This window comes from Gossypium raimondii, chromosome 11 (assembly GCF_025698545.1).
Source record: "Gossypium raimondii isolate GPD5lz chromosome 11, ASM2569854v1, whole genome shotgun sequence".
Lineage (NCBI taxonomy): Eukaryota > Viridiplantae > Streptophyta > Magnoliopsida > Malvales > Malvaceae > Gossypium > Gossypium raimondii.
The window spans coordinates 3,749,674-3,821,762 of NC_068575.1; the positions used below are offsets into that span (position 1 = coordinate 3,749,674).

At 31.9% G+C, this 72,089-nt stretch overlaps 3 protein-coding genes across 3 annotated transcripts; 1 reads left to right on the forward strand and 2 right to left on the reverse strand.

The window, feature by feature from the left end:
- The first annotated feature begins 11,019 nt into the window (after positions 1–11,019).
- On the forward strand, positions 11,020–13,278 carry LOC105761286 (indole-3-acetic acid-amido synthetase GH3.17). Its single transcript, XM_012579061.2, has 4 exons — positions 11,020–11,366; positions 11,456–11,557; positions 11,694–12,544; positions 12,646–13,278. Exons 1-4 carry the CDS (start codon positions 11,071–11,073, stop codon positions 13,200–13,202), a joined length of 1,806 nt encoding a protein of 601 aa, XP_012434515.1. The 5' UTR covers positions 11,020–11,070; the 3' UTR covers positions 13,203–13,278.
- A 29,838-nt stretch (positions 13,279–43,116) lies between these two features.
- Positions 43,117–45,401, reverse strand: LOC105761287 (indole-3-acetic acid-amido synthetase GH3.17). Its single transcript, XM_012579062.2, has 3 exons — positions 44,869–45,401; positions 43,921–44,720; positions 43,117–43,848 (listed from the first exon to the last, which is right to left on the reverse strand). The coding sequence occupies exons 1-3, from the start codon at positions 45,264–45,266 to the stop codon at positions 43,292–43,294; spliced, it is 1,755 nt and encodes a 584-aa protein (XP_012434516.1). The 5' UTR covers positions 45,267–45,401; the 3' UTR covers positions 43,117–43,291.
- A 22,744-nt stretch (positions 45,402–68,145) lies between these two features.
- Positions 68,146–70,416, reverse strand: LOC105761288 (protein CUP-SHAPED COTYLEDON 2). The gene is made up of 3 exons (XM_012579064.2): positions 69,938–70,416; positions 69,568–69,851; positions 68,146–68,988 (listed from the first exon to the last, which is right to left on the reverse strand). Exons 1-3 carry the CDS (start codon positions 70,116–70,118, stop codon positions 68,380–68,382), a joined length of 1,074 nt encoding a protein of 357 aa, XP_012434518.1. The 5' UTR covers positions 70,119–70,416; the 3' UTR covers positions 68,146–68,379.
- Positions 70,417–72,089: the final 1,673 nt, after the last annotated feature.

Genomic DNA, 72,089 nt, shown 5'->3' on the forward strand with positions numbered 1-72,089 from the left:
AGAGGGTGTTACATGTTTAATTTGTCTCATCACTCTTCTAGTGGAAATGTTATATTATTGTTTTTGAGGTTTCATGCCTTCATGAAAATCTAACACCTCATCATGATTCATCTTGGGTTGACATACCTTCCATAAAAATAGGAGTGTCCACCCAACACTCCACCGATTTCTTAACACTGTGATCTCCCATTTTATCTGACTCTTTTTATTGAGAATTTGTGATAGATCAAAGCATGAATGACTCATCAAATGTCACATCTCTACTGATTATAAATTCTGGCTACTCTAGATTAGGACACCACAACTTATATCCCTTCACCTTTTGGCCATATTGTTGAAAATGACCAACCATACTGTTGTTCAGCTTGTATGCATACTACAACAATTGTGCATGTTGCAGCAACATATTTTCTGTTTTAGTTTCAATTTTATTTAGTTTGGTTGAAAATGAACTTAGTTGTTGATGTTTTGATGGGTTTAGGTGATGATTGAGCTGATAAGTCAGCTTATTCATGTGTACAAGCAATGTTTTACTATTCCCAATGCTGATTAGTGGGATTACTTAAATATTTGGTGATGTATTTTGATTATAAATGTATTGTTTTCATACTGAATGAGAAAGCATATCAGTTGTGTAAAGTAGATTGCTTCCTTAATGCACGTTTGTGAGCAAGTAAATTATGTCAAGCTTCTTGCTCCTTTGTTCTCTGTCTTGTGCTCTTCTTTTGCTGTTGTCAAAACCCAACAAATTGTATCATGAGCCCAAGTCTTTAAAGGTTTGTTTTTTGCTTATGTTGCTTGTTAAGAAAGACAAGAAGCTGTTAAAGCTTGTCATCTTTAAGGGTTGTTTGTAAAAGATAGAGCAACAACTCACCCTTGTGAGACTCCTAAACAAGCTTGGGATAAGCTAAAGGAGGAGTTGATGGGGTATGTGTATGAAGACACTCCACAGCAGGAGGGAGTATGTGCAAGAAGAAACAGGACTATAATGAACAAAGAAAAAAGGTAAGATGTGTTTGAAGGCAAGTTGCCAACCAAGGCTGTGAAGAAGGAGAAGACTCCATTTGATGAACAACTCTTTGGCACAAAAAAATGGGATAATCAAGTGTGTAAGTCATATTTTTTTGAGAATGAAGATAAGGTTGAAAATGAATTGCTTGAGTAGAGTCAGCTTGAAATAAAGCATCTAAGGACTGCCAAGCTAAAAAATACTTGATGAATGATTGGTATTTTCAACATGGAGGCCAAGAAGGAGTGTTGAAAATGGCCAACCATGCTGCTATTATGTTTTGTTAAAGTGCATGTTGTTATGATGATTTTGTTGAGTGCAACAACTTGTATGCATGCTACAACAATTGTGCATGTTGCAACAACATATGTTTTGTTTTAGTTGTAATGTAATTTAGTTTGGTTGAAAATGAACTTAGTTGTTGATGTTTTGATGGGTTTAGGTGATGATTGAACTGATAAGTCAGCTTATTCTTGTGTACAAGCAATGTTTTAATAGTCCCAATGCTGACTAGTGGGATTAGTTGAATATTTGGTGATGTATTTTGATTATAAATGTGTTATTTTCATATTGAATGAGAAAGCATATCAGTTGTGTAAAGCAGATTACTTCATTGATAGACATTTGTGAGCAAGTACATTATGTCAAGCTTCTTGCTCCTTTGTTCTCTGTCTTGTTCTATTCTTTTGCTGTTGTCAAAACCCAACAAATTGTATCATGAGCCCAAGTCTTTTCTTTTGCTTGTTAAGAAAGACAAAAAGCTGTTAAAGCTTGTCATCTTTGAGGGTTGTTTGTAAAAGATAGAGCAACAGCTCACCCATGTGAGACTCCTAAACAAGCTTGAGATAAGCTGAAGGAGGAGTTGATGGGGTATGTGCATGAAGACATTCCACAGCGGGAGGGAGTATGTGCAAGAAGAAACATGACTGTAATGAACAAGGAAACAAGGCAAGATGTGTTTGAAGGTAAGTTGCCAACCAAGGCTATGAAGGAGGAGAAGACTCTATTTGATGAACAACTTTTTGGCATAAAAGAATGGGATAATCAAGTGTGTAATTCATATTTTGTTGAGAATGAAGACAAGGTTGAAAATGAATTGCTTGAGCAGAGTCAGCTTGAAATAAAGCATCTAAGGACTGCCAAGCTAAAAAAAACTTGATGAATGATTGGTATTTTCAACATGGAGGCCAAGGAGGACTGTTGAAAATGACCAACCATGTTACTGTTATGTTTTGTTAAAGTGCATACTGTTATGATGATTTTGTTGAGTGCATATAGCTTGTATGCATGCTACAAAAATTGTGCATGTTGCAGCAACATATGTTCTCTTTTAGTTGCAATGTAATTTAGTTTGGTTGAAAATGAACTTAGTTGTTGATGTTTTGATGGGTTTAAGTGATGATTGAACTGATAAGTCAGCTTATTCTTGTGTACAAGCAATATTTTAATAGTCTCAATGCTGATTAGTGGGATTAGTTGAATATTTGGTGATGTAGTTTGATTATAAATGTATTGTTTTAATATTGAATGAGAAAGCATATCAGTTGTGTAAAGTAGATTGCTTCCTTAATGCATATTTGTGAGCAAGTAAATTATGTCAAGCTTCTTGCTCCTTTGTTCTCTGTCTTGTTCTCTTCTTTTGTTGTTGTCAAAACCCCAACATGTATCCAAGAAATATATGTTTTTGTTCACTGGGTTTAGGTTGTCCCTCATTCATATGAATATAAGCATGGTAGCCAAACACTCCTAAACTAGAGTAATCGGCAAGAGAATTAGAGCATACTTCTTTAGGTGTCTTTAGCTCAATAGATGTAGATGAAGATATATTTATCAGATAGTATGTAGTATTTACAACTTCAGCCCAAAAGTCTTTGCCAAGCTTAGCATTTGATCGCATAGAATAAGCTCCTTCCAAGAGAGTCATGTTCATGTGTTCTGTAACTCCATTTTGCTATGGTGTATGACGAGCAACCCGATGTCTCACCTCTCCTTCATTTTGTAGAACTCATTAAGTTCACCTAAGCAATACTCTAAGCCATTATTCATTCGAAGTCACTTGATTTTCTTCCTTGTTTTGTTTTCGATCAAAGCCTTAAATTGCTTGAAATTGACAAACACTTGGTCCTTGTGCATCAGGAAATACACCCAAACCTTTCTTGAGTAGCTACCAATAATAGGTTAGTAGATATTTGTAACCATCCTTTGAAATTATTGTAGAAGGGCCCTAAAGATCGGAAAGGATATAATCCACCGTACCTTTGATTTTGTGAATCCTAGAGCTAAACATGTCTTGGGTTTGTTTTCCAAAGACATAGTGCTAATAGAAATCAAGCTTCCTCGTATACTGGCCAGACAACAAACCTCGTTTGCTTAGCACGGTTAAGCCTCTCTTTGCATATTCCATAACTTAGTGGAATCAAAATCTGGATCAGTTGATGGTGACACTACAGTAGCACTCGTAACCGTGGAACCATCCAAGAAGTAAAGGTCTCACTCTAAATGTTCACGCATCACAACCAATGCACCATAGAATTCTTCCAACACTCCTTTCATTAGTGTACTGAAAGCCTACCTCAATGGGCAAAGATAATAAAAAGTTTCACTATAACAAGGTGATGATTAGACGTACTTTAAAACTCAAAATACAATCCCAAAAACTTACAACTCGCACCCAAAAAGATTCGCAAGAGCTATTACACAATTGCTCTCAAATTAGCCACTCACGAACTCGCACCCAAATTGGTGCATGCAATTGTTGACGTTGCATTAATTGGTTTGGGAATTCGAGGCCAATTTCTAACGAGCATAGATGAAGTAAGGAATTTTGAGTTAAGGGTCGAGATACAATTAGAAGGTTTTAAGGTAAAAAATAATAATTTTACGCAAAGTGAATTTAACCTCCATATTATTACTGATCTTGTACTAATCGTATTGAGGATTATCCTTTGGACATTTGTAGGTTAGTAATTGCTGATGCAGCAAACTCTTTCATTAATTAATAAAATGCTATAATAGTTACTCTCAGAAAAAAAATAAGTTTAAGATATAGATTGATTCTACTTAGTCCCAACACGATCCACCCCCATTAAAATCAAATTAAATGAATAGAAAGACCTTATAATTGTGTTTACGTATATTTGGTGATGGATTAAATTTGGAAGTAGCTCGATTGTTCTCAGGTTCTTGCAAGACGATCATAAGTTAGGAGACATTAGAGTTTATATTTCTAGATGCTATTCGGTATTTAAGTCTATGAAAAAGCTTTATAACAAAATAAGTAAACAAGGTTGTAAAGAATATGAAATGAGATAAGGAGATGATCCTCATGAGGGAATTAGTTATTTATCCTTTATGCTTAGTCCCCCAAGGTTTGCTTCGAGGGCTGAAGTAAGAAATTTTGTAATGGGAAGTCGAAATATAATTAAATTTTTTTAGGGGACAAACTAAAAAAAGTTGGTGTTAAAATGGTTTAAGTTAAATTATTAATTTTTAAAAGGGATCAAAAATAAAAGTTTTCATTTAAATAAGTAGTTAAAATAGACTAAATTAAAGTATTATATTTTAAGAGAGGTTAAAAGGCTATATCTATCTTTGATTAAGCCGTTGATTCTCCATTATTAATTGGTTTGCAAAGTGATCTCATATTATATCAAATTGGACTTGTAACATCGTTAGTGACAAATTTGTAAGTATTAAAAGTACAATACCTGAAACTTAAATTTAAACAAAATTAAATAACTATTTGTATAGTTTATACATATTAATCATGATAGCTATCAAGCAAAGAATACAAAATCAATTAGAATATTTAGAAACAAGAATAAATAAAGAGGGGCGGGGCACATGCATTATCTCTTCAACAGGCCTGTCTCCTTCCCTCTCATTTTCTTTCTTTACCACCTTACTTTCATTGTGTTTTTTTTTTTCATTACAAAGCCATCGACACCCTCTAGCTTATTTTTGTTTCACAAGACTCTAAAAGCATCTGACTTTCCTACGAGGTCCATTCTTAAGCCTGATCTATCATTGAATATACATTAACAAAAGTGAAAAGCCTTTTAATTTAATTTTTTATACAAATTAAAAATATGGGGATGAGTGGGTTCACTTGGCCATTTTTTAATATTTTTGAATAACCTAATTTGGTTGCCATTAGTCAAGGGGAGAGAGGGAAGGTCCCATACGTTACCTTTAGGATCAGGAAGCAATTATTAATACAATATAAGTATATATTTGTTTTGAAGAACACGTAGAAAATAAGAGGATTTTCAACATAGTTTGTTTCAACTTGGAATGAGATTGAGAGATAATAAGTTAATAACCCACAAATTCTTCCGATGTTTCTCCAATGGCCAATGGGACATATATTACTTATTACTGATCAGAAAAGTTTACATTTAATAACACTCTAGAATAACATATATTTATGCATTAATTATATAATTATTTTGAGTTATTTATGGTTTTTTATTTGGTAGGGATTAAATTGAAGGAAAAAGGAAATTTGGGGCAAAAATCGTGAATTTGAAGCCAAAATGGACTAGCATGCGAAATAGGAAAGAATTGGTGCCGAAAATACAAAGTGTGGAAGATTTGGGGGCAAAAGTTCAAAGAAGAAATTTTATAAACACATGACTTTATTTAAATTTGAATTTTATTAGGATTATTGTTAATATTATTATTTAGATTTAATTCCAGCTTTTATCTTTATTTATCTTTTAGAATTTAAATAGGAACAAACTAGGTTTTCTAAGTACTATAAATAGGGGATGGAGTGACACAAATTGTAGTCATTTTTTTTGTAAAAGCTCCTCTCCCAAAAATCTCTAAACTCATCCAGCCAAAAGTTGTCGAAATTCCTCAAAAAGGGTTCATGAAGCTTAGAATCCGCACTTAGCTTTCTCAATGAGTATTCATCGTTTCTCCGCACTACGGGACTGACAAAGGCGACCGCTTTATATGTTTTGGGAAGGTTGCACAGTCGGTTCGTTAGCTTACTGCGTCAGTGGTTGTCAAGCCCAAGAGACAAAATGGCGTGACACTCGCCATTGAGAAGTGATGATCTAGTGTAAGACGGTCTCACAAAAGTGACGGTTGACTAGAGATAGGTTCCTCTATATCGTAAGTCTAAAATCTAAGTGGAGTTGGTGGTCATAGGCGTCCTCTTCCACTATAACTGGCTTATTCTGTCATAAGAAGGATCATCTAAAAGCCTAGGATTGAACCCAAGGAGTATCGAGATAACTAGAGGTTGGAATCTCTCAATCCAAGAATCTCTTTTCTCGACTCTGTTTATTTTTACAATTTCAATTTACAAAATCGCAATTCGTCCATATTTTTAATTCTGTCTTTTTTATTTTTTTTCAGGTACGCCATTTTTCTTGGGCATGACTGTGCCCGGAATCTCGAGGAACAAGAAGTTGTGCAAATTCAGTCCCTGAGTATTTGATCCCATACTTCCCTTATACTATAGTTTTCGTTATTCTATAGGAATAAGTTATTTTTTGTGCTTTCAACGACACACCAACATTTTTTTCACCTTTATTATGATTTTGTAAAGTAAAAATGAAATAATATTATAATGGTCCTTGAAATTTATTAAATTTATGAATATGATCTTTGCACTTTAACATTATGTTTAAAATAGTATATATATTTATTTAAATGAATTAAAAATAGATTATTGAAAATATTAAATTTCATTATTTTAATTTTCCTCGCTTTTTTGATAAATCTAAATTTACAAGCTTCATTGTGTTACTGTCGTAGGTTTTGGAACTCGAGGAATGATGTTGTACTCAATAATAATGATCCGAAATTTTGAGTTAGGGTAGAGATAAAATTAGAAATATTTGGAAATCAAAGATAATAATTTTGAGATATAATGAATTTTTTGGTCCTCCAACTTTACAAAAAAATTATTTTAGCCATTCATTTAAAATTTCACATTTTTAACCTTTGAATTTACAATATTTTGTCAAATCACCCCAAAATGGACGGAAAAGTTGACTTTTTTAACTTTGCTAACGTGGCATACATGTGGATTGCCACGTTATGCCACATCAGAATTTAATTACTTTTTTTTTAATTTTTAAAATATTTAAAAATGTATTTATAATATTTATAATTTTTTAAAAAACTTTAATGATTTTCATTTTAATTTTATTTTAGATTTTTTGAATTTTTAGTTTAAAAATGGTTGTCCAGATTCCATCTAGATTTAACTTTTAAATGGTGTTTTTTATTAATTTTTATATTTAATATTTTAGAGATTTTAATAATGTTTTACAAATTTATAAAAAATTAACTTTTTATTTTTTAATATATAAAAATAAGCTTTGAAACGAATGAACTTGGAAAATCATATGTCCAAGTTCATTCCAGCAAAAAACTTAAATATTCCTTTTAAATTTTTTTTTATTTTTTTGCTAACATGGCAACTAACGTAACACTACCACGTCAACAACTGTCGCTGACATAGAGCGCCACGCTAGTGCTATTAACAACCATGTCAGTGTTGTAATGTCAAATTAGTCAAAAGTCTCTTTGTCCAATTTTATTAATTTAAAGGTTCAATTGGATGTAAAAAGATCACAGAAACTTAATTGATTTATTTGAAAAAGCTCCAACACCTTTTAAACTATTAACCTAAATTAAAATATAAATTTTTAAGAAGAGTAAAATACAGTTTTATCATATGGATGAAGATCATAAGTGACAGTTCACAACAGACCTTGATTCGGGCACAAGGTACTGAAACTGAATTTAGCCTGCATATAATATTACTGATCTAGTCGTATTGATTTTTGCTTGGATTATCCTTTGAGAATTCATGGGTTAGTAATGGTTGATGCAGCAAACTCTTTTCATAAATTAATAAGAATTCTCATGGGTTAGTAATGGTTGATGCAACAAACTCTTTTCATAAATTAATAGAAATTCTCATGGGTTAGTAATGGTTGATGCAACCAACTCTTTTCATAAATTAAAGATTGAATTACACCGAAAGTTATTAAATTATTAATAAGTTTATGTTTTGGTTATTCATTTTAAAAAGTTACAAAATGGTCATCAAACCATTCAAAAGTTTTTTAATTAAGTTACTAGACTGTTAAGTTTTTTTTTAAGTCCGGTTAGTGAGCTCCAAGCGATAATTTGATGACTAGTACAGTGGATCAGTATCCATCTAGGAGTAGAAGAACATATTTTTGGTCCAAGTCAATCTGGAGGTTAGGTCGGAGATCGGAGAAGAAAGCTGTTTGGATTTTGGTTCATAGATTTGTGCTGTTCAAAGAGAAGGAAAATAAAATTTTTTTATTGGTGCAGGCGAAGTGAACAGAGAAGGCCATACAATAACGATTTTAATAATCTAGTGACTTCAATGAAAATTTTTAAATAGTCAGTAACCATTTTGTAACTTTTTTAAGTCGAGTGACCATAACGTAAACTTACTAGTAGTTTTGTAACCTTGTATGTAGTTTACCCTAATTAAAATGCCATCATAGTTACTCTCAAAAAAATGTTTAAGATATAGATCAAGTTTGGAAGAACGTAAGTCATGAGACGTTGGAATGAGAAAATTTTGTAATAAAGAAAGTAAGCAAGCAAGGTTGTAGAGAATATGAGATAAGGAGATGACCCTTGTGATGGAATTAGTATTTGTCCTTTATGCTGAGTCCCCAAGATTGCTCCCAAAGGCGAAACAAGAAATCTTGTATTGGGAGGAAGGGATATAATTAATTTTTTATTTTATTTTGGAGAGGTGCAAAATAAAAAATTTGACGCTGAAATAAGTTAAATTGAATTGCTAATTTTTAAGGACCAAAAATAGAATTTTTCATTTCAATAAGTGGTTAAAATGAATAAAATCAAAGTATTATATAATTTTTGGTACGATTTGAGCTCAAGCTATCTTTGAGGAAAATGAACACTCGATCAATAAATCACAATAATTAAATTAAAGTATTATATTTTAAGAGAGGTTAAAAAGCTCTATCTACCTTTGACTACGTCCCTATTGTTGATTATTGATTAATCTGTACAGTGGTCCCATATTATTGTAAGATGGACAGCTAACCCTGATAAAACCTTGGTATAACAGAATGGATGGAATTTTATATACGGGTAGTAGTTTTGATTTGGATTTTGAACAATAGAAAATTACCTGCGCACATGAAGCTATTTGGTATATGCAATGGCCAAGCATGCCTTTAGTCTATTTGTTTAATAAATCCAAGAAATTTATCGCCTTGATAATTGGATCTGCTATTGCATCAGCCAGCTTAAAGCATTATTTTGGTCCGGACTTGACTCGGGGCATGTTTCGAACTAATTTATGTTACTATAATAATAAGCACTGTATTAATTAAAAATAATCCTTCCAAAGTTGAGGTGATAAACTGATAATAGACTAAGTTCCAGTAGTGTAATGTTAGGCTACCTCATCTCCTTTGTTTATTCCTTGGAAGTGTATAATTTTTATACACATTAATAATTTGGGAATGGCCAGAATCATTGAAATCATAAAATTATATATATTTGTTTTGAAGGTGTCCACATGGTACTATATTTTAATTTTAACCTAAGCTTTTCTTCATACTTAATTATTTTAAATAAGAGTGGTTCTAAATGGTATAATTGTTTTAAACGTTGCTTGAATAATACTTATTTTGAACAATAATTATTGTTCAAGAAGAGATATTAAAATAACAAAATAATATTAAAAATAGTTTGTTGCTAAAACTAAAATATATAAAAATATTATGTTTACTTTTTTTATAAGTAAATCTTGTTTATCCCCAACAAAAACAAAACCATTGCTTTGCTACAAAAGTATACAAGATTATGTTTAAATTTTGCTTCAATACAACATTATTTTTTCACTTATGGGTAAACTACACAGTTGGTCACCCAACTTTTATAAGTTTTCATTTTGGGTATCGAAAAAAAAAGTTTATAATATGGGCACGGCCGTTACATACTTTTATTATTTTAGTCACCCATTGTTAATTTTCCATTGCATATACTCATTTTAGTTACCCAACTTTACATTTTATCTTTTAATTTTCTTTTTTTTTCACTTATTTTAAGAATTAAGTTTAGATTTTTTAGTAAAGGAAAAGCCTGGGTTTTTTAGAGAAAATTTGGGTTAGAAAAATCATTTTATCTTTTAATTTTATTTATTTTATCTTTATTTAGAATTGATTTCAGTTTTTCTTAGTAAAAGAGAAAGAAAAACTTGGGATTTTATAGGAATTACTTGGGTTTTATAGGAAAACTTGAGTTTTACAAGAAAATTCAATTTATTTATTTCATTTCATTTCATTTCCTTCTTATTTTTATTTTTAGAATTAATTTTAGTTTCTTAGTAAGAGGGAAAAGCTTAAGATTTTACAGGAAATTACCTTAAGTTTCTATAGCAAAAACTTGAGTTTTACAAGGAAAAATTATTTTATCTTTTTAATTTTAAATTTTTTAGAATTAATTTTAGTATTTTAGTAAAAGGTAGCTGAATATTTAAATTCCCATAAAACCTAAGTTTTTTTAATATAAATAGAGTTAATTCAAAGAAAATAAATGACCGAAATGAAAACTTACTAAAGTTGGATGACTATGTATTGGCAAATTAACGACATTTAATTTGTAAAGTGACTAAAATGATCAAAGTATGTAACAATAATGCCCATATTGCAAACTTTATTATTTTTGGTGTCGAAAATAAAAAAATATATAAAAGTTGAGCCCTTCACTTGTAAAAAGACATTTTAATGAATTAACCATTAATTTACTTGTTTTATAGGATTAATTTGTAGCTTTCTTGTGGAAGTTTGACAAAATATTTTAATATGATTGGTCATTGACTTTGCAAAATATTTTAGTCAAATTTGTGAATTTGGAAAAAGCAATATTTTATTCGGTAGGTGAAAATGATAGGAACCACTTGTATTAATATATGTGAAATAATTTGGTTAATATAATCAAAATAAATTTCAAGTAAGAAATAAGTTAAAACTTTTTTCTCGAGTTTCTTCTTCATTCTTCTCACTCTGCCAATATTTCTCATGGCTGGTGAGAAAGAAATAAAGGAAATATATGATAATGGAATGAAAATTTTGGAAGAATTAACCAGCAATGCTTATGAAATACAAGAACAAATGTTGGAGGAGATACTAATAAGAAATGCAGGAACAGAATATCTAAGCAGATTCTTCGTCCATGGCCAAAATCACAAGCAAAACTTCAAAGCAAATGTACCCATTGTTACTTACGAAGATATCAAGCCTTACATAGATCGGATTGCCAATGGAGAGACCTCGTCTATCCTTTTTGCTGATCCCATCACCCAGTTCATTCAAAGGTATGTATGTACATATAATTCTTCATCAATTTCTTTCCTTGGAAAGAATTCCATAATATTTCAAAGTAAACCATTAACTTTGGATACAGCACTGGTACTTCTGAGGGGAAGCCGAAGTTGATACCCATGACAGCTGAAAGTTTTGAGAAAAGGATGGTAAAACCACTGCTGGTTGACCTTGTCATGAAAAAGTAAGCACTATTAATTTGCTATCATTACTTCATGATCTTGGGTCCCTTTTGTCTCTCCAATAATCACTGCAATTAAAATCTCAGATCAAACAAATAAGTAACTTAAACTTATGTGTTTTTACTTTTGCCTTGTTAGGTGTATCAGTGGGTTAGACCAAGGCAAATCGTTCTACTTATTTTTTGTCAAACCAGAGATGGAAACTCCGTCTGGTTTAATGGCATCACTCTACACAACATCCTATTTCAAGACCCAAATCTTCAAAAATGGTCTGGCTAAGTTTTGCACAAGTCCTATTGACACCATCTTATGTTTGGACAACAAACAAAGTATGTACTGCCAATTGCTTACCGGTTTACTATTGCGAGATGAGGTTGTACGGATTGGTTCAAGCTTTGCATCGGTTTTGGCAAGGAGCATCAAGTTCTTAGAAGATTATTGGAAAGAATTATGTTCTAACATTAGAACAGGTTTTCTCAGTGATTGGATTGCTGACCCTGCTTGCAGAAATGCTATGTCATCCATCCTTACCAGGCCAGAACCTGAATTGGCTGATTTGATTCAACAAATATGTGAAGATAAATCATGGGAAGGAATAATTAAGGAGGTTTGGCCTGAAGTTAAGTGTATTAGTTCCATCGTCACAGGCAGCATGAGCCAATATATTCCACTACTTGAATTTTATGGTGGAGGGATCCCTTTAGTTTCGCCAAATTGTGGTTCTTCGGAAGCTTGTTTCGGGATCAATTTAGAACCTCTAAGCAAACCCTTTGATGTCTCTTACACCATTCTCCCAAATATGGCTTACTTCGAATTTCTCCCTGTGAATAACGATGGTGGAGGGAAGTCTCGAGAATTCAAACTTCGTGGTGCATCAGCTACTGAGTCCTCTGAAAGCACAAATGAGACTACCACCGTCAACAAACCGGTCGATCTTGCAAATGTGAAGATTGGTCGATATTACGAAGTTGTTGTCACAACATTGGCAGGTAAGGTTTCTTTAACATGGCATCAAAGCTATAGGCTGGTTTCGTTAAGAGCCATTGTTCTCACATTGACTACCTCTTGTATGAACCTAAATTGTTTCCAGGTCTATATCGATACAGAGTCGGAGATGTTCTCAAGGTGACAGGATTCTATAATAAATCTCCGCAGTTCCAATTTGTGGAACGACAAAATGTGGTTTTGAGTATTGATTTGGACAAAACAACTGAAGTAGACCTTTCGAAAGCAATCACGAAAGCAAAACTTGTCCTTGAACCACTCGGCATCATGTTAACCACATACAGTAGCTACGCTGACACTTCATTGACCCCAGGTCGATATGTATTGTTTTGGGAGCTCAAGATGAAAGGCAGCAATGATTTACCAAAACTTGATGCCAAGATAATGGAAGAATGCTGCGGTATAGTGGAAGAGTCATTTGATTTTACATATAAATCACTTAGGAAAGGTGGTGTAATTTCAGCTTTAGAGCTAAGGGTGGTTAAACATGGAACCTTTGATGAACTCATGGATTTCTATGTATCAAAGGGAGCTTCCATTTCCCAATACAAGCCACCTAGTTGCCTTAAATCTGAGGAAGCTGTAAAGATATTGAATTTAGGGATGGTGGGGACGTTTTTTAGCCCCAAAACCATGTTTTAAGCCGCATTGTTTGACAATTAATCAAGCATTGTCGAGATAATCCTGCAAGGTGAAAATATTGCGGGTATGAACTTCACCTTTGTTTTAAAGGTTGTTATTGTTTAACTGAAAACACCTTCCAAAAACCATTTCTGAAAAATAAATTTTTTTTAAAAAATCTATATTTTTCGGAGATGATTTTGAGTAATTTGAAAAAAAATTTAAAAATCATTTTTTAAAGTTATTTTTATTGCAGCAAACACATAAACTTTAATTACATATTGTTTATATTTAAATTAAATATTTTTGTCACTAAATTAAAAGATTATTCGCGGAATGCATAATAATTACATGTATTTTACTAACTACATATACCTCAAATGCGTCAATTGAGCAAATATTAAACTCAATTATATGTTGGAAACATACCACAACAATATAACCATACAATAACTTTCATACCAATTGGGCATATATTTTTTTTCTCGAAAGATAAAAAATTGGCATATCTTTCTTCTTCTACGAAGCATAAGCTAGCTGCTCTCAACTTTAAAAAGGAAGTTGATGAGATCACCATGTAATAGTGGAACACTTGAAGTTGAATACAACAGACAAAGAAATTGGTTGCCAGGCTTTTGGCTTCTTTCTCAAGTTTTCTTTTCATGAATAGAATGTTTGGCCTAACTCCAAAAATTTCTTTTGAAATGGGATTTAGAAACATAACAGTAAAGGTGACAGCAAAATCTCATGATAAATTAGACAAACATCTAAAGTGCAAATTGTTAAAAAGATGAAAATCAAAATCAACACTTTTAAGTGAGAAAACAGAACATCATCGATTCAATTTAAGTAAGAATCTGTATCATCAAGAGGAAAGAAAATAATGCCATTACCTGAAAAACTTGCAATTTGTTCATACAACTAAGGGTGAACACGATCCATCGAATAAGAGTTACCCAGGAATAAGGAAGCATTTATTTGCACAATACCTGGACCTATTAAATTGTAACAAACCTTTTTATTATTATTATTTGAGCCTTAATTTACGACATATTTTCATTAGATTAAGGGTATAGTTTGATCTAGTAATCACAAAATAATTAAAATTATGGTGACCAACAAAGTTTTCTCTCAAGACTAAGTCTGTCTTAGTTTAGTTGGTTATTGCTTTTATTTTGTTATCCCTTAGTTTCTCTTCTTCTTTTTAGCTATATAGTTTTTTTTTTTGAATAGTTTGTACATTTTATCTTATTTGTAAGTGCGTTATATATGAGTGTTTTCATCAATAATGATGTAGAACAGTTTTCTATCTTCTTCGAAAAATCTTTTAAGTTGGCATACCTACTAACATAATATCTTGAAATAAAAATTGGAGCAAGTTTAATTGCATAATATCTTCTATTTAAAAGTTGACCAATAGGCAGTAAATCAAGCATAATCGTCAACATATAAATTTGGATGCACCTTTGATGATGATGCAACAGGTTATAATCGGTTAAGGAAGACTTTTTATCAAGGAAACTTGAAAGTGCTAGAAGGGTCATTATCTTACCTTATTTATGAGATATATAATCAAGTGAGTTTATGGATAAAAATTATCTACTTATTATTGTTATACTCCTACCTCAGCAATGACATGTGGTGAGATATGGAACAACCTACACAGGATCTTCCACTTGGAACAGTCCGTATACAACTTCTCGCTGAGAACTGTCCATGGTGACCCCTAGCTTAGGACAGTCCACAGAGGAACTCCTGTATATCCTATTTGAACCAGCTTGGAGACGACCCGCTACACACCTTCTGTAGTGTTGGAACATTTTCAAATATTTATAGTGTTCCAATAACTATAAATGAATGGGTCTAATTAATCAAAAGATGAATTTTTTGGACATTGGTCAAAAGTTATATCATTTAATTTTTGAAAAAGAATTATATAACTATTCAAACAATATTACTTGAATAGTTATAAAATTAGATGAATAATATTATTTTTATTTATTCAAAAGACACCTATTGAAATATGTCTCTATGAAGAGACATGAAAATTCCTATAAATAGGAATGAGATTTCATTTGGAAATCACACCAACAAATTTTAAAATTCTTTCTTTCATTCCTCCATTTTCTAATATTATTAGATTATTCTATAAAGTATTACGACGAAATCCTTTGTAGAAATTGAGTTTCTTGGTATACATTGCTAAGTACTTAGTGGACTATTCTCAAATCGGCAAAACGCAAATAGTTATTGGCTTCATTCTATTCTCGAGGTTAATTTGCTTGAAACTATTTTGCTGTGAAGGTAGGTGGGGCGAATATAACCTTAAAGATATTGGCTTGATACACGACTTAGAGCCTTGTCCTATTTCTTTTTTTCTGTTCGAGTTTTGTTCATGTGTTCGAGATTTTCCTTGCCGGAGATTTGTACTAACAATTTTAAGGTTATATTTCATAATAACTACCACAACATATGAAAGTGGAACATTAAAGGAGTTGGCTGCTATTTTCGACGATGGCAGAAAAAGATGCACTTCTTATTAACAACTTTGAAGATTGCCTATGTTTTTTATAATCCAAAACCAGAAGAGAATGAAAACAAATTTATTGCTACAACCTGAGAAAGGCAAAAATGGGACAATGTTGATTACATGTGCATAGGCCACATATTGAATGATTTATCCGATAGTTTGTTTGACACCTACCAAAACGAGGTCACCACTAAGGATTTATGGGACAAATTAAAGACAAGATACATGATCGAAGATGCTACAAGTAAGAAATTCCTTGTTAGTCATTTCAATAATTATCATATGCTTTATGGTCGTTCAATTATGGAACAATTTCGTGATATTGAAAAAATGATGAATCAATTTAAGCAATATGATAATGAAAATGAATGAAATGATTATTGTATCTTCCATAATAGACAAACTTCCTCTCTCTTGGAAAGACTTTAAAAGAAGTTTAAAACATAAGAAAGAGGAAATATCTCTTGAGGCTTTGGCAAACCATCTTCATATTGAAAAAAAATATCGACAGCAAGATCAGAACCTAGATTTTGAAAATGCCAAAGTGCATGTTACGGAGGAAGTACAGACTACAAAATCATCCAAGAGAAAGTTCAAACAGACTAATAGAGCACCTAAGTTCAAAAAGAAACAAAAGGGCTCATGCTATCATTGTGGTACGCAGGGAGATTTCAAGAATGAATGTTGATTTTTAAAGAAGAAATCATCTTCTAAGATTGATAATAACGAAAAGTTTGTTGCAATGATATCTGAAATTAATATGGCACAAGATGATAATGCATGATGGATTGATACTGGAGCAACTAAACATCTGTGCAAAGACAAGCATGTTCACAAAGTTCACACAATGTGAAAATGACAATGTTTTGTACATGAGAAATTCTTCCACCACAACAATTAAAGACAAAGGGTCTGTTGAACTACAATTCACTTTTGAAAAGGTTTTAACCTTAAATGATGTATATTATGTACCATAAGTTGGGAAGAATTTAATGTTTAAAAGTTTGTTGAATAAATTTTGTTTCAAACTTGTTTTCCAGGCAAATAAATTTATCCTGTCTATGTAACACCCCAAAATTCGGCCTAAAAGTTTAGGTCGAATTCCGAAAGTCACATTGATCATCGAAGTGATCGTGGGAAATTTTAGGTTAACAAACCAAAAACATTACAATATTTAAGTTCCGTAAAAACTCTCAGATATAAAGTCCCGTTATTATAAAAATTTCAGTCCAAAGAAACCATTTTCGAAAACCCAAATTAAAATTGTACCACAGTTTAGACTCTTAAACATATTTCCTTATCGTGATTGTCCAAGACATCCAGCATGTCAAGTCTAAGCTACAGAAAACGAAAGTGTACCTGAAAGGGGAAACACTAAGGGGTGAGCAACACGTGCTCAGAGTGAGTTCGACACGCGACTAAAAAGAGAATTAAAAATATCAATTTGATAGCGAAATATACTTGCAGATATACACAGAATCAGAAAGTAAACTTGGAACCAACGTCCCAACAGAGCGTAACAATTCCAGCACACCATGTCATACACAGGTGCTCAGTCACAAGTGTTATTCAATCAAACAGAATACAGTCAAATACTCTTACATCCAGTCACTCAGACAGATGCGTATAAATGTAGTCAAGTAATAAAAAACCCACCTATCTAGCCAACACACCTTTCCGTCCCCTAATTACACCTCAAAAGAGCTGTATAAGCTCATCCAACCAAACACATCACATAGGACCTCAAAAAACCCATCCAACTCTACACACCATGTATGTTGTCTAAGCCACTCAGATAATAATATGCAACAAAGCTGGCGTATCTGCAGTACACTGCATTGCGGTAAATCGCTATACAAATATGTTGCAGTTCAAACTGCCAAATCAGATAATAGTATAAGCCAAGCTGGCTTACAAGTAGTACAGTGTGATAAATCGTTGTACGGATAAGTTGCAATTAAACTGCCAGGTCAGATCAAAATCAATCTTTCTTCTCTTCACGACCAACCCAAAATTACTTTATGCAAGTACATGTATGCTTACAACCTCACAGAAACAATAAACACATCGACAAAGCAATCAAACGAAACAAGCATACACACACCCAGATAATCGAGTTCGAATCGATATTTCGCATGAACATTCACAAGTAACACATAAGCCGAAACCCAAATCAGAGTCTTAACTACCCTCACTAAATCATGGTCAAGAGTCGGATATACAGACAACTAAAATTGGTGGCTTAAGACCACACAGCTGTGTGCTCTGGCCGTGTGGAAAAGCCTAGGCCGTGTGGAAGGGCATACATCCGTGTGGAAGGAGGCACATTCTGTATGACCAGGGATATGGCTGTGATCTGGCGTGTAACTCTCTTTGTTTGTACTAAAATAGGGTACAAGACAAACATGATCATGTAAGGGTTTCACACGCCTGTGCCCACCAGACACAATCATCATCCAAAATATACGATGGTGTGGCACCAAAATAGCCAAACTCTAATTCCCAAATGCATACACCGTGTACCCAAAAGACACGGCTATGTAAAATTTAACTAATTTCCCAAATCACCACACAATGTGTGACACTTGGTCTGCTGAAACCCTAATTCCTAATTCCACACAAGTGTGAACAGGCATCCGGTCATGTGGTCACCCATATGGTCACGAAATCACATCGAAATAGGACAAAATCACAATTTTAGCCATCAAATCAGTCCTCAACCTTTGCTATAACAAAAATATATCGAAATACGTAGTATTCCTCTTACTTCCACAATAACTAAATACCCAAAATCAACGGTTTAGAGCACATACAAGAATCGTCGAAACATGAACTCGTACATAAATTAGATAAGGTTCAAAGCCCACACCTGATTTGCAATCAATGACATTTAGATACTGACTCGACGACAAAGGAGTGAAACTCTCCAAAATCCACAAGCAAAATCGTTTTTCAAAAAGAAAAAAAAGAACAAAATGAAAACAAAGAGAGGAGAGGAGAGAAGAACATGAAAAGAAAGTAATAACCAAAATAAAAATAAAACTAATAATTATTTGTAAATTTAAAACATGTTTACTATTTAACAAAATAAAAATATTTCTCCAAAATGCACAGACAAAGGTTTGAACATGTGACCTAGAGATATGCTAACACACAACTAACCACCAGACTAGCAAGTCTATTCTGTCACTTAAACGTGCAATTAAACACAATAGCATAACCTACTCGCTAACCCTAACCACAAAGCTCAAACTTCTAACCCCAAAAGTCGGGGTGTTACAACTCACCCCTCAAAGAAATTTCATCCCTGAAATTTCCAACAAATATAACAGTGGTATAACACAAGCTACACCACTATGCTCCCGCTACGCACTCTAATCCCGGAGCGTTACTACGCTAAACATGATCTCAAGACCTCACACACAACCAGAACACTTAACACTGAAGCAGATACATATTTATCCTATCACACACAATTACTGTGCTGTAATCAAAACTTCGAAACATTCACAACCATACCTGTCTCAAAGTCAACGAGGACACTTCTAGATCTGATGTTTGGCAGACCCACATCGAAAACATACTTCTGCCTTTTTCCAATAATTACTTGGATAGCGCTTCTTACAATGCTCACAAAACGGAGCACTCGCACCACTACTAGCACCCTCCGTAAAACCTTTATTACCACTCAAATGCGTCCTAACACACTTTTCAAACCGAGGCTCTAACCACAGAGAACTACAATATCTTTTCTTCCCACAATCTATGCACCTAGCTTGAAGCATTTCTCTAATCCTCTCTAACCTAGCCTCAAACATTTTCTCTAGCACTTCCATCATTACCCGAGTATCTGCCTCAGTACAAAGCTTCGAGTTATCACTACTCAAAGTTGGTAAAATTGCATTTATCTCTAAATCTTAAATAGAAACACGTATTGGAGAAGCAGATGACTCCTTGTGATCTCGCTTACCTTCAGAATCCATTTCGATCTTGTACCTAATCTTAAAGAATATACAATTTCCAAAATAAACATAACCATAAATGTTTAACTAATCTTACAATTTCCTAAGTTTCGCACGGACTAGCATCAGAGTCTCGAACATCCCATTTTTGTAAAAAGTTTTATTTTCCAGACACAAGTCATTTCAAAACACTATGGTATAGTTTCCCAAAAAATTTCTTTAAAACGAACATACGCGTATACGATTACATAAAAACACAGGCTGAATTTTTGTAAACCTGGCTCTAATATCACTAAATGTAACACATCAAAACCCGGCCTAGAAGTTTAGGCTAAATTTTGAAAGTCACATTGATCATCGAAGTGATTATGGAAAATTTTAGTTTAACAAACTAAAAACATTACATTATTTAAGTTCTGCAAAAACTCTTAGATATAAAGTCTAATTATTACAAAAATTTCAGTCCAAAGAAACCATTTTCGAAAACCCAAATTAAAACTATACCACTGTTCAGACGCTTAAACATATTTTCTTATCGTGATTGTCCAAGACCTTCGGCATGCCGAGTCTAAGCTACAGAAAATGAAAGTATACTTGAAAGGAAAACACTAAGGGGTGAGCTACGTGAGCTCAGAATGAGTTTGACACGAGACAAAAATAGAATTACAAATATCAATTCAATAGCGAAGCATACTCACAGATATACCCAGAATTAGAACGTAAACTTGGAACCAATGTCCCAGAGAACGTAACAATTCAAGCACACAATGTCATACAGACACTCACCACAAGTGTTATTCAATCGATGAACACAATCGAATACTCTTACACCCAATACTCGCATGTATGCGTATTTAATGCGTCAAGTAATAAAAACTCACCATCGAGGCAACACACCTCTTTGTCCCTCAATCACACCTCAAAAGAGTTGTATAAGCTTATCCAACCAAACACACCACATAGGACCTTGAAAGGCCCATCCAACCCTACACACCATGTATGTGAACTAAGCCACTCAAATAATAATACGCAGCAAAGCTGGCGTATCTGCAGTACAGTACATTGCGGTAAGCCACTGTAAAGACATGTAGCAGTTTAAACTACCAAATCAGATAATAGTACTTAACCAAGCTGACATACAAGTGGTATAGTGCGGTAAACTGTTGTATCGATAAGTTGTAGTTAAACTACTAGATCAGATCAAAATCAATCTTCTTTCTCTTCACAACCAACCTAAAAATTACTTTATGCAAGTGCATGTCTACTTACAACCTCACAGAAATAATAAACACACCGACAGATAGTCAGACAGAAACAAGTATGCACATACCCAGCTAACTGAGTTTAGAATCAGATATCTGGCACAACAGTCACAAATAACACATAAACCAAAGCCAATATCAAAGTCTTAACTACCCTCACTAAAGCCTAGTCAAGGGTCGAAACACAGACACATTTTTAGATGAAAAGCTTACACATAACTAAAATTGGTGGCTTAGGGTCATATGGCCTTGTGCTCTGGTCGTGTAGAAAAGCCTAGTCCGTATGAGGGTCAACGTGACCATGTGGAGGGGCACACGCCTGTATGGAAGGAGGCACATGCCCGTGTAGAAGGAAACACATACCTATGTAACATAGGGACAAAGCCATGTGATCTAGTTGTGTAATTCTCTGTCCGTTTGTGCTAAAATAGGTTATAGAATAGACATGGTTGTGTGAAAGTTTCACACGCCCGTGTGCTCACCAGACACGGTCGCCTGTCCAAAACACACACCCATGTAAAATCCTTAAATTACCAAATAGGCCACACAACCGTGTGGCCAGGCCCTGTGGTACCAAAGCAACCAAAACCTAATTTCCAAATGCACACGCCCATGTACCCAAGGGACATGGCTGTGTGAAAATCGACTACTTTCTCCAAATTAGCCACACGGCTGTGTGGCCAAGTCGTGTGGCACCTAATCCTACTTGAAAACCCTAATTTCTAATTCCACACGACCGTGTGAATAGGCACACGCCCGTGTGGCCACCAATGTGGTCACAAAATAACATTGGAACAACCCAAAATTGTTGTTTTAGCCATCAAATCAGTCCCCAACCTTTTCTATAGTAAAAATTTATAAGAATATGTTGTATTCCCCATACATCCTCAACAACTAAATACCTAAAATCAACGATTTAGAGCACACACAAGAATTGCTGAAACAATAACTTGCACATAAATTAGATAAGGTTCAAATTCCATACCTGATTTACGATCAATTATGTCTAGATACTGACTCGACGATAAAGGAGCGAAGCTCTCTGAAATCCACAAGCAAAACTGTTTTTCAAAAAGAAAAATGAACAAAAAAACAAAGAGAGAGAGGAGGAGAGCGAGAGGAGAACGTAAAAAGAAAGTAGTAACCAACATAAAAATAATAAAAATAAAACTTATAATTATTTTTAAACTTAAAACAAGTTTACTATTTAACAAAATAAAACTATTTCTCCAAAACACACACACAAAGGTTCGAACACGTGACCTAAAGATACACTAACACACAACTAGCCACAAGACCAACAGGCCTATTCTATCATTTAAATGTGCAACTAAACACAATAACATAACCTACTCACTAACCCTAACCATAAAGTTCAAAATTCTAACCCCAAAATTTTGGGTGTTACAGTCTAATGGAGTAATTTTTGTAGGGAAAAGGTATATGTATGAGAGAATGTTCAAACTCAATATTATTAATAAGAATAAAAATACTATTTTTGCTTATATGGTTGAATCTTCTTGTTTGTGGCATTATAGATTAGGTCATTTGAATTATAGAAAATTGAATAACATGCATAAATTATATTTAATTCCTATTTTTAATAATAATATATTGAAAAATGCAATACATGTATGTTGACTAAAATTACAAGAAACCCTTTCTTTAAAGTTAAAAGGAAAACAAAGTTGTTTGATTTGATATATAGTGATTTATGTGACATACATAATACTCCTAAATTAGGTGGAAAGAAATATTTTGTTACTTTTATTGATGATTGTTCTAGATATTGTTATGTTTATTTATTGCATTCAAAAGGTGAAACACTTGATAAATTTAAAGTTTATAAATCAAGTTGAACTTTAGTGTGAATCATTTATCAAGTGCTTAAGATTGGATAGAAGTGGAGAATACTATAATCCAAGTTATTTTGAATCCACTAGGATTATCCATCAAGTTTCAACCCCTTACACACCACAACAAAATGGTATAGCTGAAAGGAAAAATATAGTCTTGACTGAAATGGTAAATTCAATATTATCATAATCAGATATTGGACAAGGGTTTTGGGGAGAAGCTATTCTAATAGCTTGTCATATATTGAATAAGTTCCTAATAAGGAAACTCAAATAACCTCTATGAACAATGGAAGAAAATGAAACCAAACCTTAATTATTTAAAGGTTTGAGGTTGTAGAGCTATTGTCAAAGTTCCAACACCTAAACGTAAAAAGTTAGGTGAAAGAGGAATTGAATACATTTTTATAGGATATGCAAATAATATCAAGGCATATAGGTTCATGGTAATTGAACTAAATGATTCAAATTCAATTAATATTGTTATTTAATCAATAAATGCTATTTTGATGAAAATAGATTTTATTCTATTTCAAGACAATTACAGCCACAACATTTGTTTCATTCCTCAAATGAGAATGAGATTTCATTGGAACAAATTGATAATAATGATAAATCTTGTCAACAATTAAAAGGATTAAAAGGTTAAAGATCTTGGACCAGATTTCATTATGTTTCTTATAGAATGAAAAGATAAAATATATGCAATAAGATATCTTATTGTTATAATACGGAATTTGATCCTATTACATTTGTAGAGGCAATGAAATCTCATGACTCTACTTTTTGTAAAGAAGCAATAAATGATGAGATGAATTCAATAATAGGAAATCAAACTTGGATCTTAATTGATCTTCCACTGGGTTCCAAACTAATGGGTTGTAAATGGATCTTCAAAAAAAATTGAAGGTCGATGGAACCATTGATAAATTTAAAGCAAGGTACATAAATCTTTAAAATATTTGTATATTTACTTTTTTATTTTAAAATTTTTAAGATATTTTATAATCGGGACAAATGATAAATCTTATAAACATTGAAGGATAAATTTGTTGAAACCTTTAGATTTAAGATCAAATTGATAGAAAATATAAACATTGGAGAGTTGAATTTTTATTAGATCAATGAAATAAGGCCTGTATTAGACTTCTATTAAGCAACTAATAAAAGAGTAACAAAAATATTTAATTTTGAAAATTTGAGAAATTAAAATGAAAAAATATTAGTTGTGTAACCAAGATAAAACAAAATAAATAATTGGGTGAATAATCTTTTACTTTACTCTTATTTTTAAAACGTTATTTTATTCTCTCAATTATTTTTTTCAAAATTAATTGATTTTTAGTATAAATTAAACTAATCCTCATTTAATTAGCATAAATATATATATTTGAAATTATAAAAATATATTATATAGCGAATTTAAAATTATATAAAAATCATGTGCATATGGGAGATTAGAAGCTAGTACATTTCAATTCATAGACATCTTCTTCATTCAATTAATTAGATTGACTTGAATTTTTAATAATAATATTGATTTTGTTTAATAATATTTTGTAAAAGTTATAAGGAATTATGAGACTTTTATATTATAATTAAATCTCTATTTTTTTAACTTAAAAGTTGTATCATGTTAGAAGACCTATAAATAGAGGCATACAGAAAGCTTATAGAGATATACACAAGGAATTATAGAGATATACTGAAGGAATGAAATAAAAAATTATCTCATTTATCTTTCTTTTCATTAGATTTAATTATTTATTATTAAATAATGAGAATCAGTACATAAACTACTTAAATTATTAAATAGGCACTAAAAGACCTTTTTATTTGTTTACGTTTTGATCCAGCTCAGTGTCGAAATCGTTTGACTCTAAGGTAGCCATAGAGGTGCTCATGTGCCGGGCTGGGCCTATAAAAAAATTTTGGCCTGCATACTAGGCTCGGGCCCGGCTTGGCTTGGCCCGGCCCATTTTTAAAATAAACACCAAACTTTTTTTAAAAATAAAAAAATATTTTAAAAATATTTTAAAATAAAATAACAATATATTTATTATATATTCGGGCCGGGCCCGGGCAAAAAAAGTGGTGCCCGAGGCCCAGCACATTTTCTAAACGGGTCTCGTTTTTTTGCCCAAGCCCAAATTTCGGGCCTATATTTTTACCCGAACCCTCCCATATTTTAGGCGGGCCATTGGCATGGCCGGGCCGCCCTGCCCATGAGCACCTCTACGTATCCATCGGATGGATAAAAAGACAAACTCAAAAGTACTAATATTAAGAGAGAGTAAATAATATATAATTGCATAAATTTAGGTAGGTTTGGTGAAATATCTTTTCATGAAAAGATCCTTTGTCAAGTCCATGCCTGCTATTTCAGCTTGTAGGATTACCTCCACAATGCTTGATTAATCCTCAAATAATGCGGCTTAAGACATGGTTTTGGGGCAGAAAAACTTCCCCACCATCCCTGAATTCAATATCTTTATGGCTTCCTCAGATTTAAGGCAACAAGGTGGCTGTATTGGGAAATGGAAGCTCCCTTTGATATATAGAAATCCACGAGTTCATCAAAGCTTCCATGTTTAACCACCCTTAGCTCTAAAGCTGAAATTGCACCACCTTTCCTAAGTGATTTATACGTAAAATCAAAGGATTCTTCCACTATACAGCAGCATTAATCCATTACCCTGGCATCAAGTTTTGGTAAATCATTGCTGCCTTTCATCTTCAGCTCCCAAAATAATACATATCGACCCGGTGTCGACGAGGAGTCGGAATAGCTACTGTGTGCAGTCAACATAATGCCAAATAGTTCGAGGATGAGTTTTGTATACGTGATTGCTTTCGAAAGGTCTTCTTCAGTTGTTTTGTCTGCATCTATACTCAAAACCTACCTATAGTGAATGTGAGACTTTTACCCGTGTCTCTTGGCGTAACCGACGTATAGCTTTGATGCCGAATTAAAGAAACCTACCTGCCAAAGTTGTGACAACAATTTCGTAGTATTGACCAAGCATCACATTCTCAAGATCGACCGGTTTGTCTATGGTCCTAGTTTCTTGAGCCTTTCCTCCTCCATCTTTGTTTACTGGGAGAAATTCGAAGTAGGCCGTATTTGGGAGAAAGGTGTAAGAGACGTCAAAGAAATTGCTTAGGGGTTTCAAATTGACCTCAAAACTAGCTTCCGGAGAAAAATAATTTGGTGAAATTAAAGGATCCCTCCATAAAGTTCAACTTCAGATTTATAAGCTTTAAATTTATCAAGCGTTTCACCTTTTGAATGCAATAAATAAACATAACAATTTATAGAACAATCATCAATAAAAGTAACAAAATATTTCTTTTCATCTAATGTAGGAGTATTATTTATGTCACATAAATCACTATGTATTAAATCAAGCAACTTTGTTTTCCTTTTAACCTAAGGAAAGGGTTCCTTATAATTTTAGTCAACATACAACTATTGCATTTTTCAATATTATTATTAAAATAGAATTAAATCTAACTTATACATGTTCAATTTTCTATAATTCAAATGACCTAATCTATAAAATCATAAACAAGAAGATTCAACCATATAAGCGAAATATTATTTTATTCTTATTAATAATATTGAGTTTGAACATGCTCTCATACATATAAACTTTCCCTACAAAAATTCCTCCCTTAGACAAAACAAAATTATCTGCCTCAAAAATAAGTTTGAAACAAAAGTTATTCAACAGACTTCCAAACACTAAATTCTTCCTACTTCTAGTACATAAAGTACATCATTCAAGGTTTAAACCTTTCAAGATGTGAATTATAGTTCAATAGACCCTTTGCCTTTGATTGTTGTGGTGGAAGAATTTCTCATGTACAAGACATTGTCATTTTCACATTGTGTAAACTTTGTGAACATGCTTTTGCCTTTGGACACATGTTTGGTTGCTCCAGTATCAATCCACCATGCATTATCATCTTGTGTCATATTAATTTCAGATATCATTGCAACAAACTTTTCGTTATTATCAGCCTTAGAAGATGATTTCTTATTTAAAAATCGACCTTCATTCTTGAAATGTCCCAACTTACCACAATGATAGCATAAGCCCTTTTGTTTCTTTTTGAACTTTAGGTACTCTATCAGTCTATTTTAATATTCTCTTGACGGGTTTAGTAGTCTGTACTTCCTCTGTAACATGCACTTTGACATTTTCAGAATTTAGGTTCTGATCTTGCTTTCGATATTCTACTTCAATACAAAGATGATTTGCCAAAGCCTCAAAAGATATTTCCTCTTTCTTATGTTTTAGACTTCTTTTAAAGTCTTTCCAAGATGGAGGAAGTTTGTCTATTATGAAGGATACAACAATCATTTCATCCATTTTCATATCATATTGCTTAAATTGATTCAATATTTTTTTTTAATATCACGAAATTGTTCCATAACAAAATGACCATCAACCATTTGATATCTATTGAAACGACTAAAGAGAAATTTATTACTTGTAGCATCTTCGGTCATGTATCTTGTCTCCAATTTGTTCTATAATTCCTTAGCGGTGACCTCGTTTTGGTAGGTGTCACACAAACCATCGGATAAACAATTCAATATGTGGCTTCTGAACATGTAATCAACGTTTTCTTATTTTTTCTTTCTCGGGTTGCAACAACAAATTTTTTTTTCATTCTCTTTTGGTCTTGGTGTATCCAAAACATAGGTCATCTTCAAAGTTGTTAATAAAAAGTGCATCTTTTTCTACCATCGTCAGAAATTGCCACTATAAAAACAATCAAGTTTGACAAAGTTGGAAGCCAACTGCCTTAGTGTTCCACTTTCATGTTTTGTGGTAGTCACCATGAATTATATACCCTTAAAATTGTTATTACAAATCCCCGTTGAGGAAAATCTTGAACACACAAATGAAACTCGAATAGAAAATGAAGAAATAGGACAAGGCTCCAAGGTGTTTATCAAACCACTATCTTTAAGGTTATATTCGCCCCCACCTATATTGGCGTGCAAAAGAGTTTCAAGAAAATTAACATTAAGGATAGAATGAAGCCAATGACTATTTGCGTTTTGCACTAACAAGAATAGTCCACTAAGCACTAAGTAATGAATAACAAGAAACTCAATTTCTACAAAGAATTTCTACAGTTACTCTTTATAAAACAATCTAATAATATTATAAAATGAGGAATGATAGAAAGAAATTTTAGAACTTGTTGGTGTTATTTCAAATGAATTCTCATTCCTACTTATAGGATTTTCATATCTCTTCATAGAGGCATCTTTCAATAGTTGTCTTTCTGAATTATAATGTCTTTAAAAACATATAATTATTCATTTAATATTATAACTATTCAAATAATATTATTTGAACAGTTATAATTCTTTTAAAATCAAATAATATTTAATTATTTATTTATAAAATAATTATTTAACATAAATAAAATTGAATACATATTAATTATTTAATATGAAATATATTTTTAAGTATTTATGTAGCATATATAATTTAATGTCTTTAATGATCCTTGTTTATTCTCACATTATCGTTAAAGTTGCATTTAATTTTAAACACATATTTAAACATTGATTTTAATCTCACCTTTATAGCATTCAACCTCACCGTCACAATAACTAATCTTACCTCCATTATTGTTTTAACCCCCAAGAGACAATTTCAGTAGTGTCCATCCAAAAGAACCTGGGACTGTAATGCTACTATAGAACAAAAGGATTTCAGCTGAACTACTATCAAAGCAATGTTTTTGTTTTGTAGGATTATCTTATTGTGGTATGTCTTCACTATATAATTGTGTTTAATAATTGCTCAAGTGATGCATTTGAAGTGGATGTTGTAACTGAAATATATGCATCTATTAATTTATGTAATTTAAATTGCATTCCATTAATTAATTCAAATAAGAATAATATTTAATCCACAAGTTGCTGTCAATGAAACAAAACAACCAATTCAGTAGCAAAGTCAATATCTGCAATATTTTCACCTTGTAGGATTACCTCCACAATGCTTGATTAATCCTAAAACAGTGCAGCTTAAAACATAGTTTTGGAGCTGAAAAACTTCCCCACCATCCCTGAATTTAAAATTTTTACAGCTTCCTTAGATTTAAGGCAACTAGGTGGCTTGTATTGGGTAATGGAAGCTCCTTTGATAAGTTTTCTATCTTCTTCGAAAAATCTTTTAAGTTGGCATACCTACTAACATAATATCTTGGAAATAAAAAATTGGAGCAAGTTTAATTGCATAATATCTTCTATTTAAAAGTTGACCAATAGGCAGTAAATCAAGCATAATCGTCAACATATAAATTTGGATGCACCTTTGATGATGATGCAACAGGTTATAATCGGTTAAGGAAGACTTTTTATCAAGGAAACTTGAAAGTGCTAGAAGGGTCATTATCTTACCTTATTTATGAGATATATAATCAAGTGAGTTTATGGATAAAAATTATCTACTTATTATTGTTATACTCCTACCTCAGCAATGACATGTGGTGAGATATGGAACAACCTACACAGGATCTTCCACTTGGAACAGTCCGTATACAACTTCTCGCTGAGAACTGTCCATGGTGACCCCTAGCTTAGGACAGTCCACAGAGGAACTCCTGTATATCCTATTTGAACCAGCTTGAGACGACCCGCTACACACCTTCTGTAGTGTTGGAACATTTTCAAATATTTATAGTGTTCCAATAACTATAAATGAATGGGTCTAATTAATCAAAAGATGAATTTTTGGACATTGGTCAAAAGTTATATCATTTAATTTTTGAAAAGAATTATATAACTATTCAAACAATATTACTTGAATAGTTATAAAATTAGATGAATAATATTATTTTTATTTATTCAAAAGACACCTATTGAAATATGTCTCTATGAAGAGACATGAAAATTCCTATAAATAGGAATGAGATTTCATTTGGAAATCACACCAACAAATTTTAAAATTCTTTCTTTCATTCCTCCATTTTCTAATATTATTAGATTATTCTATAAAGTATTACGACAGAAATCCTTTGTAGAAATTGAGTTTCTTGGTATACATTGCTAAGTACTTAGTGGACTATTCTCGTCAGTGCAAAACGCAAATAGTTATTGGCTTCATTCTATTCTCGAGGTTAATTTGCTTGAAACTATTTTGCGCGCTGAAGGTAGGTGGGGGCGAATATAACCTTAAAGATATTGGCTTGATACACAGCTTAGAGCCTTGTCCTATTTCTTTTTTTTCTGTTCGAGTTTTGTTCATGTGTTCGAGATTTTCCTTGCCGGAGATTTGTACTAACAATTTTAAGGTTATATTTCATAATAACTACCACAACATATGAAAGTGGAACATTAAAGGAGTTGGCTGCTATTTTCGACGATGGCAGAAAAAGATGCACTTCTTATTAACAACTTTGAAGATTGCCTATGTTTTTTATAATCCAAAACCGTAAGAGAATGAAAACAAATTTATTGCTACAACCCGAGAAAGGCAAAATGGGACAATGTTGATTACATGTGCATAGGCCACATATTGAATGATTTATCCGATAGTTTGTTTGACACCTACCAAAACGAGGTCACCACTAAGGATTTATGGGACAAATTAAAGACAAGATACATGATCGAAGATGCTACAAGTAAGAAATTCCTTGTTAGTCATTTCAATAATTATCATATGCTTTATGGTCGCTCAATTATGGAACAATTTCGTGATATTGAAAAATGATGAATCAATTTAAGCAATATGATAATGAAAATGAATGAAATGATTATTGTATCTTCCATAATAGACAAACTTCCTCTCTCTGGAAAGACTTTAAAAGAAGTTTAAAACATAAGAAAGAGGAAATATCTCTTGAGGCTTTGGCAAACCATCTTCATATTGAAAAAAAATATCGACAGCAAGATCAGAACCTAGATTTTGAAAATGCCAAAGTGCATGTTACGGAGGAAGTATAGACTACAAAATCATCCAAGAGAAAGTTCAAAGACTAATAGAGCACCTAAGTTCAAAAAGAAACAAAAGGGCTCATGCTATCATTGTGGTACGCAGGGAGATTTCAAGAATGAATGTTGATTTTTAAAGAAGAAATCATCTTCTAAGATTGATAATAACGAAAAGTTTGTTGCAATGATATCTGAAATTAATATGGCACAAGATGATAATGCATGATGGATTGATACTGGAGCAACTAAACATCTGTGCAAAGACAAGCATGTTCACAAAGTTCACACAATGTGAAAATGACAATGTTTTGTACATGAGAAATTCTTCCACCACAACAATTAAAGACAAAGGGTCTGTTGAACTACAATTCACTTTTGAAAAGGTTTTAACCTTAAATGATGTATATTATGTACCATAAGTTGGGAAGAATTTAATGTTTAAAAGTTTGTTGAATAAATTTTGTTTCAAACTTGTTTTCCAGGCAAATAAATTTATCCTGTCTATGTAACACCCCAAAATTCGGCCTAAAAGTTTAGGTCGAATTCCGAAAGTCACATTGATCATCGAAGTGATCGTGGGAAATTTTAGGTTAACAAACCAAAAACATTACAATATTTAAGTTCCGTAAAAACTCTCAGATATAAAGTCCCGTTATTATAAAAATTTCAGTCCAAAGAAACCATTTTCGAAAACCCAAATTAAAATTGTACCACAGTTTAGACTCTTAAACATATTTCCTTATCGTGATTGTCCAAGACATCCAGCATGTCAAGTCTAAGCTACAGAAAACGAAAGTGTACCTGAAAGGGGAAACACTAAGGGGTGAGCAACACGTGCTCAGAGTGAGTTCGACACGCGACTAAAAAGAGAATTAAAAATATCAATTTGATAGCGAAATATACTTGCAGATATACACAGAATCAGAAAGTAAACTTGGAACCAACGTCCCAACAGAGCGTAACAATTCCAGCACACCATGTCATACACAGGTGCTCGATCACAAGTGTTATTCAATCAAATGAATACAATCAAATACTCTTACATCCAGTCACTCAGACAGATGCGTATAAATGTAGTCAAGTAATAAAAAACCCACCTATCTAGCCAACACACCTTTCCGTCCCCTAATTACACCTCAAAAGAGCTGTATAAGCTCATCCAACCAAACACATCACATAGGACCTCAAAAAACCCATCCAACTCTACACACCATGTATGTTGTCTAAGCCACTCAGATAATAATATGCAACAAAGTCATGATTCTGCGATTACGATTGCATTGCGGTAAATCGCTATACAAATATGTTGCAGTTCAAACTGCCAAATCAGATAATAGTATAAGCCAAGCTGGCTTACAAGTAGTACAGTGTGATAAATCGTTGTACGGATAAGTTGCAATTAAACTGCCAGGTCAGATCAAAATCAATCTTTCTTCTCTTCACGACCAACCCAAAATTACTTTATGCAAGTACATGTATGCTTACAACCTCACAGAAACAATAAACACATCGACAGGCAGTCAAACAGAAACAAGCATACACACACCCAGATAACTGAGTTCAGAATCAGATATTTCGCGCAACATTCACAAGTAACACATAAGCCGAAACCCAAATCAGAGTCTTAACTACCCTCACTAAATCATGGTCAAGAGTCGGATATACAGACAACTAAAATTGGTGGCTTAAGACCACACAGCTGTGTGCTCTGGCCGTGTGGAAAAGCCTAGGCCGTGTGGAAGGGCATACATCCGTGTGGAAGGAGGCACATTCCTGTATGACCTGGGGATATGGCTGTGTGATCTGGCCGTGTAACTCTCTGTTTGTTTGTACTAAAATAGGGTACAAGACAAACATGATCATGTAAGGGTTTCACACGCCCGTGTGCCCACCAGACACAATCATCTGTCCAAAATATACGATGGTGTGGCACCAAAATAGCCAAACTCTAATTCCCAAATGCATACACCCGTGTACCCAAAAGACACGGCTATGTAAAATTTAACTAATTTCCCCAAATCAGCCACACAGTCGTGTGACACTTGGTCCTGCCTGAAAACCCTAATTCCTAATTCCACACAGCCGTGTGAACAGGCATCCGGTCATGTGGTCACCCATATGGTCACGAAATCACATCGAAATAGGACAAAATCACAATTTTAGCCATCAAATCAGTCCTCAACCTTTGCTATAACAAAAATATATCGAAATACGTAGTATTCCTCTTACTTCCACAATAACTAAATACCCAAAATCAACGGTTTAGAGCACATACAAGAATCGTCGAAACATGAACTCGTACATAAATTAGATAAGGTTCAAAGCCCACACCTGATTTGCAATCAATGACATTTAGATACTGACTCGACGACAAAGGAGTGAAACTCTCCAAAATCCACAAGCAAAATCGTTTTTCAAAAAGAAAAAAAAGAACAAAATGAAAACAAAGAGAGGGAGAGGGAGAGAAGAACATGAAAAGAAAGTAATAACCAAAATAAAAATAAAACTAATAATTATTTGTAAATTTAAAACATGTTTACTATTTAACAAAATAAAAATATTTCTCCAAAATGCACAGACAAAGGTTTGAACATGTGACCTAGAGATATGCTAACACACAACTAACCACCAGACTAGCAAGTCTATTCTGTCACTTAAACGTGCAATTAAACACAATAGCATAACCTACTCGCTAACCCTAACCACAAAGCTCAAACTTAACCCCAAAAGTCGGGTGTTACAACTCACCCTCAAAGAAATTTCATCCCGAAATTTCCAACAAATATAACATGGTATAACACAAGCTACACCACTATGCTCCGCCACGCACTCTAATCCCGAGCGTTACTACGCTAAACATGATCTCAAGACCTCACACACAACCGTAACACTTAACACTCAAGCAGATACATATTTATCCTATCACACACAATTCTTGTCTTGTAATCAAAACTTCAAACATTCACAACCATACACTCTCAAAGTCAACGAGGACACTTCTAGATCGATGTTTGGCGCACCCACATCGAAAACATATTACGCTTTTTCCAATAATTACTTGGATAGCGCTTCTTACAATGCTCACAAACGGAGCACTCGCACCACTACTAGCACCCTCCGTAAAACCTTTATTACCACTCAAATGCGCCCTAACACACTTTTCAAACCGAGGCTCTAACCACGAGAACTACAATATCTTTTCTTCCCACAATCTATGCACCTAGCTTGAAGCATTTCTCTAATCCTCTCTAACCTAGCCTCAAACATTTTCTCTAGCACTTCCATCATTACCCGAGTATCCGCCTCAAGACAAAGCTTGAGTTATCACTACTCAAAGTTGGTAAAATTGCATTTATCTCTAAATCTTAAATAGAAACACGTATTGGAGAAGCAGATGACTCCTTGTGATCTCGCTTACCTTCGTAATCCATTTCGATCTTGTACCTAATCTTAAAGAATATACAATTTCCAAAATAAACATAACCATAAATGTTTAACTAATCTTACAATTTCCTAAGTTTCGCACGGACTAGCATCGAGTCTCGAACATCCCATTTTGTAAAAAGTTTTATTTTCCGACACAAGTCATTTCAAAACACTATGGTATAGTTTCCCAAAAATTTCTTTAAAACGAACATACGCGTATCGATTACATAAAAACACAGGCTGAATTTTTGTAAACCTGGCTCTAATATCACTAAATGTAACACATCAAAACCCGGCCTAGAAGTTTAGGCTAAATTTTGAAAGTCACATTGATCATCGAAGTGATTATGGAAAATTTTAGTTTAACAAACTAAAACATTACATTATTTAAGTTCGCAAAAACTCTTAGATATAAAGTCTAATTATTACAAAATTTCATCCAAAGAAACCATTTTCAAAACCCAAATTAAAACTATACCATCGTTTTGACGCTTAAACATATTTTCTTATCGTGATTGTCCAAGACCTTCGGCATGCCGAGTCTAAGCTACAGAAAATGAAAGTATACTTGAAAGGAAAACACTAAGGGGTGAGCTACGTGAGCTCAGAATGAGTTTGACACGAGACAAAAATAGAATTACAAATATCAATTCAATAGCGAAGCATACTCACAGATATACCCAGAATTAGAACGTAAACTTGGAACCAATGTCCCAGCAGAACGTAACAATTCAAGCACACAATGTCATACACAGACACTCAGTCACAAGTGTTATTCAATCAGACAGAACACAATCGAATACTCTTACACCCAGTCACTCAGACAGATGCGTACGAATGCAGTCAAGTAATAAAAACTCACCATCGAGGCAACACACCTCTTTGTCCCTCAATCACACCTCAAAAGAGTTGTATAAGCTTATCCAACCAAACACACCACATAGGACCTTGAAAGGCCCATCCAACCCTACACACCATGTATGTGAACTAAGCCACTCAAATAATAATACGCAACAAAAGTCATGATTGCGCATCTGATAAGATATCATGGTAAGCCACTGAAAGACATGTAGCGCTTTAAACTACCAAATCGATAATAGTACTTAACCAAGTCGACATACAAGTGGTATAGTGCGGTAAACTGTTGTATCGATAAGTTGTAGTTAAACTACTAGATCAGATCAAAATCAATCTTCTTTCTCTTCACAACCAACCTAAAAATTACTTTATGCAAGTGCATGTCTACTTACAACCTCACAGAAATAATAAACACACCGACAGATAGTCAGACAGAAACAAGTATGCACATACCCAGCTAACTGAGTTTAGAATCAGATATCTGGCACAACAGTCACAAATAACACATAAACCAAAGCCAATATCAAAGTCTTAACTACCCTCACTAAAGCCTAGTCAAGGGTCAAACACGTACACATTTTTAGATGAAAAGCTTACACATAACTAAAATTGGTGGCTTAGGGTCATATGGCCTTGTGCTCGTCGTAGAAAAGCCTAGTCCGTATGAGGTCAACGTGACCATGTGGAGGGCACACGCAGTATGGAAGGAGGCACATGCCCGTGTAGAAGGAAACACATACCTATGTAACATAGGGACAAAGCCATGTGATCTAGTTGTGTAATTCTCATCTGCTTGTGCTAAAATAGGTTATAGAATAGACATGGTTGTGTGAAAGTTTCACACGCCTGTGCTCACTGCACACTGATGCTTTGTCCAAAACACACACCCATGTAAAATCCTTAAATTACAAATAGGCCACACAACCGTGTGGCTGTGCCTGTGGTACCAAAGCAACCAAAACCTAATTTCAAATGCACACGCCCATGTACCCAAGGGACATGGTCGTGTGAAAATCGACTACTTTCTCCAAATTAGCCACACTACCGTGTGGCCAAGTCGTGGCACCTAATCCTACTTGAAAACCCTAATTTCTAATTCCACACGACCAGTGTGAATAGGCACACTTGTGTGGCCACCAATGTGGTCACAAAATAACATTGAACAACCCAAAATTGTTGTTTTAGCCATCAAATCAGTCCCCAACCTTTTCTATAGTAAAATTTATAAGAATATGTTGTATTCCCCATACATCCTCAACAACTAAATACCTAAAATCAACGATTTAGAGCACACACAAGAATTGTGAAACAATAACTTGCACATAAATTAGATAAGGTTCAAATTCCATACCGATTTACGATCAATTATGTCTGAATCTTGACTCGACGATAAAGGAGCGAAGCTCTCTGAAATCCACAAGCAAAACTGTTTTCAAAAGAAAATGAACAAAAAACAAAGAGAGAGAGGAGAGCGAGAGGAGAACGTAAAAAGAAAGTAGTAACCAACATAAAAATAATAAAATAAAACTTATAATTATTTTTAAACTTAAAACAAGTTTACTATTTAACAAAATAAAACTATTTCTCCAAAACACACACACAAAGGTTCGAACACGTGACCTAAAGATACACTAACACACAACTAGCCACAAGACCAACAGGCCTATTCTATCATTTAAATGTGCAACTAAACACAATAACATAACCTACTCACTAACCCTAACCATAAAGTTCAAAATTCTAACCCCAAAATTTTGGGTGTTACAGTCTAATGGAGTAATTTTGTAGGAAAAGGTATATGTATGAGAGAATGTTCAAACTCAATATTATTAATAAGAATAAAAATACTATTTTTGCTTATATGGTTGAATCTTCTTGTTTGTGGCATTATAGATTAGGTCATTTGAATTATAGAAAATTGAATAACATGCATAAATTATATTTAATTCCTATTTTTAATAATAATATATTGAAAAATGCAATACATGTATGTTGACTAAAATTACAAGAAACCCTTTCTTTAAAGTTAAAAGGAAAACAAAGTTGTTTGATTTGATATATAGTGATTTATGTGACATACATAATACTCCTAAATTAGGTGGAAAGAAATATTTTGTTACTTTTATTGATGATTGTTCTAGATATTGTTATGTTTATTTATTGCATTCAAAAGGTGAAACACTTGATAAATTTAAAGTTTATAAATCTGAAGTTGAACTTTAGTGTGAATCATTTATCAAGTGCTTAAGATTGGATAGAAGTGGAGAATACTATAATCCAAGTTATTTTGAATCCACTAGGATTATCCATCAAGTTTCAACCCTTACACACCACAACAAAATGGTATAGCTGAAAGGAAAAATATAGTCTTGATCGAAATGGTAAATTCAATATTATCATAATCGATATTGGACAAGGGTTTTGGGAGAAGCTATTCTAATAGCTTGTCATATATTGAATAAGTTCCTAATAAGGAAACTCAAATAACCTCTATGAACAATGGAAGAAAATGAAACCAAACCTTAATTATTTAAAGGTTTGAGGTTGTAGAGCTATTGTCAAAGTTCCAACACCTAAACGTAAAAAGTTAGGTGAAAGAGGAATTGAATACATTTTTATAGGATATGCAAATAATATCAAGGCATATAGGTTCATGGTAATTGAACTAAATGATTCAAATTCAATTAATATTGTTATTTAATCAATAAATGCTATTTTTGATGAAAATAGATTTTATTCTATTTCAAGACAATTACAGCCACAACATTTGTTTCATTCCTCAAATGAGAATGAGATTTCATTGGAACAAATTGATAATAATGATAAATCTTGTCAACAATTAAAAGGATTAAAAGGTTAAAGATCTTGGACCGATTTCATTATGTTTCTTATAGAATGAAAAGATAAAATATATGCAATAAGATATCTTATTGTTATAATACGAATTTGATCCTATTACATTTGTAGAGGCAATGAAATCTCATGACTCTACTTTTGTAAAGAAGCAATAAATGATGAGATGAATTCAATAATAGGAAATCAAACTTGGATCTTAATTGATCTTCCACTGGGTTCCAAACTAATGGGTTGTAAATGGATCTTCAAAAAAATTGAAGGTCGATGGAACCATTGATAAATTTAAAGCAAGGTACATAAATCTTTAAAATATTTGTATATTTACTTTTTTATTTTAAAATTTTTAAGATATTTTTATAATCGGGACAAATGATAAATCTTATAAACATTGAAGGATAAATTTGTTGAAACCTTTAGATTTAAGATCAAATTGATAGAAAATATAAACATTGGAGAGTTGAATTTTTATTAGATCAATGAAATAAGGCCTGTATTAGACTTCTATTAAGCAACTAATAAAAGAGTAACAAAAATATTTAATTTTGAAAATTTGAGAAATTAAAATGAAAAAATATTAGTTGTGTAACCAAGATAAAACAAAATAAATAATTGGGTGAATAATCTTTTACTTTACTCTTATTTTTAAAACGTTATTTTATTCTCTCAATTATTTTTTCAAAATTAATTGATTTTTAGTATAAATTAAACTAATCCTCATTTAATTAGCATAAATATATATATTTGAAATTATAAAAATATATTATATAGCGAATTTAAAATTATATAAAATCATGTGCATATGGGAGATTAGAAGCTAGTACATTTCAATTCATAGACATCTTCTTCATTCAATTAATTAGATTGACTTGAATTTTTAATAATAATATTGATTTTGTTTAATAATATTTTGTAAAAGTTATAAGGAATTATGAGACTTTTATATTATAATTAAATCTCTATTTTTTTAACTTAAAAGTTGTATCATGTTAGAAGACCTATAAATAGAGGCATACAGAAAGCTTATAGAGATATACACAAGGAATTATAGAGATATACTGAAGGAATGAAATAAAAATTATCTCATTTATCTTTCTTTTCATTAGATTTAATTATTTATTATTAAATAATGAGAATCAGTACATAAACTACTTAAATTATTAAATAGGCACTAAAAGACCTTTTTATTTGTTTACGTTTTGATCCAGCTCAGTGTCGAAATCGTTTGACTCTAAGGTAGCCATAGAGGTGCTCATGTGCGGGTGGGCCTATAAAAAATTTTGGCTCAGATACTAGGCTCGGGCCCGGCTTGGCTTGGCCCGCCCATTTTAAAATAAACACCAAACTTTTTTAAAAATAAAAAATATTTTAAAAATATTTTAAAATAAAATAACAATATATTTATTATATATTCGGGCCGGGCCCGGGCAAAAAAGTGGTGCCCGAGGCCCAGCACATTTTCTAAACGGGTCTCGTTTTTTTGCCCAAGCCCAAATTTCGGGCCTATATTTTTACCCGAACCCTCCCATATTTTAGGCGGGCCATTGGCATGGCCGGGCATACCCATGAGCACCTCTACGTATCCATCGGATGGATAAAAAGACAAACTCAAAAGTACTAATATTAAGAGAGAGTAAATAATATATAATTGCATAAATTTAGGTAGGTTTGGTGAAATATCTTTTCATGAAAAGATCCTTTGTCAAGTCCATGCCTGCTATTTCAGCTTGTAGGATTACCTCCACAATGCTTGATTAATCCTCAAATAATGCGGCTTAAGACATGGTTTTGGGGCAGAAAAACTTCCCCACCATCCCTGAATTCAATATCTTTATGGCTTCCTCAGATTTAAGGCAACAAGGTGGCTGTATTGGGAAATGGAAGCTCCCTTTGATATATAGAAATCCACGAGTTCATCAAAGCTTCCATGTTTAACCACCCTTAGCTCTAAAGCTGAAATTGCACCACCTTTCCTAAGTGATTTATACGTAAAATCAAAGGATTCTTCCACTATACAGCAGCATTAATCCATTACCCTGGCATCAAGTTTTGGTAAATCATTGCTGCCTTTCATCTTCAGCTCCCAAAATAATACATATCGACCCGGTGTCGACGAGGAGTCGGAATAGCTACTGTGTGCAGTCAACATAATGCCAAATAGTTCGAGGATGAGTTTTGTATACGTGATTGCTTTCGAAAGGTCTTCTTCAGTTGTTTTGTCTGCATCTATACTCAAAACCTACCTATAGTGAATGTGAGACTTTTACCCGTGTCTCTTGGCGTAACCGACGTATAGCTTTGATGCCGAATTAAAGAAACCTACCTGCCAAAGTTGTGACAACAATTTCGTAGTATTGACCAAGCATCACATTCTCAAGATCGACCGGTTTGTCTATGGTCCTAGTTTCTTGAGCCTTTCCTCCTCCATCTTTGTTTACTGGGAGAAATTCAAGTAGGCCGTATTTGGGAGAAAGGTGTAAGAGACGTCAAAGAAATTGCTTAGGGGTTTCAAATTGACCTCAAAACTAGCTTCCGGAGAAAAATAATTTGGTGAAATTAAAGGATCCTCCATAAAGTTCAACTTCAGATTTATAAGCTTTAAATTTATCAAGCGTTTCACCTTTTGAATGCAATAAATAAACATAACAATTTATAGAACAATCATCAATAAAAGTAACAAAATATTTCTTTTCATCTAATGTAGGAGTATTATTTATGTCACATAAATCACTATGTATTAAATCAAGCAACTTTGTTTTCCTTTTAACCTAAGGAAAGGGTTCCTTATAATTTTAGTCAACATACAACTATTGCATTTTTCAATATTATTATTAAAATAGAATTAAATCTAACTTATACATGTTCAATTTTCTATAATTCAAATGACCTAATCTATAAAATCATAAACAAGAAGATTCAACCATATAAGCGAAATATTATTTTTATTCTTATTAATAATATTGAGTTTGAACATGCTCTCATACATATAAACTTTCCTACAAAATTCCTCCCTTAGACAAAACAAAATTATCGCCTCAAAAATAAGTTTGAAACAAAAGTTATTCAACAGACTTCCAAACACTAAATTCTTCCTACTTCTAGTACATAAAGTACATCATTCAAGGTTTAAACCTTTCAAGATGTGAATTATAGTTCAATAGACCCTTTGCCTTTGATTGTTGTGGTGGAAGAATTTCTCATGTACAAGACATTGTCATTTTCACATTGTGTAAACTTTGTGAACATGCTTTTGCCTTTGGACACATGTTTGGTTGCTCCAGTATCAATCCACCATGCATTATCATCTTGTGTCATATTAATTTCAGATATCATTGCAACAAACTTTTCGTTATTATCAGCCTTAGAAGATGATTTCTTATTTAAAATCGACCTTCATTCTTGAAATGTCCCAACTTACCACAATGATAGCATAAGCCCTTTTGTTTCTTTTTGAACTTTAGGTACTCTATCACTATTTTAATATTCTCTTGACGGGTTTAGTAGTCTGTACTTCCTCTGTAACATGCACTTTGACATTTTCAGAATTTAGGTTCTGATCTTGCTTTCGATATTCTACTTCAATACAAAGATGATTTGCCAAAGCCTCAAAAGATATTTCCTCTTTCTTATGTTTTAGACTTCTTTTAAAGTCTTTCCAAGATGGAGGAAGTTTGTCTATTATGAAGGATACAACAATCATTTCATCCATTTTCATATCATATTGCTTAAATTGATTCAATATTTTTTTTTAATATCACGAAATTGTTCCATAACAAAATGACCATCAACCATTTGATATCTATTGAAACGACTAAAGAGAAATTTATTACTTGTAGCATCTTCGGTCATGTATCTTGTCTCCAATTTGTTCTATAATTCCTTAGCGGTGACCTCGTTTTGGTAGGTGTCACACAAACCATCGGATAAACAATTCAATATGTGGCTTCTGAACATGTAATCAACGTTTTCTTATTTTTTCTTTCTCGGGTTGCAACAACAAATTTTTTTTTCATTCTCTTTTGGTCTTGGTGTATCCAAAACATAGGTCATCTTCAAAGTTGTTAATAAAAAGTGCATCTTTTTCTACCATCGTCAGAAATTGCCACTATAAAAACAATCAAGTTTGACAAAGTTGGAAGCCAACTGCCTTAGTGTTCCACTTTCATGTTTTGTGGTAGTCACCATGAATTATATACCCTTAAAATTGTTATTACAAATCCCCGTTGAGGAAAATCTTGAACACACAAATGAAACTCGAATAGAAAATGAAGAAATAGGACAAGGCTCCAAGGTGTTTATCAAACCACTATCTTTAAGGTTATATTCGCCCCACCTATATTGGCGTGCAAAAGAGTTTCAAGAAAATTAACATTAAGGATAGAATGAAGCCAATGACTATTTGCGTTTTGCACTAACAAGAATAGTCCACTAAGCACTAAGTAATGAATAACAAGAAACTCAATTTCTACAAAGAATTTCTACAGATTACTCTTTATAAAACAATCTAATAATATTATAAAATGAGGAATGATAGAAAGAAATTTTAGAACTTGTTGGTGTTATTTCCAAATGAATTCTCATTCCTACTTATAGGGATTTTCATATCTCTTCATAGAGGCATCTTTCAATAGTTGTCTTTCCGAATTATAATGTCTTTAAAAACATATAATTATTCATTTAATATTATAACTATTCAAATAATATTATTTGAACAGTTATAATTCTTTTTAAAATCAAATAATATTTAATTATTTATTTATAAAATAATTATTTAACATAAATAAAATTGAATACATATTAATTATTTAATATGAAATATATTTTAAGTATTTATGTAGCATATATAATTTAATGTCTTTAATGATCCTTGTTTATTCTCACATTATCGTTAAAGTTGCATTTAATTTTAAACACATATTTAAACATTGATTTTAATCTCACCTTTATAGCATTCAACCTCACCGTCACAATAACTAATCTTACCTCCATTATTGTTTTTAACCCCCCAAGAGACAATTTCAGTAGTGTCCATCCAAAAGAACCTGGGACTGTAATGCTACTATAGAACAAAAGGATTTCAGCTGAACTACTATCAAAGCAATGTTTTTGTTTTTGTAGGATTATCTTATTGTGGTATGTCTTCACTATATAATTGTGTTTAATAATTGCTCAAGTGATGCATTTGAAGTGGATGTTGTAACTGAAATATATGCATCTATTAATTTATGTAATTTAAATTGCATTCCATTAATTAATTCAAATAAGAATAATATTTAATCCACAAGTTGCTGTCAATGAAACAAAAACAACCAATTCAGTAGCAAAGTCAATATCTGCAATATTTTCACCTTGTAGGATTACCTCCACAATGCTTGATTAATCCTAAAACAGTGCAGCTTAAAACATAGTTTTGGAGCTGAAAAACTTCCCCACCATCCCTGAATTTAAAATTTTTACAGCTTCCTTAGATTTAAGGCAACTAGGTGGCTTGTATTGGGTAATGGAAGCTCCCTTTGATACATAGTAATCCATGAGTTGATCAAAGGTTCCATGTTTAACCACCCTTAGCTCTAAACCTGAAATTATACCACCTTTCCTAAGTGATTTATATGTAAAATCAAAGGATTCTTCCACTATACAGCAGCATTGTTCCATTATCTCGGCATCAAGTTTTGGTAAATCATTCCTGCCTTTCATCTTCAGCTCCCAAAATAATACATATCGACCTGGCATCAACGAAGTGTCAGCATAGCTACTATATGTGGTTAACATGATGCCGAGTGGTTCAAGGACAATTTTTGCTTTCATGATTGCTTTCGAAAGGTCTTCTTCAGTTGTTTTGTCCAAATCAATACTCAAAACCACATTTTGTCGTTCAACAAATTGAAACTGTGGAGATTTATTATAGAATCCGGTCACCTTGAGAACATCTCCGATTCTGTACCGATATAGACCTGAAAAAGAGGATACAACACATTTAGGTGCATACAACTTGTAGCTTTGATGCCGACTTGAAGAAACCTTACCTGTCAAAGTTGTGACAACAACTTCGTAATATTGACCAAGCTTCACATTCACAAGATCGACCGGTTTGTCAATTGTCCTAGTGTCTCGAGCCTTTCCTCCACCATCTTTATTCACAGGGAGAAATTCAAAGTAGGCCGTATTTGGGAGAAAGGTGTAAGAGACATCAAAGGGCTTGCTTAGGGGTTTTAAATTGATCCCGAAACAAGCTTCCGAAGAACTATAATTTGGTGAAACTAAAGGGATCCCTCCTCCATAAAATTCAAGTAATGGAATATATTGGCTCATGCTACCTGTACAGATAGAAGTAATATATTTGATTTTAGGCCAAAGTTTCTTAATGATCCCTTCCCATGATTTATCTTCACATATTTGTTGAATCAAATCAGCCATTTCAGGGTTTGGCCTCGTAAGGATCAATGACATAGCATTTCTGCAACCAGCATCGGTAATCCAATCACTGAGATAACCTGTTCTAATGTTAGAACATAATTCTTTCCAATAATCATCTAAGAATTTGATGCTCCTTGGCAAAACTGATGCAAAGCTTGAACCCATCCGTACGACCTCATCGCGCTGTAGTAAACCAGTAAGCAATTGGCAGAACATACTTTGCTTGTTGTCCGAACATAAGATGGTCTCAATAGGACTTGTGCAAAACTTCGCCAGGCCCGTTTTGAAGCTTTTGGTCTTGAAATAGAATGTTGTGTATAGTGATGCCACTAATCCAGATGGAGTTTCCATCTCTGGTTTGATAAAATATAGGTACAATGATTTGCCTTCGTCCGAGCCATTAAAACATCTGCCAAGAAAAAGGAAAAGAAACATTAATTAGTTGTTTGTTTGATTACGCGTATTGTGATTGTGGATCTAATAGTTATTGCATCGAATATCAAATTACGACCGCCATCGGAACTTCACTGTAATGACAGCTATTTAAATGTACTTACCTTTTTATCACAAGGTCAGGCAGAAGAGGTTCATACATCCTTTTCTCAAAACTTTCAACCGTCATAGGTATCAATTTCGGCTGCCCCCCAGAAGTACCACTGCTTTGGATGAACTGGGTGATGCGGTAAGCCAAAAGGATCGATGGGGTGTCTCCGTTAGCAATCCGATCGATGTAAGGCTTGATATCTTCGTAAGTAATAATGGGGACATTTGTTTTGAAGCTTTGCTTGTCCGCTTGGCCATTGGGGAAGAATCTGCTTAGATATTCTGTTCCTGCATTGCTCTTCAGTATCTCCTCCAACACTTGTTCTTGTAGTTTATGAGCATTGCTAGTTAAATCTTCCAAAATGTTCATGACATTTTCATATATTTCCTTTGTGTCTGTCCCACCATCCATCACAGTTATGGGGAGAGTGAGAAGAACAAAGAAGAAATCGGAGAGGAAAACTTGAAGAAATTGAAAAAAGATAATTTAAGAACAAATTAATTTATTTCGTACTTGGAATTTATCTAGATTGCATCCATTAAAAGTAAGCTGCCTTTTCACTGTTTTCTATAAGCATTTAAAAAGAATATTGTTATATATAAAACAACAACACACTCTTAAAATAATATAATATACTTTATAAAATAAAAATATTTTAGTCATTATTGAGTTGTGACTATTAAAATGTGAAATCAACTTACTCAAAAGTTTAATATATAATATAGACCGATTATAATTATAAGACCATTAATGCACATTTAATTGATTCATATTATTTATATAAAAAATATTTACAAAAACTGAATAATTTCATTTTGAATTTTAAGAAAAATAAAATAATGAAATTTAATATTTTAATAATCTGTTTTTCTAAATTTATTTATTTATTTTAAATATAAATTTTAAAATAATAAAACAATAAAAATATTATTTTAATATTTTTCATGTCTATTTTATATTTTATATTCAAAGTTCATGACTATCCTTTTAAAAATACAATATATCTTATCATTGTACACAACACTTACTAATAATATATATAATTTTATATTAATACTTATATATTTAAATTTAAATAAAAATTTTAAAATATTTAATTTAAATTTATATCAAACTAAATTTAATTAATTCAACATCCAAAATCTTTATCCAAATTTGAGGCTGGCAATACATAATATATGCCCCATTGCCATGGGAGAAATTTTAAAAGGATATTTATGGGTTATTACGTCTCAATCTTAATCCAAGTTGAAATAAACTATGGTGCAACTTAATCATTGTATTTTGTACTTGTTCTGAACAAATGTATATTATATTATTTCAATGATTGCTTCTTACGGGGCCTTCCCTCCATCACTTGGCTAATGGCAATCAAGAAAGGTTACTCAAAAAATATTAGTAAAAAAAAAAAGCAAGAGAACCCAGTCATCCCCAAATTATTAATTTGTATAAAAGATTAAATTAAAAGAGTATAAACTTCCTAAAATTAAAATAATAAAAAATTCAACAGCTAACCAAACATTATTATATGTAATTAAGTATATTCAATCAAATAGCATCCAAGAAAACCTGTTGGTAAAAATAAGATTATTAGCAATATAAATTAGAATTATATGAAAAGAATAGAATATTAAAGTAATGGTTCTTCAAAAGACAATTCAAATCATATTCGAACAACAACCGTACCAGAAAAAGAGAAAATATTAATTTAATTAATGATGAGGTAATATAATGTTATTATATTAATTTTGATTTTTTATAAGTTGTTAATACTATGCAAGACAAGTAATCTTATGAAATCAGTTATTTTATTTATCCATTATTTGTTTTGTGCAGGTGGAAAAACATTTTATGGATTTATTTTGAAAAGAAAATCAAATTTTAATAATTCAATGCAAATATCTTTTGTATTTATTTTCTTTTATAGTTCCTAATTTGTATATTATTTTCATAGTTGTATGTATTAATTCATTTTTTTATTTTCATTATTTTTAGGGTAATGTACAAGAATAGTCACCCAACTGCTCAGTTTGTTCTTTTTGGCCACTCAACTATTTTTTTTATTTAGTCACTCAACTTTTCAAAATTAAATATTTTAGTTACTATTGCCTTTAACTTAGTAATGAGAGTCTAATGTGGGCTTTGTTTTATTGGACTAATAACAAATTTAGCCTTCCAATGTTTACACATTTCATCAATTTGATCTTAAATCTAAAAATTTAACAAAATTTTCCCCACTATTTACAATTTGTTTTTATTTTAGTTCTAATCCTAAAATTATAAAATATATTTAAAATAATTTTATATTTACTATTTAAAATTTTTAAAATTTATATTTATTTTTCTCATCAACCATTCTCATTTTCTTATCACCCAACATGTGCAAAAAAAAACCTAGAAATTAATGTTATTTTCTTGCTTCAATCTTTTTTTTTATTTAGTCCCCTTTTTCTACCTTGTTTGTCTCAAATGCCTAATTAAAAAGAAACTCCTGATTAACAAATTTATAAACCTAGAAAAATGGTTGGGTTGAGGATACCAACTCTAACAACCTTACTTTTTACTATAAAGATAATACCAGTTTCAGATTCTAGTGTTCTCGTGTCTTTATCATTTCTAGCTCAAGCATTGCAGAGAGATTGCAGGTCAATGCCGTAGCATTTGATATTTCCAACTTTGTCAATTGAATGGAAGAAAGACAAAGTGGAAGATACTATTGAAAGTGGGGACACAAATCCTAAAAATATTTTTATATTTACTTTTATTTTAAATTTTAAAATTTTAGGATATTTCTATAATTAGGACTAAAATGATAAATCTTGTAAACATTGAGGATTAAATTTGTTCAAATTTTTAGATTTAAGATCCAATTTATAGAAAACATAAACAATAGAGGGCTAAATTTTTATTAGGCGAATAAAATAAGGCCCACATTAGACTTCTATTGAGCAACTAATGAAAGAGTGACTAAAATATTCAATTTCAAAAGTTGAATGATTAAAATAAAAAAATTAATAGTTAGGTAACCAAAATAAAACAAACTAAATAATTTGTGAGTATTCTTTTACTTCACTCTTATTTTAAAACTTTATTTTATCCTCGCAATTAAATTTTTTTCAAACTAATTGATTTTTATTATAAATTAAACTAATCCTCATTTAATTAGCATAAATATATATTTTGAAATTATAAAAAATATTATTTAACTAATTAAAATTATATAAAAATCATGTGCAATGCATATGACATTAGAAACTAGTACATTTCAACTCATAGGCGTCTTCATTTAATTAATTAGATTGGCTTGATTTTTTTAATAATATTGATTTTGTTATAAGTAATATTTTATTATGGATGTCCATAACTGGCAAAGTTGTAATCTTCAATATAGTAACCTTCAATGGAATTATGAGATTTTTATATTGTAATTAAGTCTCTATTTATTCTTTTTAACTTAAGGGATTGTATCCTACTGAGTACATGAGCATTGTTGTTAATGTAAGAGGACGTGGGTTCAAGTGCGCTGAAGGGCATTATCCTCCTATTTATGGGTTGGGAAGAGACTTTTGGTAGTTCTAAGCATTGTTTTTTTTTTTTTAGTTTGTATTGATATTTATCTTCCCTTTCATAATTTCATAAAATATTTAATTATTTATTATTAAGTAATATTGAGAATCAGTACATAAACTACTAACATTATTAAATAGGCATTAAAAGACCCTTTTATTCCTTTAAGTTTTGATCCAGCTCAGCGTCGAAATAGTTTGAGTCTAATGTAGCCATCGGATAATATGAAAAACTCAAACGTACTAATCTTAAGAGAGAGTAAATAATATATAATGGCATAAATTTAGAAACTGTAGGTTTGGTGAATTATCTTTTCATGAAAAGATCCTTTGTGAAGTCCATGCCTGCTATTTCAGCTTATAGGATTACCTCCACAATGTTTGATTAGTCCTCAAACAATGCAGCTTAAGAAATAGTTTTGGGGCTGAAAAGCTTCCCCACCATCCTGAATTCAATATCTTTATGGCTTCCTCAGTTTTAAGGCAACAAGGTAGCTTGTATTGGGAAATGGAAGCTCCCTTTGATATATAGAAATCCATGAGTTCTTCAAAGCTTCCATGTTTAACCACCCTTAGCTCTAAAGCTGAAATTGCACCACCTTTCCTAAGTGATTTATACGTAAAATCAAAGGATTCTTCCACTATACAGCAGCATTGTTCCATTACCCTGGCATCAAGTTTTGGTAAATCATTGCTGCCTTTCATCTTCAGCTCCCAAAATAATACATATCGACCCGGTGTTGACGAGGTGTCAGAATAGCTACTGTGTGCTGCAAAGTTAAAAGATAAATTTTCGATCTATAAAAAGATAACTAACTTAAAAAAACATGGATCCTATTAAAAAAATGAACTGCAAATATGTTAATCTTCCAAACTTAAAAAATGACAACTTTAATGAATTTAATTTAATAAAGTTCATGTCACTAAAGTCACTCTTCTAGTGCCCCTAGTTTATCCAAGGCCACGGGCTACTTTGGTTTGGGGACATTCAAATAATGCATCTACAAGACAAAGGTGGATTGTTCATGTTTAAATAGATATTCAAGATAGGAAGATATCGTATATGTGTAAAGAAATTAAAATATATTATGAAAGTTTGATTGGATAAAAAAATTTCTTGTTTTTAATTTACAAATTGTATTCTTTAATAAATTTATATTAACAGAAGTTGTTTCAAATAAAAGAAAATAATTTTTTAATCTTTTATTGAGAACAAATGGAATTTTGGTTTAGTTATGAGATTAAATTGAATGTTCAATAGTCAATGAAGGATTAAATTAGCAATTAACTCTGTTTAAGAAATTAGAGGAAAATTCGATAAGTTTAACGTGAAAGTAAAAGGGTAAAAATTAAAACTAAAACTAACAAATTTCAAAAGAGAGAGAAAACAATGTGTTTATTTTTAGATAGTTTAGATTAGATTTTGTGTAGATTAAGATAATTAGGAGTTTAAATTAAATTAGGATAATTAGAGTTTTAATTTAGATGAGATAATTAGGAATTTAAGTTTTGCAAAATACAGAGGCCATAAGACAACATGCTTCAGATTCATATTCACCTAAACTGGATAAACCATAGGCCTCCATCAGACGTACGGTGCGATACATGCTTCGGAGCAGCACTTGCTCTTCGTTCTCGTCGGTATGACCGTAGACACTTAATTTGATCTTTGTCGTATTATCGGCCTCACAAATTACACACGACATTGCCTATATATGAAGTGAAAATGCAAACTTAAAATTAGGCTACGTAAAATCAAGATTTCAAATTAATATGAAACTTATTAGTTTTGATAATGAACTTGTCAAGTATATATTTTAAATTTTTTTATTTTGCTGGGATAATTTCCGTTTAAAAACTAATGTTTAAAAAATTATGAAGTAAATAATTTTTTTCTTTTAAATCAAAGTCTTGATAATTTCCAATCCATAAAAGTTTATCAAGTATTTAAATTTATTATTTGTTGGGATAATCTCAATTAAGTATTTAAATTTTTTATTTTTGTGCATCTTAAAGTCGCTGCATCTTGTGAAACCATCGCCTTGAAGAACTTAGTCCTTCAATGATCCCCCAACTCTGTTACATCATACATCTTCAGTTGTTGAGTGAATTCTTTGATCTTGGCTATGACTTTTTTAATCTCTAACTTCATTTGGCGGAGCAAGCAATCCTCCCTTGAAGAAATTGAAAACACGTCTGTCCTTTTGGATGCAGTTTTGAGCGCAAAAATCTCAGTATTCATCATAAGCTAAATCACAGCTAAATTTGTACATAAAGATCAAGTCTCTTATTTTTTCAGTCATTCCGTATAGAAAGTTTAAGCAATGAATATTTTCTGAAAGTTCAACCATCCCCCAGTATCATTAATATTTATAATATTGGTGTTGTTTTTGTATTTCCTTTTCTATTGTACATAGTATAAACTCTTTCTTTTCCTCTCAACCATTGCTCTACATATTAATTACTTAAAATTCTTTAGATAATTGGGAACATTACAAATTTGAGAATAATTAAAAAAAAACAACAATAGAATCCACACCATTTATAGAAAACACAAGACAATTTCAAATCTCCAATTTTACAATACAAAAATCTCACACCACCTACACAATTTCACATGGTACGCATGAAGAGCAGCAGCAGAATAAAAAAGATGGCAATGGCTTCTATACCTGAAGAGGAAAAGTTAAAAGATGTCATTATCATATGAAGTAGTTGAAGAATCTTGAAATAAAAGACAACGTCATTCAGGCTTCCAAATTGCAACTGCTGACCATCACGAACGTGCTTAACACCTTATTGGAAACATTTTCTACCACTTTTAATTCAAACGACAAATCCTGTCCCATATTTGACATTGCCAAAAACAGAGGATAAAAATCGAAACTAGGATCTTCTCTAAATTATTATTTCTTGAGAAAGAATCTAAACATGCAAAATACTTGTGGATTTTTATATATAAACAAAAGGGTTAAGTATTTCCTAAAACAAAGATTATGAATTACCTGACATTAATCATAATTACTACCACTCGCAGTCATGGAATATGATAGAAAGACCATGTCGAACTTTGCAGAAATCTTCTTCCTCTTCCTCTTCCTCTTCCTCCACTTTATCTTTGAATGTCTTTCGCATTGATCCAATCTTCACTTCTTGGAGGGTTGCAATGAACCTCAGCCCATCTGGAAGCTTCTTTAGTTGTATGCAACTTTGTATCTCCAATCGCTGAAGAGAAGGCATGGCTCCTTCACCCACCTTCCACTCCTCCAGATTATTAAGCTCTATAAGGCTTAGAGACTCGAGTTTAGGAAAACCTTGTGCAGAGCAAAACATTTCCTTTCTTATGAAAGCCTTTTCATGTAAGTCGAGCATCCTCAAGTAAGGCAGTTTCTCAAGTGTTGACATTGGATCTTCCTCAAGCTTTCACCTTCTCAACTTTATGTAAGCGAGATTTGAAGATAAGTAGTGGTACTCTGGTAACCTTCTTATCTCCACATCTAAGCTCAACTTAGAAATGTTTTTGCAACTCAAAAGGAGGTGCGCCAAATGTTTTGGATCTATTCTTCTTTCATCATTGATAATATTATTGATAATAGACAGGGAATGAAGATATTCACTTTGGATGATAGGTGGATTCTTGTCCAACTCCTCCGTGTTAAAACCTTCAATATTGAAGGGCCATCGAATCTCCAACTCTCTAAGATTTGTCATGTTCATAAAATCCTTTACATAATTCTTGGTGTTGAAGTTGACGAGTGTTTGGAGGTTTCTCAATGTACCCAGCTTCCACTTTGTTTTAGGATTACATTCCTCGGGGAGATATAGATGCCTTAGTTGCTCCATCTTGCATATCACATTGGGTACATGTATATATTCAAAGATGTTAACATCATCAAGTCTTAAATCCAATGTTTGCATGCACCTTAAGTTGCCTAGAGATGATGTCAACTTTGACCATACGAACTCAAGAATCTTAAATGGATGAGATTGCCAATATTACTTTGTAACTTGCATCCTCTATCAGTACTACCTATTCCATCATAGTTTAGGACTCTTAGTAATTTGAAATTGTTGAACAAGAATGTCCAAAACCCATAAGCTTTAAGATGCATTGTACCATATACCAGAATCCCAATGATCCAATACGGTGAATTAAAAAATCCATCTTTAATTCATGGTTTTCAATGTAATTTGGATTTAAGGCTAGATGAATATCTCTCTACTTTTATACCTAATGTGACTAAGGGTGGGTTTGGATGGGCGATTGGGTGCGGTACAGTGCGTTTAGCTTACTTTTTGTCTCACGCTACAGTATCACTATAATATCTAACCTCACCGCCACCGCTGTTTTTATACTAACCGCAGGTAAACGCACCGCCCATCCAAACTCACCCTAAAACATCTATATCTGCCTAAGAGAAGTAAAAGTTGAAGAAAGTTGAGGTTGGATACATTGAGAAACCTCCGAACACTGTTGAATTTCAACACCAAAAGTTGTTATCTAAATGATCTCTTAGCAAGATGACAAACATTAGAGAGTTGGGCCTTTTAGGCACACGTTTCTCATTGCCCCCTCTAGAAATAACAAATAGAATAACAAATGTGATCCAAATTTGGACTATTCATGCATTGTGTCCAAAAAAACTCGTGCAGAAACTCTACTAATCTTCCGAACTATGGGTAAAGAAGATGCATCTGATTGGTAAATAATAAAGACAAAATTTTCTTGCTTTGCCTTTGACAAGAAAAGACCTCTCATTAGATCATGCATTTGAAAAGTTTTCATCTTTGACGTTACGAAGTCCCTTTCTCGTATTTGAATCATGCACCTTTCCACAAGCTCTATTAAATAACATTCAGCCACATCTTATGCAACTGCCCCCACAATCTCTTTGTTCTTGCTTGGATGAAACTATACCTTTAGCAACCCATAATTGAATCAATCCAACAACAAGCATCAAAATCAATATATTCTCTTCTTCGTCCACCATTCATGAAAACCAGAAGAAGATGGTGGGTTGGGTCCCCAAATCAGATCCCAAATTAAAGCAATAAGGTTGCTTCCCTAACTTCTAAGGGTTTTCTAATCCTTAATTTCTCTTCTTTTTTTGTCTCGGACTTTTAGATTTATCATTATTTTTTCTTAAAAGTCTCTAATCCTTTCTCTAATCAAATATTTTTAAAAATTGAGTTGAATTAGTTTGCTCTTCCTTGAGTGAAATTGAAAGTGATGTTACAGGGGTATCAAAATCTCATAGTGAAAGAACTATAAGATGCATTTAAACAAAATATATAATTTGAACTCTAGATTTATGACTTGTCTTTTCACAATTACCATCTACGTCAGTGATTCTCTCTTGGATTTTAAATGTAATGCGATGGATGGGAGGGATTTAAGTCACTTTGGTGATGCTAATAGGAGGACTTTGAGCGATCTGTGTTGTTTGTTATTCACAAATCAAATTTATATCAAAATGTTGGCGAGACTTGCATGAATATTACCTTCCTTAAAGATCAGATTTTCTACTTTTTCCATGTGTGAGATAAAATTATTAATTATTTGACGAGTCGAGATTAAAATTTTCTTACCCAAATCTGCGCCAAGATTAAAGTACCTGATCGAAAAAGAAATTGACTCTGAATCAAAAACAAGTTTCAGTAATGACTAGTGTTTGAGTGCTATTATAAGAAGATGCAACGAAGATTCTCATCGAGTGCTGCTGATCGAAGAACTAATGCAGATAACAAGAGAAAATTCAGGGAGAAGCGATCGACGTTTCAAGAAGGGAGCAGACTGAGGCAATCATGCTTCACTCTTTTTGTCTCTAATTTGCCTCAGCGAATCCATTGGAGATGGTTGTGGGTCATTTTCCAATTCCAGGGGTCTATGGTGGACGTTTTTATTCCTGAGAAAAGAAGCTAGAAGGGAGCCAAATTTGGTTTTGTCAGATTTTCTTTATGGAAGGATGCTCATCCAGCTGTTCAGAGGATGAATGGTGCTTTTATTGGTGGGAGGAGGGTCATTGTGATCTTCTCTACATTCAAGAGTCGTTATTTTTTTCTAGAGAAAAACCGGGTGTAGTTTCAAGGATGCTGGTAATGGAGGTCTAATGGGCACGAGTGTTCAGTTACAGGTAAACTCCTCACAAAACCAGGTTGGTAAGGAGAAATCATTCAAAGATGTTCTTCTTAACAATGGGGAGGTTAGGGATAAAAAGGGCTGCTAATGATGTTAAAGAATCGTCACAAAAATTGTTCCATCTTGAGGGTGAAAACATAGAGTCTATTGAGGCAAACTTGGATGATAGGCCAGTTATTTCTATGGATAAAAGCCTCATTCAAAGTGATAACAACTCAAGTAAGACTAGCAAATATTTCAGAAATTGAATTGAAAACTAAAAATCAGAAATTGAATTGAGTATTGTATATCTCATCTGAATCTGTATAATCACTAGTATTTATACAAGTGTTGTATGAGTAACTACTGTTAACAACTCAACAACTCGATGCATGAAATCGAAGTTGATCAACTAGATATTGTTTGAGAGTTTGAAACCATGCACGAGGAGCCTGGCGTAGACCATACAGAGCTTTGGTCAACTTGCAAACAAGTTTTGGTCCATTGTTACCTGACACTTCAAATCCGGGTGGCTGATCCATGTATATCTCCTCAATCAAGTCCCCATTGAGAAATGCATTATTGACATCAACTTGCCTTAATTACCACCCCTTCATGGCAGCAATAGCAAGTTCACATAACAGTTCTTGGTGTTGAAGTTGACAAGTGTTTGGAGGTTTCTCAATGTACCCAACTTCACCTTTGTTTTACGACTACATTCCTTGGAGAGATATAAATGTCTTAGTTCCTGCATCCTCCATATTACGTTAGGTACACTAACAAATTCAGAAAAATCTATATCGTTTTCGATTCTTAAATCCAAGGTTTGCAAGTACCTTAAGTTGCCTAGAGATGATGGCAACTATTCTTCATAGCCAAAATTCCTCCCAACACAATGATGGCTAATGGAAGCCCTGCACAACGTTTAACCATGTCCTTTCCTAATTCTTCCATGTTTGCATCAACTTTATAGTCTGTATAATACCAAAACATATTTGAAAAAAAGAAAAAAGAAAAAGAATTAACCGTAATTTCAAAACCAAATTACAGTTTAGTAATTAAAGACAACATGGACATCTTTCCTTGATTTAGGTTGTTCACAAGCCTTCTAGAATCAAGCTACTATTTGAAATTTAGCCGCTAGAAATTTAGGGGTGTAATCCAGTCAAACCAAACTTGAATAGTAGTAAATTTAGTTTCAAGCTTAACTCGAAATTCAAAGCTCAATACTCAACTTAAAATTAATCAAATTAACATTAATTTCTAAACTCAAGTTTGACCTTAATCGAGCTATTCATGCTCGAGCTCATTCATGCTAAACTTATTTTTAGATAATAAGAGTAAAAATGTAATTTCATAACATAAAGATATATTAAAAAGAAAAGTTTAATTAAACTCGTAAATTGTTCAAATTGAGTATTACGATAATCAAATTAAGTTCAATTGATAACTTTAATTACTCGAGTTTAATTTGATAACTAATTAAATTCAATTTTTTAATCTAACTTGATTTCTTAGTATACGTTACGTCCAACATTTCTATCAAGCCACCAGACTCAGATCATTTTAAATACTAAGAAAAAAAAGGCGTAAAACTAATATCAAAGTGACATGAACACACAAATATAAATTTATATAACATTTCCTCTTTCCCTACCTGTATCTTCCCATTTTTAAAAAAATATTTTTGCATTAATATTTTACTATTTTATTCACAAATTACATTTTTTATCATCAATTACATATTATCAGGTCGCATCCGCATCCAAAAGAAATTGTTTAAAACTTTTTATTAATGATTAAATGCTGAGATTTGTCTAATTTTTACAGTGCATTTATTTCATGGAAAATGATTAATGAATATATTTTCTGTGTTTGCTTCATAAAAATAGTTTAATTAATAGAAAATAACTTATAAATTAACGAAAAATAAATTCATTTTTCTATAAATTGATTTACCCTTTTGAAAAGCGTAAATCATTTATAGAAAAGAGATTTTTATAAATAATTTTATTTTATATAAAATTTAACTTAAATAAATTCTAATGTTATTATATTAATATTTTTATTTTAATTTTTAAAATATTTAAAAATACTTAAAATATTAATATCAAATATTATAATGTTTAATTAATTATATTTATTAATATAACTAATTGTTTTTATAAATTATTTAATATTAAAATTTATTTTAACAATAAATTTTAAAATAATAATTTTAAACAATATTATTAATGTATTATTGAAAATATTTATATTAATATTTTACGAATAAATATATATTAAATTTTATAAATATTATAGTATAAAATATGAGTATTTTAATTATATAAATACGGGTATTTGTTTAAATAATCTTAGCTTCATTTATCCCTTTCAACTCTAATGTGTTACTATTCACTCTCTTATATGTAATATATGCAATTTAAATTAAGTTTTAATTAGACATTATTTATTATTATGTTTATATATAGTATATTTGGGCAAAAATGTTTATATATGATATTAAGGGTGAGTATTTGGTATTTTGGCAGTATACTTTTTTATCCCACAAGCAGCTTTAAAAAATTTTCATGTGTCTTTTTTTTAATATATATATATTTTTTTAATATTTTACTGTACTCCTATAGGACACTTGTCAACCCCTAAGGGGATGAGAACCATAGCTCTAATGGTGACTCTGACGAGGTTGATATGGAAGAGGTTAACGGTGGCAATCCAAAAGAACACGTAGAGGTTCAGTCAAAATATGAAGAGTCAGACTCAGATAGACAAGAAGAGGTTTGCATTAGGGACGAGCATCAAGGGAATAAGGTCTTGAAAAATGAGGCTAGAGTGGAGAGCTTCAAAAAGAATGAGACAATAATTAATGAAGGGCGGTTGAATAATTATATTTTCTGGAAGAAACTGAGAGTTTATGATGGGGCAGAGTAGATGGAAAAAGACTTAAGTAAATTGGCTAGAACAATGGGTGATGGGTCGAGAGTAGAGTCCGCTGGACTGAGCCCACTTACAAAGGTGTGATTCAAGGGAGTATGACTCTTTGGGAGGTAAGCCCAATCAGGAGGGAGTTGGAGATTATCTATTAGAGAGGATTGTAACACCCCAAAATCCAGTCCAGAAATTTCGACTGGATTCTGGAGGTCACATTGGCTACCGGAATGACCCAAAATAAAATATTGTTCCAATTTCTTAATTATCTTTCGAAAACCTCTTTTGCTTGAACTTAAACATTTGTCAAATAGTTGTTGAGATAAAGTTAAAACCATATCGAAATATCTTTATTTGATTTGCAAATATTTTAGATTTAACAAATTGTTAGCCGGAGTTCCAAAACCAGTGTTACAGCAAAAAATCTGTCGATTTTACTGTTAATTGAAAACCATAAGATTAACACTAAAAAACTTGAACATTTATTAAAACAAACAGTCTCAAAACTAATGTCCATGCATGAAAGCACCAAAATAACTTAAAACCAAAAACCCATGCCACAGTTCATATAAAATTATTTACAAATCTGACTGCAAATGAATTATTATGGTTTAGGAAAAATTTTATTAAACCAAACCATAACGAGTACTCCGAGACCTCCCATTTGCTAAGTCTAAAACCTAACAACGAGGATTACCTGGAAAGGGAAAACTAAGGGGGTGAGCTACAAAGCTAAGTATGAGTCTTAAACAGGTGTAAATAAGTAGAGTCGTATAGTAGCAAACAATGTAGTGAGAAACAGTCGAACATACAATAGTCAATTTCTAAACATATCATAAATTACAGTATTTTGTCACCAAACAAATATGAGAAACATATACAAATATAATATGGCATAAAAGAAAACCCCACCTATGTAACCTCTACACACCAACTCCTTAATCCATCATACACCATTAAAGGTATATTAGACATTTTCCAACCTCTACACACTAATATTGGGTTATGATGGACCCATTCAGCCAATTCACACCATTAAGTGGTCATTTGCCACTTGAATGTTAGGGCCAAACTGCTAACACTATTGCGATTTTACCGCCAAATTAATAGTGCAGTTTAACTACCAATTTGAAACTCCTTCTCTTCAACATCAAATCCCAACCAAAATGCATATGCAAAAACTCTCAATATAGATATGTATGTCAAATCAGGCTTTCTCATGTTCAATTATAAAATAGCAGAATCAATAGTATGCACAGTTTTCTGATCATCATATCCAAACATTTACATAAATCAAAGTTTCCATAGCAAAATCATATTTTCAACCTATACAAATATTAAATTTTAATTTATGCACATTTATATAAAATGTTCTATCAGTAATACATCCTTTGGAGACCTTCCATATACAGTACTAGTGTCCCAAACACTCCTATAAAGGCTTAACTATACAAAGGGCCACTCAGGGACCAAAACAAATCATTTTGCAAAAATAGTGAAAAAACTGCAAAAATAGGATCACACGGTTGTGTGGCCAGGCCGTGTGGGAAGGTTCAAATCGTGTGATAAAGGTACACAGCCATGTGACTGAGAGACACGCCCATACGACTGAGTTACACGGCCGTGTGGCTGAGGAACACGCATGTGTGACTGAGGTACACAGCCATGTGAGTAAGTATTGTAACTCACCGAACCCGTGTGACAAATTTCAAAACTAAGGAGCAGAGGAGACACGGTCGTGTCTCAGGCCGTTTGAAAATTCCCCAGGTCATGTGCAATTGACATATTCCCTAACAAAGGTCACACTGCCGTGGGGCTAGCCCATGTGTCCCACCCAAGGCCGTGTGACTCAAAAATTACCTTAGTTTTTAAGGCGGCACACGACCATGTGGATCGCTCATGCGCGACACATGGCCGTGTGGACCGCCCGTGAGCGGCACATGCCCGTGTGGACCGCCCTTGCGTGGCACATGCCCGTGTCGACCGCCCGTGCACGGCACACACCCGTATGGACCGTTCGTGCGCGGAACGCTCCCATGTGGTCCAAAAACCACACCAAATCTTGCTACAAATCATAAAATAATAGCATGAAAAACACCCCTAGTTACAAGTGTTTAAGAAACACGCCTGGAAACACAATTCCAAGCACCAAAGAATGACCAATTCGCCTCAACTCTACCAATATGAAAGATCGATTATGAATACACACCAAAACTTTAAGAATTTCGACCTTACAGTACAAACAGGAACGAAGAAAAATCGATCTAAAAACTCAAAAGACAACACTTACCCACTTAAAAACCTTGACGAACAGAAACGTGGAAGAATGGTTGAGACCCTAATGAGACAACAGTAACCAAGGCTTAAGTGCAACAATGAGATGGCACAAAACCACCAAAATTTCAGGGTCCAATAATGGGAAAGAAAAAGAAGAACAAAATTTGAAAAACAAAAGAAGATCAGAGAAGAGAATTTCAATAACGGAGAAGAAAACCAAAACTACCAGTCAAAAAGTGGGAGAGAGATTTACGTGAGAGGGAGTGGAAACATGAGAAAATTTTGGGGACTTTCCTTTTTTAAAATTAAAATAAAATAAGTAAGATCAAATTTAACAAAAACCTATCAGATTTCCCAAAGTTGAAAATTTTTTTAAAAAAAACATCCTCTAAGCATACACAAAGATTCAAATACAATACCTAAAGGTAAACTAACAAATATCTTACCACCAAACCAGCAAGCTCATTCTATTTCTAAAATATAAAAACTAACTTAATAGTCCATCCGAACCACTAATCCAACCAACAGACCTTATTACTTCTAACCCCAGTTTCGAGGTGTGAAAATAATTATTGGGTAATAAATTATATAATGGGTCGGACAAATGTATGGGGGTTGGGTAATACTGCTAAAGTGAGCAATATTTGTAAGTTGGTGTGTTGTCAAAAGGTGGACTTGTTACCAATTGAATAAACAAAGAGAAGGTCTTAAGATTGTCGGCGGTTGAATAAACTATGGCCAAATGAAAACTATGATTGGATAGGGAAGGAAGCGGTGGGATCTGCTGGGGGATTACTGATAATGTGGGATAAAAGCATATTTGTTAAGGAAATCTTTGTTTGTAAAGAAAATTTTATTTTCTTAGGGGTAAATGGGTGCTTGAAGAATTCAATTGTTCAATCATGAATGTCTATGCTTCGTCTAGTTTGAGGACTAACGATAGATGAGAAGATGTTATTGTCGAATAGATGGAAATCAAAATTGATAGGAAGAGAGGGAAGTAGTGAAGATACACTGGAGCTTTGAGGTGTTTTCAGGGTGTTGAAGTATTTAATTATAGAAATTTGGTGGATATGGTCATGTTTCAAGAGTTTGAGTTCATCACGATGCAATGTATAAGTTATGTATGTTCTTTTGAGCTGATTGGAGCAACTTTGTTGAAACATCAGTGTGCAAATTCACGAGTAAAACTTGTCTTGTTTTTGAGGTATGGAAGTGGAGTTTTTGAGACATGATGGAATGGAACCTAAGATTTGTCAGAGAGGTCCGAGATTGTGTCTACTCTTTTGATTGGTGTTATGTTTGCTTTAATTGGGTTTAGTCTTGTGTTCCTGTGTCAGGTGTGTAGTATAATTGTTCATGGGTTGGGCTATTCGTGTAGGTTTAAAAGTTTATTTAAAATTTGAGAATATTTAAGTAAAAATAATAAACTCAAAAAATAAGTTTGGGATAAAAATTAGGCTCATTTAAAATATGGGTCAGGTTTAGGTTTGAACATTTAAAGCTCAAATCCGACTCATTTTTAAGTATATAATACTTTATATTATGTTATTTTATATATTATGTAATTTATAACACATTAAAAAACAAACTTATACTAAATATATAATACTACTCCAATGTAAACATTAAAATAATATTATGATGACAATATAAAAAAATTTAATAAATAAAAATATATAAAATTATTAAATATTAAATTAAATTAATATAAATATTTTAAAAAAATAAAAATAATATTGGCAGGCCTAAAATGAGTTTTAGTTAATTTTTTTGTAAATATGGGTGGGTCTGGACAAAATCTTAAACTCGTATTTCAAACAGAGTTGGCCTTAGGTAAGTATAAAAATATTAATATCATATTTAGACTTGACCCGACCTCGCCTATAAACAACTCTAATGTGTAATTGTTGGTTGTATGACATTTTTTATGCTTTCAGCATGCTACCTTTAAGCCTTTTTGGAATTAATAATCTAAATTTATGTTGATTAGTTTTTGGATATTAATAAAATTTTATTTTCATTGAGTCAAGTTTAAATTTCGAAAATGGTATTATTAGGAGGAAAATCATAAATTTCAAAATGATTAATCTTTATAAATGGTAAATTTGACATAAAAATTATCTCAAAATCTCTACTATTTGAGATTATATATGTGCAAGGAATACACAATCTCATAAGATGGTTATTTGGTGATGTTAGATTTTTTTGAAAAGAAAATCACCCAAAATGTTGATTGAATAATTGAAATTACAAGTAAAAACAAACTATACTTTCAAAACGTCGTCAGGCCCTCAATGATTTTGAAGCTTCCTTTGCTCGTTACAAAACAAAAAAACATTTTAAAAGAAAATTTTATGATGAGCAATGCACCAATTTGGAAAATGGGCGTGCATGGTTTGCAGGTGTGATGCAAATTAAGTCAGGGGATGACCCTATCAAAAACTGCCTTCAAATTACCTAAAATGATACTCTTTTCTCTGCATTGCCAATCATTTTTACCCATACCACATGCTCAATTCCAACCTTAAAAAACCCGCAGATTTTCTTACATTATTTTGTCACTTGTGTTTTGGATTACATATGATGTAGCTTGACATAAACAATCTGATTTTTTTTTCCTTTATGAATTTTCATTAGCTAATGGTGAGGATAAAAGTTGCAGACAACTGCCAAATCGAAAAGTTCAAAGACTAATCCGCTAATTGGATAGCATTAATATCACAATTTTAATAATTAGTGATTATAATAGGGTGTTGCAATCATTTTTTTTAATGATTTTATTATAGAATATTCTGATTTTTTAAATTTAATTTTAGTTATATTTTAATTACTTACTAGTTGTTTATTTAATTTTAATATATTTATTATAATGACTATAATTATTTTTTATTAATTAAAAATTGATGAAATTTTTTTTTTGTAAAAATCATCATCTAAGTACGAAAATTTAAATTGAACTGTTAGTTTGATGAATGTCTTTCAAGCACCCAAATGGTAAATCTGTGATTTAGTTTTTTCAAATTTTATAAAATACAAGTTAATATAATATTAAAATTTCACTTTTGACCCCTCAAATGTTATAAGATAATTGCAAAATATGAAAAATAAGTATAAAATAGTTGGAAAAATAGATGATTTCTTTTAAATTTATTTTTTATATAATAAAATTAAAAAATATTTCATAAATAGATTCTTGAAAATATTTAATTTTATTTTTTCAAAAATAAAATAAAGGATTGTATTAGGTATAAATTGTTTTAGGTCAAATTCTGACTACATCCCTCTATTATGTTTAAATTTAGGATTTAATAACTACACTTTAATTTGACATAATTTCTCCCTCTACTTTTATAGTATCATTAATTAGTCCAAATAATTGACATCTATTTTCTTTTTTGATTTCTCAAGCTATCTATCGAGTGAGCCCAAGAACTAAATCCATTAAGAGGGTAGATGTTGATAATTGACATCTTTTAACTATGTGAATTAAAATGTTAAGGCATATTTTTAAAAATACGCAATCTAACATATCATGTCGTGATAGATATTTTGTGTTAGAAAAATATTTTTTTAATTATTTCAGTATTTTAATCAAAATAATTGAGGATAATAATCATTTGGATTGACTAATGTCACTATAAAAGTAGAAAATCAAATTATGTCAAATTAAAATATAAAGATTAAATCTTAAATATAATCATAATTAAAAGAACCAAAACTGAAATTTGACCATTATTTTATAACTCATCAATTAACCCATGTTATACATGGCCATGTATTTTATAGATATTTGCATTTTTTTTGAAGTATCATTTTCATTTTTATTTCTTTATTAATAATTTCTTTTTATGAAAAATTATAGTTATTAGTCAAATTTTTATCGTACTGTATTTTCACTTCATTTTAGTGACAAAAATAAAATTGGTGAATGTAATTACAATTTAAATTCCTAATTCATACCCTTTTCTTTTAAATGGTTTTCTTTTACCCAAAGTTATGGCATTCAACATGAAATTTATATCTGGTATTGATAATATAGATTCAAATATTTACAGATATTCAATTTATCGTAAAATTAATTATTGTAGATTAATCTATAGAGAACCAGCTGGAGTGAATGTAAATAGTAATTTCATGTATTTATTGTCCAAATCTGATTTACTTTTACAAATAACAACTTCAAATTTGAATAATAAACGTCGGGATCAAATTAGTTATTTCGCAGTCAAAACCGTAACAGGCGTTCTGGAAGCTATTCCAGTAATAGAATCGCCTTTGATAGAGTTATTGCGTGGAAGTGCTAGTGTGGGACAATCCAATTCGACCCGTTTTTATAGTGTACACACTTTTGTATTACCTCTTCTTATTAATGTATTTATATTAATGCATTTCCTAATGATACGTTAGCAATGCATTTATGGTTCTTTATAGCTATATTGTAACCAATAATTTATCGATGTACAATAGTATTTCATTGCTACACATATGAATCATTGAAAAAAAATAAGACATGAATTTAGATATTTCCTTTCAACTCTGCAAATAAAAGATTCAAATATCTAAATTCATTATCATTTATTTTATACAAAAATTATAAATATCCGATCCATTGCAATCACTATCTATACCTCACAACTGTCTTTAATTATTATTACTTAAACTCAGTCCAAGATGCCAATTGACTTGCAATTTGCTGATGGAAAAGAAGGCTTTGTCTAGTGCCTAGCAAAGGTAGATGTGGGATACACTGTCCTTAATGAAAAAAGCATTAACTATTTTGTTGTAAAATTAATGGCTACTTTAGTCCAACTATGCAAAATTTAACCAAGTACTATTTAAAAAGAAAAGTTGTTTTTTCACCACAGTTTAATCATCTTTTCTATAAAAACTATTTAGTGTACGTAATCTGAACTACCAAGAGAGAAATATTTTGAACTAAATCAAAGTATATACATTAATTTATAAACATTCTATACACATTTAGATTTTTTTTTTTTAAATTCTGATCATATATGCTCTTTTAGAGAGAATGTCTAAAATTATTCATAGTTCCTCCCCAACCCATAAATAGGAGGATAATGCGCTTTAGAGTTCTCGAACTCATGTCCTCCTACATTGACAATAATGCACATACCAATTGAGTTAAAGATTCAATTGCCAAACCTTGTCATATTTTAAATGAAAAATAAATCCAAAACTTAACTTGATAGAATTAGGGGTGAGCGTTTGATTGAATCATGTCGAATCGAGTGAAAAAATTTCGATTTAATCGAGTTCACGGGTCCTATTTTGTAATCCTAACTCAATTTGATTTTTTTTCGAATTGAGTCGAGTGAAATTCGAGTCAAGTCAAGTCAAATTGAGTGAAATTGTTTAAATTAAATTAAAAATATTAAACATGTCAAATAAAAATATTGTTACAGTATAACTAATTCCATGTTAGAACATATAAATTTGGAACCATATATATTTAAAAAATTCAAAGTAAAATAAAAATATATAATTGAGTATGACAATTTTGAATCATTAATTAGGTCCTACAATTATCATTCTAGAAAATTTTAAAATTTGAACTTTTATATTTTTTAGAATTTTATATTTTTTAAAATATAAACTTTTGAAATTTTATAAATATTTTGAATTTTAAAATTATTTTGAATTATTTTATAATTTTGTTGAGAAAGAGACCAATTTACTTATTTTCAAAGTTGAAAATGACTAAAAGAGTATTACAACAATCTGTTATTTGAATTATTCAAGTTATTCGAATTGTGATATTCACCTCGGCTCGAATAACTCAATTCGATTAACTCAAAATTTAAATTTTTTTCCGATTTTTTCGAATTGAATCGAGTTTTACTTACCCCTAAATAAAATCGATCCAAAATAAATATCAATTTTTTTTTGTTAGAAAATGTTAAATTAGTATTTGGAATTTGTTTTTATCACCATCTCCAAAGTTTGTACGACAGAACTTAATATATTGCCAGAAAAGCTGTAATAAAAATCTTGGTCTTAGAGAATCTCAAAATTTTAATATACTAAATATACACACATATATTTATTACAATTTCTCCTACACCAACAGTATAGCAAATGCTATTATTATTAAAGTTTACATATAGACTGCTTCTTTTGACCGACATTTACCAAATATATTAATTCTGTACTGCATATATTTATCATTTTCTTTGAAAGGTCAATTTCTTCAATATTAACAACAAAATATATTAATTGTGCTTAACAACAAACTTTGAATATTTTAACATAAAGTCAGTTAAAATTATTATTTCAGTTTTAGTTTAGTGGACTTTGAAAGTTAAATTAGTTGTCAGGTTGGTTTATTTAGTTATGAGGGTGGATTTTCGGTTTTCGTTTATTAAATTTTATATTCGAATTAATCAACTTATATAAATTAATATTTAATATTTTTAAATTTAATTATTGATTTATTTAATTATATTGGTTAATTATCAATTTTTTGTATAATGTTTATTTATATTTATAACCCTCCTCAACCTTTAAATCGGAGAAAACATATTTTTCACGTTGCTATAATAGTAATGGTATCAATTATGCTTAGACTCAATCTCGTTGATTGTTGGTTATTAAAAAATAATTTGACCCACAACTTAACTATCTATCAACTATCTAAATAAATAGAATGTAGTTTGTGAATTTGACTCACACATTAAAAATACTGCTTCACACACGAACCCACAACATAAACTATAGGGTTAACACGGTATTAGCTATTGGTAAGACAAATTTATCAATTATTTAAAAAAAAAAATCCCAAAAAGGGTAAATGCAAATATTTATTTTCTACGCTGTAAATGTCATGTGGTGCTAATATAATTAAGAAGTCAATGAAATAAATGTTGGGACAACCATTATTTATGTAGTGGCAAAGTAACCAATTCCCTAGCAACTTGGTCCCTTCACCAATATTATGTTGACATAAAAGGCTACATTGTTTACAGAAGACTAGCAATTCCTTCCACAAATAGATAGAGGATGGGGCATTGCATGTTTGGATATGATAATTTCAAACACCTCACACATACAACGTAAAAAATATATAAGATTAATGAAACATAAAATATGACAGAAAGATGAGCTTAATTTTTGTCAAATTTCACTTATATTGCTTTTCTAAATATATATTATTTTTATTTAGTATTTAATAATTTTATATATAATTTTTTACTACCATGCATTATATTTTGTTATTAAAGTATTAACAATATATTTTTTTGTATTTACATTACAGTATGGTATATTACATTTTGATACATTATAAATTTGAAAACAAGTCATATCGTTTTGGGTTTGGACTTTGAATATTGAAATTTTAAATTTGACCCATATTTTAAATGGACATAATTTTTGCTTAAACCTATTTTTTAAATTTTATTTTATTGAAACTCGAAAACAAGTGTATAAATACATAATATTATAAGAGAGAAATTTTCATATAAACTCTTTAACATGAGACTACCAATACTTATTGGGTTGAATGATAAGAAATTTAGTTGGAGTTTGTGGATACAAACATAGTACTATAAAAATCTACTCCCATCCAACCATTTGGATATTGGGGTTCTAAAAAACACAGCCTAACATGAGAGACTCAGCCCCCATGTGATTGAAGAACCTGAGTCTTGGTGTTGGAAGACTCCAATGTTCCAGACACCCATACCTAATTCAATCGCCCATTTAATGCTTTTAGATAGACATCCGTAGTGTTTAATTCATGCAGAAGGAAATATAATTAGTATTGGATATAGTGATAGAAAATATTATATTTTAGTGATAAATTTTAAATTTGAACTTTAAAATTTATTATTAGGAACAATGACTATAAACATAAAATGATCAATCTTGTTAATTTGTAAAATTAATATAAAAAATCTAGTTATAAAAAATATTCCTAAAAAATAATTTTTACCTCTTTCAACTTTTAAATTTATATTTTTATTAAATCACCAAAATAAATGAAAAGTTAATAAATATTAACTTTGCTTAAGTGGACTATCACGTGAATGTTACATAAAAATTAATTATTTTTATAAAAATTCCAAAAGAAAAATAAAAAGTTATTAAAATTATTTAAAATTGTAAAATAAAAATATTACATTTTTGAAATTAAAATTATTAATCTATATATTTTGAAGTGATTTGAAAAAAAATAAAAAGACTTAAATGATTATTTTTAAAATTGGAGAGCTAAATAAGGAATTAGGTTCTTGTTATGAAACAAATAGTCACTTTCTTAGATCTTAGGTACCCAAAAACTAGACATGAATATATTTTTCCAGGAAAAGAAAACTAGATATGGCCAGAGAAAAAAAAATGGGGGGAATTGACTGTTGTGATCACATCACACACCACATTTTAAAACGCTTTTATCAGCTTTGGATAAGTCACTTTCATCTGAGCAGCAAAGGAAAAAAAAACTAAGATTAAACTAATAGCAATAAGCATTAATTAATTACAAACATGTGATAATGAAAATCTCAGTAGTCCTTTTCCATGCCTACTCCTAGTGACAACATAATTAGAGATAATGATAAGAGAAAATTCCAAGCACCAATAATGGTGGAAATTCCTCTTTAAGTTTAGTAGTTTAGTAAGTCCACATGCAATCAAGCTCAGTTGGACCAATTGATATCTTGTTACCACCAACAGACCCATCGTTAATTTCTTCGGAAAAAGCTCCCCAGTTGACAGATGAGCCACCGTGAAGCGTTGGTGCTTCAATTGTTGGCTGGGAGAAAAAGAGAGGGAGCTGCAAATTCTCCTCAAGTGACCTCAGGGTTGGAAAAACGGAAGCACCCACATTTCTTGAGTACTTCGCGAGGGGATCAAAAGTGGTGTTGATCATTTGGGGTGGAGGTGGAAATGCTTTGTCGAAACCAGGGTGGAACGCCGATGGGGCGGTTGTGGTGGTGGCAGTGGCAGAGGCGGCTGTAGCAGCAGTAACGGTGGAGAAACAGGACACGTGCTCGGATTGAACATAATTGTCGTAAGAGAAGCTGTCGTGATCAGTGGTGGCAAAGGCAGTTGCGGTGGGATCTAAGAGAGGTGGAAGGGAAATCGATGAAGGAGAGCTTGGCTCTTGATAGACGGCAATGGAGGCGTTCATCCGGGTCTTCTTGGCTCCTCGGCCTGTGCTGCTGGTGGCACCATTGGCGGAGCCACTCTTCTGAAACACCCTGGATATCACCCATTCATCCTGGAATAATAGAAACGTTTAGCATTTTGTAAATTATGATTACTCTTCATCCAAGCAACTGGTGGTCAATATAACAATGAAACAAAGGAGAATGAGAAAGTAGTATTTAAGAAATCATATTATTGGTCTTGAAAATCCAACATCAAATGAATATTAATGAAACCCAAATACAATTATCAATCCCACAAGGAGTTTCAGCACTAAATTAGAAATGGGAATTGCATAACCATTGGAAAAAGTGCAAGAGACATGGAATTAATAATTTCCCAGAAGATAGTATAATTGCTTTATGGGGATAATAATGACGAAGTTGTGGGTATTTAAATCCCAAAAAGAGACAGAAGCTTTTCTATATTATTAAGATTTCCCCAACACACCTTTTCCATCTCTTTAAATGAAGAAAACACCGTACGGAAACAATAATACTTCTGTATATTTTTTAAGCCAAATCATGAACACTATGCACTTACACTACAGACCAGAATTCAAAGATACTTCAGCTTTGGGAACAAGAAAACATTGTTCAGTGTTAATTTTCATGAAAATCTTCAAAATGATCAACATGTTTAGACCTCATACCTTCGAGCTTCTGGAGAGATAATGGTAAGCAAATTTGCCTTCAAGACGATATTCATGCATGACCCAATTGCTTTTTACACCTTTAGGGGCTCTTCCTCTATAAAAAACAAGGGTTTTCTTCATGCCAACAAGTGCACAAGTCTTTGAACTGTAAATCTCTCTATCTTTACCAGTAGCTTTCCAATAACCAGCTTCAGTAGCTCGGTTAGTTCTTAACCCAGTTGGGTACTTCCTATCTCTCAAACTGAAGAAATACCACTCTTTCTCTCCCATCTTTGCCTTCCCTGAACCATTGTATAACCAAATCACACAAACCCAAATTACAAAAAGAAAAGGGTAGGTCGTAAAATATGTTCAAATGATCACTTACCAGGAAGTTCCCAAGGTTCAGACTTGTTAAGATCAACTTCAGCTATAGCTCTACCAGCAAAACCACTATCAAGAACTTTCTTTAAGAGATAGTAAGTAATGAGCTCTTCATCAGTTGGATGGAAACGAAAGCCAGGTGGTAAATGAGTATCACCGTTGTCAAAATGATAGTAACTATCCATACCCAAAAACCAAAAATCAAACAAAACCCTTGGCTTGAAAACCAGACAAAAAACCCTAGACTTCAAAAACCAAAGTTCAACATCATGAAGTGAAGAGAGAAAAGGGTTTTCATTTGATGAGGAATGGAGAAGAAAGGGTGTCAAGGAGGGATTTGATGAATCCGGTGACAAGGAAAAAAGGCAAAATAATGAATATATATTGAAAAAAAAAATCTGTGTTTTTGCTCTGTACCGTCCTCTTCCGATATCTTTCTCTTCTTTTTCCAAAGAGAGGGAAATGGGAACTGATTATGATAAGATGGAAAAGTGAAAAGGGGGTTCATGTATATAAATATTTTTTTTTTAATTTAATACACATAAATATTTTTTAAATTTATATAAATAAAAAGTTAATATAGGATTTGTAATTGGGTTTAGCTTTAATATTTAATATTGTATCTAAGTTTTCTTTTCCTTTTGATAAGTTTGTCATTCAATTTGATACTTATAATTTTTCAATTGAGAAAATATATCATTTGGTACTTGACTTTGATTTCAGTATTTAATTTGGTATTTAAGTTTTTCTTGTTTTAATTTGATACTTAATTTTAGCTTTAATGTTCAGTTTGATATCCAAAATAAATGGCATCATATGCACAGTGAAGCTAGAAATTTTTTAAGGGCTAAAATTAAATTATAAATTTTGCGATAGTAAAATACAACTTCATTATTTTAATAGTCTATAACTTTATAAGTTTTAAAGGGTTAAATTAATTTTTATTATTTTTAAGGGTCAAAGTTTACCTTTATTAATTTAAAATTTTAAATAGTCTAAATAGAAAATTTTCTATTTTAAAGGGTGGGGGCCTACCAATCACCCTAGCTACACCATATGGTCCAATAAATGTTTGACATATTTACTCTAAAAAACATAGGTACTTATTTGAGACAAAAAAAGCCTTTAAATAACATTGAAGTCAAATTTAAATATTTAACTTGGACAAAAAATCAAATATAAATTTGAAAAAACTCAGATACCAAAATGAATATTGAAGCCAAACTTATGTATCAAATTAAAATTTAAAAAAACTCAAACACCAAACTGAATATTGCAAAAAACTAGTACCTAATAATATATTAACCTTTTAATGCGATACTTGAGTTTCTTTTATCCAAAATATAAAAATTTAGTTTCATTGTTCATTTTGATATCCGAACTTCTTTTTATCCCAATTAAACATATATATGTGGTGTTTTGTTAGAGCATAATGTCAAATAGTTATTGAGTCACATAATATTATTTAATATAAATATTGTATTTAATATCAAAATTAAACTCAAATACTAAATAATATAATATACTTATATAAAACAAATTATTAAGATATGATTATGAAATATAAAGAAAAGTGTGATAAAAGAAAACAGATGTAATTGGGTTGCAGGGAATGGGGGTGTAGCACAGAGGTGGGTTCTGCATTTGAGTATGCGTGCGTGTGTGAGGAAGTGTGCAGGTATCTCTCTTGTCAGTGAAGAAAAAAAAAAGGAGGGAACAGAAAGTAGGTTTTAATGAGAGAGAAAAGAAAGTCCCTTTGCCTATTTTTCTTTTTAGAAGAGAGAAAGGAAAGGAAAGGAAAATGGAGAGAAAAGGAAGCGAAAGGGGGAGAGATTTTCCACCATGTAAATTGTAAAACAATGTACCAATAAAGCTGCTTCATATCTCTTCATGTCAGCACAGTACAATAATAAATTATATCAAATTCCATCCACACCATACTAATCACACGCTACCTTTTTGTGATATACATTATAATTTTGTATTTTTATATTACTTTTTATATTGTTTATTTAATCATAGTTAGGAGTGTCAACAGCTGGGTTTCGCAGGTCTCACCCTATTTCGCACCCAATTGGATGGAAATTGGTACAAGTTTCATGGATGGTGAGATGAAGATGGAAACAAAAATTAAACCTATCATGAGTATGAGTAGT

Coding starts and splice junctions, on each gene's coding strand:
- LOC105761286 (XM_012579061.2), top strand. CDS start 11,071: ATGGCTGGTGAGAAAGAAATAAAGGAAATATATGATAATGGAATGAAA. Junction 11,367..11,455: donor ATCACCCAGTTCATTCAAAG/GTATGTATGTAC, acceptor CTTTGGATACAG/CACTGGTACTTCTGAGGGGA. Junction 11,558..11,693: donor GTTGACCTTGTCATGAAAAA/GTAAGCACTATT, acceptor TTGCCTTGTTAG/GTGTATCAGTGGGTTAGACC.
- LOC105761288 (XM_012579064.2), bottom strand. CDS start 70,118: ATGGATAGTTACTATCATTTTGACAACGGTGATACTCATTTACCACCT. Junction 69,852..69,937: donor TGAACCTTGGGAACTTCCTG/GTAAGTGATCAT, acceptor ACAATGGTTCAG/GGAAGGCAAAGATGGGAGAG. Junction 68,989..69,567: donor ATCTCTCCAGAAGCTCGAAG/GTATGAGGTCTA, acceptor CTATTATTCCAG/GATGAATGGGTGATATCCAG.
- LOC105761287 (XM_012579062.2), bottom strand. CDS start 45,266: ATGGATGGTGGGACAGACACAAAGGAAATATATGAAAATGTCATGAAC. Junction 44,721..44,868: donor CCTGACCTTGTGATAAAAAG/GTAAGTACATTT, acceptor TTTTCTTGGCAG/ATGTTTTAATGGCTCGGACG. Junction 43,849..43,920: donor TGTTGTCACAACTTTGACAG/GTAAGGTTTCTT, acceptor CCTCTTTTTCAG/GTCTATATCGGTACAGAATC.